A 72,089-nucleotide genomic window follows, 5' to 3' on the forward strand; every position below is an offset into this window, starting at 1 on the left:
ATTTCTCACACTTTTTATGATTTTTAAATAATTCTACAATTAGATTTGCAGTTTATGATGTTGACTATTTTACTCAGTATATTCCTAAGCAAAAAATTAATGTTTAATGAAATTAGTTTTACTCAAGTGACAAATAAGGACATTATGCCTCAGTGTTTAAATTTGTTATAACTATTTTCTTATTCTGAACACCTGTGTTACTTGAGTATAATTTTCATGTTTTAAAGATTCAAAAGTTCTCACTATTCTTGTAAAGATTTTCTCATTATTCAGTATTATTTGAATAAGGAAATCTACTTTTTAATTAACTTATCTTAAAGCTTAATTCCATTTTGTCAAGCATTCATATTTATATGTCAAGTGAAAATTTTTAGCTAAAATAAATCTGCATAGGGATTGGAATTAACTTATCAAAATTATACAAAAAATACCAATCTCTACAAATAATAATAACAATAATAATCATTATATTTATGCATTATTATCAGATTTTTGAAGAATTTATCCAATTATATTCAATTTACTAATATACTGGCTTTCATATGTTGAATCTTTCCTACCAATTTCATCATGGTCAATGATCATTTTTATACATGCCTGTATTTATCTTTTAATTATTTTATTGAGGATTTTTGCATCTTGCTTCACCAGAAGTATTTGTTTAGAGTTTTTGTTTTGTTTTTGTTGTTGTTTTGTTGTTATTGTTGTGTCTTTACACTGATTTAGACACTATAGAATAGTTAAACATTCCTTTGTAAAAAAGAGATTGAAAGAACTAGACCTTTATGAGTGTATTGAGTTGAGGGCTGAGAACCATAATTGGGATCCATAAAAGAACAGGAAACTATCTCTCTAACGTCTCATAATTGTTTTTGCTTTTGTCTTTAAGCTTCTTTCCCCATTCTCTGACCAACAGCCCTGGCCCCTACTTAGACTCTTTCACCTCCAACACCATCTCCTTACTACTTTTACATCATGAATTTCTTTGCTAATGCTTTTCCTTACATTTTTTTCATTGCTTTCAAGTTTTGTGACCTATATCTACATTCCCATACCCATACACACATATATAAAAATTTAAAGCTAGGATCTACCTAAAAGAAATGATGTTATATTTGTTTATCAGAATATCTTGATTACTTCAAAAGATGTAGTGATTCCTTGTTCCATCTCTTCTTTCATAAATTTTATAATTTTATTGGTCTTTTGTGCTGAAGAATTTATATATATATATATATATATATATATATATATATATATATATATATATAGTTTCTCCATGTTAAATTTTGGAAATTTATTTTCCTAACTTTGTTTTTATTATTAGGTATTTATGTCATTTACATTTCGAATGCTATACCAAAAGTCCCCCATACCCTCCCACACCCACTTCCCCGACCACCCACTCCCAACTCTTGGCCCTGGCATTCCCCTTATTGAGGCGTGCACGACCAATGGGCCTCTCTTTCAACTGATGGCCAATCAGGCCATCTCCTGATACATATGCAGCTAGAGACACAAGCTCTGGGGTGTACTGGGTAGTTCATATTGTTGTTCCACCTATAGGGTTGCAGATTACACCCCCCCCAGCTCCCTGGGTACTTCCTCCAGCTCCTCCATTGGGGACCCTGTGATCCATCCAATAGCTGACTGTGAGCATCCACTTCTGTGTTTGCTAGGCCCCGGCATAGTCTCACAAGAGACAGCTATACAAGGGTCCTTTCAGCAAAATCTTGCTAGTGTATGCAATGATGTCAGCGTTTGGAGGCTGATTATGGGATGGATCCCCGGGTATGGCAGTCTCTAGATTGGTTCATCCTTTCATCTCAGCCCCAAACTCTGTCTCTGTAACTCCTTCCATGGGTGCCTTGCTCCCAATTCCAAGAAGGGGCAAAGTATCCACACATTGGCCTTCGTTCTTCCTGAGCTTCATGTGTTTCGCAAATTGTATCTTATGTCTTGTGTATTCTAAGTTTCTGGACGAATATCCACTTATCAGTGAGTACATATCATGGGAGTTCTTTTGTGATTGAGTTACCTCACTCAGGATGATGCCCTCCAGGTCCATCCATTTGCCTAGGAATATCATAAATTCATTCTTTTTAATAGCTGAGTAGTACTCCATTGTGTAAATGTACCACATTTTCTGTATCCATTCCTCTGTTGAGGGGCATCTGGGTTCTTTTCAGCTTCTGGCTATTATAAATAAGGCTGCTATGAACATAGTGGAGCATGTGTCCTTCTTACCAGTTGGAACATCTTCTGGATATATGCCCAGAAGAGGTATTACGAGATCCTCTGGTAGTACTATGTCCAATTTTTTGAGGAACTGCCAGACTGATTTCCAGAGTGGTTGTACAAGCTTGCAATCCCACCAACAATGGAGGAGTGTTCCTCTTTCTCCACATCCTCGCCAGAATCTGCTGTCACCTGAATTTTTGATCTGAGCCATTCTGACTGGTGTGAGGTGGAATCTCAGAGTTGTTTTGATTTGCATTTCTCTGATGATTAAGGATGTTGAACATTTTTTCAGGTGCTTCTCAGCCATTTGGTATTCCTCAGATGAGAATTCTTTGTTTAGCTCTGAGCCCCATTTTTTATATCTTCAATACATGGAGAGCACTAAAAATTCATGATGTGAACTATTTAATAACTTAAGGAGATAAATGCCTTTGATTATCTTGACTCATCTATTACAAAAAGCAAAGAATTTCTGACTCTATATATAAACTTTTGACAATTTTTAGGAAACTACCAAAAAATGCTAGCTGATTACTTATAGCATCTTTGGATAAGTCGATAAAGGAAAGAAGTGACCTCTATGATCAAATTGGCCTATTTCTAGCATTGCAGGATAGAGTGGCAAAGGAAAATAATGAGCTCACCAATACAATTAACCAGATCCACATACTCATAAACAGTCTATGGATCTCCAAGTATGCCCTGTAAGAAAATCTTCTCTCCAGAGCCCATAGACCTAAAGTCACAGAAAATCAATCAAAGCTCTGATTAGAATATTGGCTGGATTACAATGAAAATTCAAGTCCCAGATTTAAAATATGTTGATAGCTCATGTACAGCCACTGATCGCTAACAAACAGCATAAGATGGAAATCTGTGGGACGGCCCTATTAAAGCTAAGGTATTTGAATCCTTAGATTCTGAAGAGCCTATCCCACCTGAGAAATTAGTTTCCCCATCATTGGCAAATCACCCTCTGTCCCTGCAAATTTTATTTCTCTGCCTTTGCATGAGGGAATTAGTCATTCATATTCTGTTGAATCAGCAATGACTTCTTTACTGAAGATGCCAGACAATAATAATTTTTCCTCAGTGTCCTCCTATAGTTGCTTCTACAGCTAGAACCATACTTAAAGCTAAGCAGATTCCTAGAGAGAAGATAGAAAGTGTAGTCCACGGGGAGATGTACTACATCCCTAAAGAGCTTAGTGAATGTGGTAATTCTTTCAAGCATAAATCTGCAGAATATGTGTATGAATAGATTTTAAGGGTATGGAATAGTGGGAGAAACATAAAACTGAATCAGGCTGAATTTATTGATATGGGCCTACTGTCTGGAGATTCTAGGTTAATACAAAGGCTCACAGAATTAAGAGGGGTTTTAAAGGTTTTTTGGATTGGCTGTCTGAAGCATTTGTCAAAAGATGCCCTATTGAAAAGGAACTGAAGATGTTTGATATCCCTTGGCTTAGCATTGATGAATGGATATTAAGGCTCCAGGAAATTGCAGTTGTAGAGAGGATAAGCTATATTAAACCTAATCCCCCACAATGGACAGGCTCAGAAGACATGCCCTTTACTAATTCTATAAGAAGAAAAATAGTGAGAGGAACATTTGAACAGCTTTGCCATTGTTCATTTCCATGTGCCAGACCTTAGAATTGAAGGTGCTCCTTAAATGAATGAATTGAATGTGATGGGTTTAATTGAGCTCCAGAATTCCAGTGGCCAGGTGTGGCAGCACTAAATCAGCAAAAGCAAAGTGAGCATAGTTATAACTGACAGCACCAGCAAAGCAATATCTGTAATGGCCTGACCTGTAATGGGTAGCACAATTAAAGTGATTTTTATGTTGTCTTATGTCTAGTAATTGCTCTATTGCTATGAAAAAGCACCATAAGCAATGCAAGTTTTATAAAAGAGAGCATTTTGCTGGGAGGTTATTTACTATTTCAGAAGGTTAGTCTATTATCATAATGGTGGGAGCATGGTGAGACCATGTCACTGGAGAAGTATCTGAAAGAAGTATCCCAACCCATGGGCAAAGAAGACAAGAGAAAGGGAAGGCCTGCTATAGACATTTGAAACCTCAACCGCAGCCCACCCCTATGACAAAATTCATTCTATAATACAACACCTCTGAATTCTTCTATTCCTTTAAAAACCTTCCACTCCCTAGTGATTGAGCATGCAAATATATGAGCCTATGGGGCCATACTCATTCAACCTACCACACATAACTCATATGTACCTTTGTTTTCAGGTTTTCTAGGCATGAGGTAATAAGAAGCCTGTTAGGTTTCTGTTAGGTCTGTAGAAGCAGAAAAATTCTTAAACAGCTAAATCAATACAGGATGACAATGTGCTCAGACACTTCAGGAATGATGTTACAGTTTTGTCCTCCTGGAAAAGAACAAAGACCTCCTGTGATGCTCCCTGCAGGTACAAGATAAACAGAATTCACAGTACATGAGATAGTCATATGATACTAAGTACAATTATGGACTGGTTATTGTTTTCATTCTAACATTAAGTATGACATATGATTATGTGTCAAGTAACAAGGGATGGATTTCTGGTGGCTATTCTTGGGTGTCAATTTTACCACATTGGGAGTCAACTAAACTAAAGCATCTGAGTACCCATATGAAATTTTTTCTTAATTGGGTCATTTGAGGTAAGAAGACCCATCCTAAATCTGGGCCACACCTTATGATGTCAACTCACATAAAAGAACATGGAAAAAATGAAGCTGTTCCTTTTTGAATGCTTCTTCCTTACTCTCATTGGATAGTTCATCTATCCTGCTGCTGAGACCTTAGCTTACCTCTTGAGGATTCCAACATAGACTGAAGATGAGGTGAGACATCCAGCATTGCAGACTAGAGAACCCCTGGATGTACTGGGATCATGGATTTTCCATTATGAGACTGCCATTGCCTTATATAAATGCCATGAATATTATTTCTGTCCTATAAGTTTTGGACCTCTAGAGAACCTTGACTAATATGTTGACATACTACTGATTTCCACAGTGAGTACACTAGAGAAAAAGGAGCTGAAAATGAGTCAGAGCAAAATCTTCTATTTCATTCTACTTTCTAAGAAAGTAAAGAAAAATTTCTCTGAGAGAAAACATTTTTGGCCCCAGCAATGATAGTTTATTATATTAATAAAGATTACATGTAAGCTTTGTTATTGCATTAGCCAGACTGGGCTATCTCTTGGAGATGTTAAAGAGGTCAGTTCAGGACCTTTGGAAAATTCCACCAGACTCCTCCCCTGCTGGAAGAGAGAGGTGATGGAGCATGTAGGCACCCCTGCCCTCCAGAAGGGAGAAGCTGATTACATTTTTCAGAAAGACCACAGGGAGTAGTGAACATCAGCCACCCACAGACAAGGGAAGCCCTTCCCACCTCATTCCCTAAGGACCAATCAGATTAAAAGTCACACTCTTCTGCCAATCACATTGTGCCTAGTGGCTGTTACTCTATTCTACCCCTGAAAACTGTGTAAAAACTGGCTGAATGGACTGTCCAGAGTCATCACCTCTCCTTTGGATGCAGGATGGCCCCAGCAAGCTAGAACAATAAACTCTTCTTGATTTTGTATTGATCTCTGGCTCCACATGGCTCACTGGGGAGGGTGGTCCCAGGTAGCTAAAGCTCATCAGAATCATACAATGTAATCACAACAGAAAGCATATCTTGTAATCACAACAGAAAGCACAATAGCATAACTATTGTGAAAATCTGGCCTTCTAAACATATCCTAGAAAGCTAACCTTGGTATCTTAATTATCTCACCACTGGTTAAGCATATATATGAGTTCAAAGACTTTTCTGAGGCACAAGACTCAGAGTATGGTCTCTGAAAAGAGAAAAAAAACTGAAGAAAATTTACATACTCTATGGCATAGAGAATATATTCCCATTACAAAAAGGTAAAAGAAATGAGTAGAGAAGAAATATTGGTCCAAACATACAAAGACAACTGCTCTGGTTAGGTTTTGTTTGTTTCTTTCTTTGTGTTTTTGTTTTTTCTTTATTTGTTTGTTTGTTTGTTTGTTGAACTTGACACAACCAGAACCATCTGGGAGGAAGGAGCCCTAATTTAATTATTTCCTCCATCAGATTGATGCATCTGTACTCACATATCTGTGGGCCATGTTCTTAGTTAATAATCAATATAGTTTTATGTATAATTCTCTCAGGGCCCAAATACAAGACTCTGATTCTTGTTAGGTTCAAAGTGGGGCCCAAAAATGGCAGTGTTGATGACAATGCCCTAAACCAAAGCACTCTGACCAGGTAAGAAAAACAAAAGCCTACATTCAGCATTCCTCAGGAATCCCATAAGGTAGGTTTTAATTACTAGGAAAACCACTACTTTCAGTATCTGTTCCAATGGTCAACCACTTCAGGCAAGTGCAGATAGTTTCTGGTTAATCTGAAAAGCTAGATCATCTCAAAGAACTCTGCCATGCTATCATAAAAAATCAATTTGCTTTCTGACCAAGTGGCTGTCCTCTAATCTAGAGGCAGACTAGAAGATTATTCCCACAATAAACTTTTCTTTCTACCCACAAAGTGGTCCAGTTTGGTGGTTTTACTCTGTCATAGTAACATGTATGGCTTCCATCCTGTTGAATGAGCTGCAGTCTAGTCAGACAGATATTGGTTGCAACTAACAAGAGTGCCACTCAGTACATCTGTATACATGTTTTGTCTATTCTGGTAATTATTCTAGTTCACTGACTGTTTTAGCTAGGTAAGACTTTAATTACACCCATCCCTTGGCAGCTAGCATAGTATTTTCTGGAATCATGGATGGTAGACTGAAAGAGGCTTTCATGTAAGATAAATCTCGAATTATCCTAGTCCTGTGTCCTAAATGTGTGATGTACTCGGCAATATGGGTCTACATTCAACCCCTAAAAGTCAACTAAGGGCTACATTGATGAACTATATTGTTTTGGGAATCACTTAGACTACCCTGACAAACTATTTGAAAGGCTTCTTGTACCTCCTACCAGGATTTTTATAGTCTGTGCTTCCTGTGGGAGAGCACTGTCTTTGTGTGTGTGTGTGTGTGTGTGTGTGTGTGTGTGTGTGTGTGTAGTATCACATGGAAAACAGAGTAAATGAAATAGGGGTCCAACTGGGATGGAGTAGTGGTCAATATAGAAAGAAATGGAGGTATGAGAAACAAATTGCACCAGGATTGATAAAGCCTCAAGAAATATTTTTATTTATGATGAAATATTCTTGTTTAGTGATACATAATGAGCTAGAGTAACATATATGTGGAAGTTCCTGCAAGCTCTACCACTGGTAGGGAAACAAACTGTGTGAGGTACAAACTATGTAAGGTAAGGAGGAAAACTCCATTCAGTGTAGGCTCAGATTTTTCAAATCCTAATTTAATAAGAGTTCTTTTTTTGGGGGTGGGGATATCTTTTTTTTTTAATTTTTAATATTTTTCATTACGTATTTTCCTCAATTACATTTCCAATGCTATCCCAAAAGTCCCCCATACGCACCCCCACTTCCCTACCCACCCATTCCCATTCTTTTGGCCCTGGCATTCCCCTGTCATGGGGCATATAAAGTTTGCAAGTCCAATGGGCCTCTCTTTCCAGTGATGGCCGATTAGGCCATCTTTCGATACATATGCAGCTAGAGAAAAGAGCTCCGGGGTACTGGTTAGTTCATCATTTTCTTCCCCCTATAGGGTTGCATATCCCTTTAACTCCTTGGGTATTTTTCTCTAGCTTCTCCATTGGGAGCCCTGTGATCCATCCAATAGCTGACTGTGAGCATCCACTTCTGTGTTTGCAAGGCCCCGGCATAGTCTCACAAGAGACAGCTATATCTGGGTCCTTTCAGCAAAATCTTGCTAGTGTATGCAATGGTGTCAGCGTTTGGAAGCTGATTATGGGATGGATCCCTGGATATGGCAGTCCCTAGAGGGTCCATCCTTTCATTACAGCTCCAAACTTTATCTCTGTAACTCCTTCCATGGGTGTTTTGTTCCCAATTCTAAGAAGGGGCATAGTGTCCACACTTTGGTCTTCGTTCTTCTTGAGTTTCATGCATTTAACAAATTGTATCTTATATCTTGGGTATCCTAAGTTTTGGGGCTAATATCCATTTATCAGTGAGTACATATTGTGTGAGTTCCTGTGTGAATATGTTACCCCACTCAGAATGATGCCCTCCAGATCCATCCATTTGCCTAGGAATTTCATAAATTCATTCCTTTTAATAGCTGAGTAGTACTCCATTGTGTAAATGTACCACATTTTCTGTATCCATTCCTTTGTTGAGGGGCATCTGTGTTCTTTCCAGCTTCTGGCTATTATAAATAAGGCTGCTATGAACATAGTGGAGCATGTATCCTTCTTACCGGTTGGAACATCTTCAAGATATATGCCCAGGAGAGGTATTGCTGGATCATCTGGTAGTATTATGTCCAATTTTCTGAGGAACCGCCAAACTGATTTCCAGAGTGGTTGTACCAACTTGCAATCCCACCAAAAATGAAGGAGTGTTCCTCTTTCTCCACATCGTGGCCAGCATCTGCTGTCACCTGAATTTTTGATCTTAGCCATTCTGACTGGTGTGAGGTGGAATCTCAGGGTTGTTTTGATTTGCATTTCCCTGATGATTAAGGATGTTGAACATTTTTTCAGGTGCTTCTCTGCCATTCGGTATTCCTCAGGTGAGAATTCTTTGTTCAGTTCTGAGCCCCATTTTTTAATGGGGTTATTTGATTTTATGGAGTCCACCTTCTTGAGTTCCTTATATATATTGGATATTAGTCCCCTATCTGATTTAGGATAGGTAAAGATCCTTTCCCAATCTGTTGGTGGTCTTTTTGTCTTATTGCTGGTGTCTTTTGCCTTGCAGAAGCTTTGCAACTTTATGAGGTCCCATTTATCGATTCTCGATCTTACAGCGCAAGCCTTTGCTGTTCTATTCAGGAATTTTTCCCCTGTACCCATATCTTCGAGGCTTTTCCCTACTTTCTCCTCTATAAGTTTCAGTGTCTCTGGTTTTATGTGGAGTTCTTTAATCCACTTAGATTTGACCTTGGTACAAGGAGATAGGAATGGATCAATTCGCATTCTTCTACAAGATAACCGCCAGTTGTGCCAGCACCATTGGTTGAAAATGCTGTCTTTTTTCCACTGGATGGTTTTTGCTCCCTTGTCAAAGATCAAGTGACCATAGGTATGTGGGTTGATCTCAGGGTCTTCAATTCTGTTCCATTGGTATACGTGTCTGTCATTATACCAGTACCATGCTGTTTTTATCACAATTGCTCTGTAGTACAGCTTTAGGTCAGGCATGGTGATTCCTCCAGAGGTTCTTTTATCCTTGAGAAGAGTTTTTGCTATCCTAGGTTTTTTGTTGTTCCAGATGAATTTGAAGATTGCCCTTTCCAATTCGTTGAAGAATTGAGTTGGAATTTTGATGGGGATTGCATTGAATCTGTAGATTGCTTTTGGCAAGATAGCCATTTTTACAATGTTGATCCTGCCAATCCATGAGCATGGGAGGTTTTTCCATCTTCTGAGATCTTCTTTAATTTCTTTCTTCAGGGACTTGAAGTTCTTGTCATACAGATCTTTCACTTCCTTGGTTAGAGTCACGCCAAGGTATTTTATATTGTTTGTGACTATTGAGAAGGGTGTTGTTTCCCTAATTTCCTTCTCTGCTTGTTTATCCTTTGTGTACAGAAAGGCCATTGACTTGCTTGAGTTAATTTTATAACCAGCTACTTCACCGAAGGTAATTATCAGGCTTAGGAGTTCTCTGGTGGAATTTTTAGGGTCACTTATGTATACTATCATATCATCTGCAAAAAGCGATATTTTGACTTCTTCTTTTCCGATTTGTATCCCCTTGATCTCCTTTTGTTGTCTAATTGCTCTGGCTAGGACATCAAGTACAATGTTGAATAGGTAGGGAGAGAGTGGGCAGCCTTGTCTGTCCCTGATTTTAGTGGGATTGCTTCCAGCTTCTCACCATTTACTTTGATGTTGGCTACTGGTTTGCTGTAGATTGCTTTTATCATGGTTAGGTATGGGCTTTGAATTCCTGATCTTTCCAAGACTTTTATCATGAATGGGTGTTGGATTTTGTCAAATGCTTTTTCAGCATCTAACGAGATGATCATGTGGTTTTTGTCTTTGAATTTGTTTATATAATGGATTACATTGATGGATTTTCGTATATTGAACCATCCTTGCATCCCTGGGATGAATCCTACTTGGTCAGGATGGATGATTGTTTTGATGTGTTCTTGAATTCAGTTAGCGAGAACTTTATTGAGGATTTTTGCATCATTATTCATAAGGGAAATTGGTCTGAAGTTCTTGCTTTGGATTTCTTCAGGATCTGTTTTTATGTCTCCTTTTTCATTTCTGATTTTGTTAATTAGAATGCTTTCCCTGTGCCCTCTAGTGAGTCTGGCTAAGGGTTTATCTATCTTGTTGATTTTCTCAAAGAACCAGCTCCTTGATTGGTTGATTCTTTGAATAGTTTTTCTTGTTTCCACTTGGTTGATTTCGCCCATGAGTTTGATTATTTCCTGCCGTCTACTCCTCTTGGGTGAATTTGCTTCCTTTTGTTCTAGTGCTTTTAGGAGTGTTGTCAAGCTACTAATATGTGCTCTCTCTAGTTTCCTTTTGGAGGCACTCAGAGCTATGAGTTTTCCTCTTAAAAATGCTTTCATTGCGTCCCATAAGTTTGGGTAAGTTGTGGCTTCATTTTCATTGAACTCTAAAAAGTCCTTAATTTCTTTCTTTATTCCTTCCTTGACCAAGGTATCATTGAGAAGAGTGTTGTTCAGTTTCCACGTGAAGGTTGGCTTTCTATTATTTATTTTGTTATTGAAGATCAGCCTTAGTCCATGGTGATCTGATAGGATGCATGGGACAATTTCAATATTTTTGTATCTGTTGAGGCCTGTTTTGTGACCAATTATGTGGTCAATTTTGGAGAAGGTACCATGAGGTGCTGAGAAGAAGGTATATCCTTTTGTTTTAGGATAGAATGTTCTGTAGATATCTGCCAGATCCATTTGATTCATAATTTCTCTTAGTTTCACTGTGTCCCTGTTTAGTTTCTGTTTCCATGATCTGTCCATTGGTGAAAGTGTTGTGTTGAAGTCTCCCACTATTATTGTATGAGGTGCAATGTGTGCTTTGAGATTTACTAAAGTTTCTTTAATGAATGTGGCTGCCTTTGTATTTGGAGCATAGATATTCAGGATTGATAGATCCTCTTGGAGGATTTTACCTTTGATGAGTATGAAGTGTCCCTCCCTGTCTTTTTTAATGACATTGGGTTGGAAGTCAATCTTATCAGATATTAGAATGGCTACTCCAGCGTGGTTCCCGTCCTTGTATTGGTTTTTTTTCTGTTATTATCCTTTGAAGGGCTGGATTCATGGAAAGGTATTGTGTGAATTTGGTTTTGTCCTGGAATACTTTGGTTTCTGCATCTATGGTAATTGAGAGTTTGTCTGGGTATAGTAGCCTTGGCTGGAATTTGTGTTCTCTTAGTGTCTGTGTAACATCTGTCCAGGCTCTTCTGGCTTTCATAGTCTCTGGTGAAAAATCTGGTGTAATTCTGATAGGCTTGCCTTTATATGTTACTGGACCTTTTTCCCTTACTGCTTTTAGTATTCTATCTTTATTTAGTGCATTTGTTGTCCTAATTATTATGTGTTGGGAGGAATTTCTTTTCTGGTCCAGTCTATTTGGAGTTCAGTGGGCTTCTTGTATGTCCATGGGCATCTCTTTCTTTATATTTGGGAAGTTTTCTTCTATAATTTTGTTGAAGATGTTTGCTGGTCCATTGAGTTGAAAATCTTCATTCTCATCCACTCCTATTATCCGTAGGTTTGGTCTTCTCATTGTGTCCTGGATTTCCTGGATGTTTTGAGTTAGGATCTTTTTGCATTTTCCAATTTCTTTGATTGTTGTGCAGATGTTCTGTATGGAATCTTCTGCACCTGAGATTCTCTCTTCCATCTCTTGTATTCTGTTGCTGATGCTCGCATCTATGATTCCAGATTTCTTTCCTAGGGTTTCTATCTCCAGTGTTGCCTCATTTTGGGTTTTCTTTATTGTGTCTACTTCCCTTTTTAGGCCCATAAGGTTTTGTTCATTTCCATCATCTGTTTGGATGTGTTTTTCTGTTTTTCTTTAAGGACTTCTACCTATTTGGTTGTCTTTTCCTGTTTTTCTTTAAGGACTTCTACCTGTTTGATTGTGTTATCCTGTTTTTCTTTAAGGACTTGTCACTCTTTAGCAATGTTCTCCTGTAATTCTTTAAGTGAGTTATTAAAGTCCTTCTTGATGTCCTACCATCTACCATCATCATGAGATATGCTTTTAAATCCAGGTCTAGCTTTTTGGGTGTGTTGGGGTGCCCTGGACTGGGCGAAGTGGGAGTGCTGGGTTCTGATGATGGTGAGTGGTCTTGGTTTCTGTTAGTAAGATTCTTACGTTTACCTTTCGCCATCTGGTAATCTCTGGAGTTAGTTGTTATAGTTGTTTCTGTTTAGAGATTGTTCTTCTGATGATTCTGATTACCGTCTATCAGCAGACCTGGGAGACAGGCTCTCTCCTCTGAGTTTCAGTGGTTAGAGCACTCTCTGCTGGCAAGCTCTCCTCTTACAGGGAAGGTGCACAGATATCTGGTGTTTGGACCTCCTCCTGGCCGAAGAAGAAGGCCCAAAACAGGACCTTTCCCAGATGCTGTGTTGTTTTGGCAGGTCACAGAAGATGTCAGCTTCTCTGGTGCACACTCTCACCTGTGCAGACTAAGTTCCTAAGTTCGGTGGAGTCCTGGAACCAAGATGGCACTTCCTGCTCCTGAGTCATAGGGCTCCCGTGCAGGGCGGACCACTGTCCTCTGACTGGGAGGGTGCCGGATGTCTGTGGCTCCATAAGGGTGCTTCCTCAGTGGCTCTGTGGCTCCCGCCTGTCCCAGAAGCTGTCTGCCTCTGTGGTGCACACTCTCACCTTGCAGACTAAGTTCCTAAGTTTGGTGGAGTCCTGGAACCAAGATCATAAGAGTTCTTAAATGCTTCAATCTCCCTTCTATCCCACCTACCAGAGGTAGGGGAGAAGAAAAGTTAATAGGAAACAAGGAATGTGGACATGTTTAGAAGTAATTCTTTGGGGCAATTAAAAGTCTCCATTGTCAGGATATTAGCAGTTCACTACAAAACACCAAACACAAATCAATAGCAATGCCTCAATCCAGAAGAAACCATGAAGATACGCCGAATTGGCATGAGTCTGCAGAAGCAACAAAAAGCAGTCAGAATAACACAAAAGTTCTCTGTCATGTGTTTCTCTATGAAGTCCTGACAAGCAAAGATCAACAAAGACAAGCAAAGCATTGCAGGGCAAACCAATGTGAGAGCATCATCAGTGCAGAACAACAAAGCATTGCAAAGAGAATAGATGCAAGAGCTTCCTCTCATCCATGAGGTTATATTTATATTTTTTCTAAACATCATGGTCTCTCTCAAACATCTGTTCTACCAAAACATCACATGCATTTTCACAAGACAGCTTCCAGAAAAACACCACATAATCTGCCTCAGCCAAACATCCTCTCATAAGACAGCTTCTAGAAAAACATCACAAGACACTGAGTCTCCAAAAGAACCAGGAATTTCCACTTCAATTCAACCCAGCATTGTTAGTGCTGGTTCAAAACTCTGGAGTCTGACGCCAAAGCCAGTATATTTTAGACATGTTTTAATTGAGAACATTTTTGGAAAAAAGTTTCCTGGCAACACTCATTCCAGTCCCATGTGCACAATAAAGTTTAAGGCAAAACAACATCAAATTTCTTTTCCAAGGTATATGTGATGATAGGTTCTATAGCTTATGGTCCTAGGATCTAATGTAGTCACTGTCTGAGATGACACAGAGGTCAGAAGGCTGTGATGTACATTTGACATCTCTCCTAAAAATGTTCTATTGACTGAGAAACAAAGCTAAAGAGGTCTGGTACAAAAATTTGGATTTAGAAATTTCTGGTTCTAGAGATAGTAAAATTAACCAGGTCATTACAACACCTATTCCAAGGTTTCTTTTTAGAAAGCAGGTACTCATTTTCTTCCTTGAGGATACAACCCTACATGATTAATATTCTTGTTTTCCATGGTGATCTGTGGGCACAAGGACCTTGTGATCACCACAAATGTATAAGCATGCATAGATTTTATATATTTAATATTATAGAGACATATTTAATATAATACAACTATTAAAGTTTAAGACATATCAAGCTATATATACATATAAAATAAAGATTTGTCCACTATAAAAGGAAAGAACAAAACATAGCTTTAAATTAGTAGCTTTTTGATGAAAGGATGGGGAGAGATGAAATTAAAGTGAGTTAGGAAAGAGTTTCTGTAAATACAATTATATTTCTATTTCCTGAGAGGAGAGCTGTACCCAAACTTTTATGAATACATGGGTTGAGCTGAGCCCAGAGCACTTTTATCAAACTATCTGTAGGTCTAGGCCTGGAAGCTTCTAGCTTCCATCAATCTAATCTTCTGAAAGCCCAGACCCTGAAGGCTTCATCTGCCAGCCTCTATCTGCTAACCTAGGTCTAGAATATTTGAGCCTCTGAGACTTACTGCTAAAAACACTCACTTTTTTTCTGAACTTTGGCTGGCTGATTCAATGTAAGGTGTTCTGGCTCAAACCTCTATCCAAGCTGGCTAATCCAAATTGGCTTCTATCAACTTCTGACTGAATTGCTTTGCTTGGAAAGACTGCCTCTGAACTCTATAAATTAAACTTCTCTGATCTCAACTGTTCTGCTCTGAACAAAGCACAACTGCACTGACTTAAACTGCTCCAAACTGACCTGCTCTGAACTGAACTGCATTGAATGGCACTCTCTACCTTACTTTTCTTGAAGTAACCACTCTTTCCTACCCTTGTGAAAGTTGGGTGTATCCTATATTTGACTTATTCTGTCAAATCTTTCTCTGATTCATCACTTAGATGCCATTTGCGGGGGGATTAAGGTGTGAAGTGAGTCTTCATTCCAGTCAGATCATATCTTCAGGTGTGATATTTTACCTGAGCAGCCATGTTGCTGGATGAAAATGCCTCTACAAGTTTCAACTGATTACATAATTCTTGTATTTAAGAAGTATTAAGAAGTTATACAAAATGGTAAGGATTATTTGTAATGAATAACAGTAACTGAGAATACATATTTACTATCACATGCTAATTACTAACATGATAATGCATGCATTTTTAAGCTATCAATCTAAAAGGAAACAAACCCTGAGATCCTGGTGTGACCAAGCTTTTGGGATCCTGAGATCCAGGGATCCTAAGATCCTGGGAGTGGTACTTCCTCTGGAGGCCATGGGGCTGTCTACTGAGTTCACAACCAAGGTAGACCAGCTCCAACTGGAGGAAACCTGAGCCACTGGTCAGGTGGGGTTCCTGCTTCCCTGGCTCCTGATGGTCCCAGTCACTCCCAGTGGTGTTGAAACAGATGTTGTGTTATTCTCACCAGTGATCCTAAGATCCTGGGTGAGCCAGGACACAATGAGAAGACCAAACCTAAAGTATAGAAGAGAGTGAAGATTACCAATTTAAAAGGCCAGCAAATATCTTCAACAAAATTACAGAAGAAAATTTCCCCAAACTAAAGAAACTGATGACTATAGACATACAAGAAGCCTGCAGAACTCCAAATAGACCAGACCAAAAAAGAAATTTCTCCTAACACATAATAACTAAAACACCAAATGCACAAAACAATGAAAGTGTATTAAAAGCAGTAAGGGAAAGGGTCAAGTAACATTTAAAGGCAGGCCTATCAGAATTACACCAGAAATCTCGCCAGAGACCACAAAAGCCAGAAGATCCTGGGCAAATGTCACACAGACCCTAAAAGACCACAAATGCCAGCCTAGACTAATATACCCAGAAAGACTCTTGTACTGGCTGGTTTTGTGTCAATTTGACACAGGCTGGAGTTATCACTGAGAAAGGAGCTTTAGCTGGGGAAGTGCCTCCATGAGATCCAGCTGTGGAACATTTTATCAATTAGTGATCAAGGGGGGGGGGTCTTGTGAGTGATACCATCTCTGGGCTGGTAGTCTTGGGTTCTATAAGAAAGCAAGCTTAGTACACTGGTAAAGAAAAATCCCTCCATGGCCTCTGCATCAGCTCCTGCTTTCTTACCTGCTTGAGATCCAGTCCTGACTTCCTTGGTGATGAACAACAGTATGGAAGTGTAAGCTGAATATACCCTTTCCTCCCCAATTTGCTTCTTGGTCATGATATTTGTGCAGGAATAGAAACTCTAACTAAGACAAATTGGTACCAGGAGTGGGGTATTCCTGTGACAACCTGACCATGTTTTGGGGAGGACTGTAGAAGAACTTTGGAACTTTGGGCTTGAAGATTGATTCATTGTTAAGAGCTCTGTCAGATGTTGTGTAGGAGCTTGAAAGATAATGTTGACAACAGTGCAGAAGATGTAGGCCTGGCTTGTGTAATTTCAGAGGGAAGATTAAAAATTCTTTTCAGGACCGTTGCTATTTTGATTGTGAAGACTCTGTGGTTCTTCTTAGCTGGGACTGAAGAATCAGCTGTGATTAACAAGATACCAGAACTACTAAAGCAAAATCTTTGCATTACTGGGACTATTGATGCTGGTTAGCTGGAGCTAAGAAATTAGTGGTGATTAAGAAGAGACTAGCATCATTGAGGTGACATCTTCTAGGAAGTGTTTTCTGAGAGCACAGAGGCCTTGTTCCAGAGATAGCCAAGGTTGTACCTTGTGCTGTGGCTGGACTTGGTAATGTGTAAGAGTCACCCAAATGGTACTGGATTTGAAGGCATGAAGCAGTCACACAGAGCAGCTGAGATTTGGCACTGTGAGAAGCCATGGAAGGCCATTGGTGAAGGTGCAGCCTCAGTTGCAATTGATGGCCCAGGACTGAAGGGTTCATGCAAAGGAGTTGAGGCTTGGCACCATGAAAAAAGCATATAAGAGGTAATTGTTGAAGCCAAGTTACAGTGAAATACAGCAGCATTTTGGAGATTCCAGAACCATGAGATGACCACCAATAACAGCAGCAGTAGTGGAGTACAGGCAGCTGGAGCCTAGAAGATAACATGTGTGCTACAAAGGGCATGGCTGGAGAAGTGACCCAAGTCCTTGGAGGAGCCCAGAAGATTGTGAGTTGGATCCCAGACATTGGATGATTGGAGATTGATTTTTTATTTTGATTGTGACTATGCCCTGATATTTTTCCCTCTTGAAGGAAGATTTTTAGTGAAGCCCACAATTAAGAGACTGAATTTTAAATATTTTTAAAGGATTGAACTTTTAATATGTAAAGACTGTGGGACTTTTAAAGTTATTTAAGATCTTTTGAATGAATAAGAACTAAGGGTTGAGGCTTACTAGTGATGTGTTTGTGTGTCAAGTTGACAAGGGGTCAATTTTACTTGCTGGTTTTATCTATAATAAAAACTTCAAGTCTCTGAAGAAAGAAATTATAGAAGATCTCAGAAGATGGAAAGATCTCCCATGCTCATGGACTGGCAGGATCAACATTGTAAAAATGGCTATCTTGCCAAAAGCAATCTACAGATTCAATGCAATCCCCATCAAAATTCCAACTCAATTCTTCAACGAATTAGAAAGTGCAATCTGCAAATTCATCTGGAATAACAAAAAACCTAGGATAGCAAAAACTCTTCTCAAGGATAAAAGAACCTCTGGTGGAATCACCATGCCGGACCTAAAGCTCTACTACAGAGCAATTGTGATAAAAACTGCATGGTACTGGTATAGTGACAGACAAATAGACCAATGGAATAGAATTGAAGACCCAGAAATGAACCCACACACCTATGTTCACTTGATCTTCGACAAGGGAGCTAAAAACATCCAGTGGAAGAAAGACAGCATTTTCAACAAATGGTGCTGGCACAACTGGTTGTTAACTTGTAGAAGAATGCGAATCGATCCATTCCTATCTCCTTGTACTAAGGTCAAGTCTAAGTGGATCAAGGAACTTCACATAAAACCAGAGACACTGAAACTTATAGAGGAGAAAGTGGGGAAAAGCCTTGAAGATATGGGCACAGGGGAAAAATTCCTGAATAGAACAGTAATGGCTTGTGCTGTAAGATCGAGAATTGACAAGTGGGACCTCATGAAACTACAAAGCTTCTGCAAGGCTAAAGACACCATCAATAAGACAAAAAAACCACCAACAGATTGGGAAAGGATCTTCACCTATCCTAAATCAGATAAGGGACTAATATCCAATATATATAAAGAACTCAAGAAGGTGGACTCCAGAAAGTCAAATAACCCCATTAAAAAATGGGGCTCAGAACTGAACAAAGAATTCTCACCTGAGGAATACCGAATGGCAGAGAAGCACCTGAAAAAATGTTCAACATCCTTAATCATCAGGGAAATGCAAATCAAAACAACCCTGAGATTCCACCTCACACCAGTCAGAATGGCTAAGATCAAAAATTCAGGTGACAGCAGATGCTGGCGAGGATGTGGAGAAAGAGGAACACTCCTCCATTGTTGGTGGGATTGCAAGCTTATACAACCACTCTGGAAATCAGTCTGGCGGTTCCTCAGAAAATTGGACCGGAGGATCCAGCAATACCTCTCCTGGGCATATATCCAGAAGATGTCCCAACCGGTAAAAAGGACACATGCTCCACTATGTTCATAGCAGCCCTATTTATAATAGCCAGAAGCTGGTTTTATGTGTCAACTTGACACAAGCTGGAGTTATCACTGAGAAAGAAGCTTTAGCTGGGGAAGTGCCTCCATGAGATCCAGCTGTGGAGCATTTTCTCAATTAGTGATCAAGGGGGGAGGGCCCCTTGTGAGTGATGCCATCTCTGTGCTGGTTGTCTTGGGTTCTATAAGAAAGCAAGCTGAGTACACTGGTAAAGAAAAATCCCTCCATGGCCTCTGCATCAGCTCCTGCTGTCTTACCTGCTTGAGTTCCAGTCCTGACTTCCTTGGTGATGAACAACAGTATGGAAGTATAAGTTGAATATACCCTTTCCTCCCCAATTTGCTTCTTGGTCATGATGTTTGCACAGGAATAGAAACCCTGACTAAGACAACTCTCAATTACCATAGATGGGGAAACCAAGGTATTCCATGACAAAACCAATATTTGTACAATATCTTTCTAGAAATCCAGCACTTCAAAGGATAATAAGGGGAAAACTCCAACACAAGGAGGGAAAAGCCCTAAAAAAAGCAAGAAAGTAATCTTTCAACAAAACTAAAAAAGATAGCCACATGAACAGAATTCAAACTCTAACAATGAAAAAAAAAAAATAGAAAGCAACAATTACTTGTCCTTAATATCTCTTAACATCAATGGACTCAATTCCCCAATAAAAAGACATAGACTAACAGACTGGGTACATAAACAGGACCCAACATTTTGCTGCATACAGGAAACCCACCACAGTGACAAAGAGAGACACTACATCAGAGTAAAAGGCTGGAAAACAATTTTCCAAGCAAATGGTCCTAAGAAACAAGCTGGAGTAACCATTCTAATATCGAATAAAATTGACTTCCAACCTAAAGTTATTAAAAAAAGATAAGGAGGGACATTACTACTCATAAAAGTTAAAAAAAAAAAAAAACCTACCAAGATGAAATCTCAATTCTGATGCTCCAAATGCAAGGGCATCCGCATTCATAAAAGAAACTTTACTAAAACTCAAAGCACACATTGCACCTCACACAATAATAGTGGGAGACTTCAACACCCCACTCTCACCAATGAACAGATCCTGGAAACAGAAACTGAACAGAGACACAAGGACACTAACAGAAGTTATGCAACAAATGGATTTAACAGATATCTATAGAACATTTTATCCTAAAATGAAAGGATATACCTTCTTCTCAGCACCTCATGCTACCTTCTCCAAAATTGACCATATAATCCATCAGAAAACAGGCCTCAATGAGAAAGACAATATCACATCTGGCGATTTGAGAGCCAGTGAGATGCTGGGAAGGGGGTATAAAGGTTTGCCCAGTTCCTTCGATAAATGAGTCTGCTTTTGCCACTTGCCTGAAAAAAAAAAGAAAAGAAAAAGAAAAAGAAAACAGGCTTCAAGCGATACAAGGAGATAGAAATAATCGAGTGCATCCTATCAGACCACCACAGACTAAGGCTGACCTTCAATAACAATATAAATAATAGAACGCCCACATACATATGTACATATGGAAGTTGAACGACTCTCTACTCAATAATATCTTTCTCAAGGAAGAAATAAAGAAAGATATTAAAGACTTTTTAGAGTTTAATGAAAATGAAGCCACAACATACCCAAACCTGTGGGACACAATGAAAACAGTCCTGAGAGGAAAACTCATAGCTCTGAGTGCCTCCTAAAACAAACTGGAGAAAGCATATACTAACAACTTGAAACACACCTGAAAGCTCTAGAACAAAAATAAGCAAATTCACCCTAGAGGAGTAGACAGCAAGTAATAATCAAGCTCAGGGCTGAAATAGACCTAGTGGAAACAAAAAGAACTATACAATGTAACAACCAAACCAGGAGCTGGTTCTTTGAGAAAATCAACAAAATAGATAAACCCTTAGCTAGACTAACTAGAGGGCACAGAGACAGTATCCTGAATAACAAAATTAAAAATGAAAGGAGAGACATAACAGAAACTGAGGAAATCAAAAAAAAATCATCAAATCCTACTACAAAAGCAAATAATCAACAAAACTGGAAAACCTGGATGAAATGGAAAAATTTCTAGACAGACACCAGGTACCAAAGTTAAAACAGGATTAGATTAACAATCTAAATACTCCCATAACCCCTAAAAAAAAAATAGAAACAGTCATTAATAGTCTCCCAACCTAAAAAAAGCCCAGGACCAGATGGTTTAGTGCACAGTTCTATCAGACCTTCAAAAAGGACCTAATACAAATACCTCTCAAACTGTTCCATAAAATAGAAAAACAAGGTACTCTACCCAATTCCTTCTATGAAACCACAATTACTCTGATACCTAAACCACATAAGACCCAACAAAGAAAGAGAACCTCAGACCAATTTCCCTCATGAATACTGATGCAAAAATATTCAATAAATTCTTGCAAGCCAAACCCAAGAGCACATCAAAATGATCATCCATCCTAATCAAGTAGGCTTCATCCCAAGGATGCAGGGATGGTTCAATATACGGAAATCCATCAATGTAATCCACTATATAAACAAACTCAAAGAGAAAAGCCATATGATCATCTCATTAGATGCTCATAAGGAATTTGACAAAATCCAACAGTCTTGGAAAGATCAGGAATTCAAGGCCCATACCTAAATATAGTAAAAGCAATATACAGCAAACCAGTAGACAACATCAAACTAAATGGAGAGAAACTCAAAGCAATCCCTCTAAAATCAGGGACTACACAAGGCTGCCCACTCTTTCCCTACCTATTCAATATACTACTCCATTTCCTAGCTAGAGCAATTAGACAAAAGGATATCAAAGGGATACAAATTGGAAGGGAAGAAATCAAAATATCACTATTTGCATATGATATTGTAGGACCCCTGAAGGGAGACCCTCACTCAAGTCTCAGGGATCGCGAGCCGAGAAAGCCACAACAGTCAAGCTTGCTGCAAACACACGAGGTTTTAATGGCACACAAACCAGCATGCTGAGGTCGAGACCCATACACCCTATTTTCCAGTAGGCTTATACAGGCAAAAACCAGAACCTAGGGGGAGGATCGGAGAGGAAATAGGGGAAGTCTAGGGGCGGATATTTACTTCAAGGCACCTGGGACATTGAAACATTTTGTTGTTGTTTTTCCCAAAAGTTCCGGGGAATTAGGCCATCTGGCCGGGGGCCGGGGCCCATGGCCCATGTTCTCAGGGCAGTCATTATTTTTTTTTTACTCTTCAATATGATTGTATAATTAAGTGACCCCAAAAATTGAAAGAAATAACTCCTAAAGCTGATTAAAAAAAACTTCAGCAAAGCAGCTGGCTATAAAATTAACTCAAACAAATCAGTGGCCTTCCTCTAAACAAAGGATAAACAAACTGAGAAATGAAATTACGAAAATATCACCCTTCACAATAGTCACAAATAACATAAAATTCCTTGGTGTGACTCTAACAAAGGAAGTGTAAGATCTGTATGATAAGAACTTCAAGTCTCTGAAGAAAGAAATCAAAGATCTCAGAAGATGGATAGATCTCTCATGCTCATGGATTGGCAGGATTAAAATAATAAAAATGGCCATCTTGTCGAAAGCAATCTACAGATTCAATGCAATCCCCATCAAAATTCCAACTCAATTCTTCACTGAGTTAGAAAGGGCAATTTGCAAACTCATCTGGAATAACAAAAAAAAAAAAAAAAAAAAAAACAGCATAGCAAAAACTATTCTCAACAATAAAAGAACTTCTGGTATAATCACCATGCCTGACCTCAAGCTATACTACAGAGCAACTGTGATAAAAACTGCATGGTACTGGTACAGTGACAGACAGGTAGACCAATGGAATAGAATTGAAGACCCAGAAATGAACCCACACACCTATGGTCACTTGATCTTTGACAAAAGAGCTAAAACCATCCAGTGGAAAAAAGACAGCATTTTCAACAAACGGTGCTAGCTCAACTGCCAGTTAGCATGTAGAAGAAATGAAATCGATTCATTCTTATCTCCTTGTACAAAGATCGAGTCCAAGTGAATCAATGACATCCACATAAAACTAGACACACTAAAACTTATAGAGGAGGAAGTGTGGAGGAGCCTCGAAGTTATGGGCACAGGGGAAAAATTCCTGCACAGGACACCAATGGCTTGTGCTTTAAGATCAAGAATCGACAAATCGGACCTCATAAAATTGCAAAGTTTCTGTAAAGCAAAGGACACTGTTAATAAAACAAGAAGGCAACCAACAGATTGGGAAAAGATCTTTACCAACCCTAAATCTGATAGAGGGCTAATATCCAATATATACAAAAAAAAAAGTTAGACTGCAGAAAACCAAATAACCTTATTAAAAATGGGGTACAGAGCTAAACAAAAAATTCTTAACTGAGGAATACTGAATGGCTGAGAAGCACCTAAAACAATGTTCAACATCATTAATCATCAGGGGAATGCAAATCAAAACAACCCTGAGATTCCACCTCACACCAGTCAGAATGGCTAAGATCAAAAGCTCAGGTAACAGCAGATGCTGGGGAGTATGTAGAGAAAGAGAACACTCCTCCATTGCTGGTGGGATTGCAAGCTGGTACAACTACTCTGGCAATCAGTTTGACAGTTTCTCAGAAAATTGCACATAGTACTACCTGAGTACCCAGGAATACCACTCCTGGGCATATACCCAGAAGATGCTCCAATATGTAATAAGGACACATGTTCCACTATATTCATAGCAGCCTTATTTATAATAGCCAGAAGCTGGAAAGAACACAGATGTCCCTCAACAGAGGAATGGATATAGAAAATGTGGTACATTTACACAATGAAATACTACTCAACTTTAAAAAACAATGAATTTATGAAATTCTTAAACAAATGAATGGATCTAGAGGATATCATCCTGAGTGAGGTAACCCAATCACTAAAGAACTCACTTGTCATGCACTCACTGATAAGTGGATATTAGCCCAGAAGCTCAGAGTACCCAAATTACAATTCACAAACCACATGAAACTTAATAAGAAGGAAGACCAAAATGTGGGTTTTTTGAACCTCCTTAGAAGGGGGAACAAAATATCCATGGAAGGAGTTACACAGACAAAGTATGGAGTAGAGACTTAAGAAATGACCCTCGAGAGACTTACCCACCTGGCCATCCATCCTATATACAATCACCAAACCCAGACATTGTTGTGGATGCTAACAAGTGCTTGCTGACAGGAGCCTGATATAGCTCTCACATGAGAGGCTCTGCCAGTGCCTGACAAATACAGAAGTGGACTGAGCATAGGGTCCCCAGTGAAGGAGCTACAGAAAGGACCTAAGCAGCTGAAGGGGTTTGCAACCCCATAGAAGGAACAGCAATATGAACTAGCCAGTATCCCCAGATTGCTCTGGGATTAAACCACCAACCAAAGAGTACACATGGTGGGACTCATAGCTCTAGCTGCATATGTAGCAGAGAATTGCCTAGTCGATCATCAATGGGAGGAGAGGCCCTTGGTCCTGTGAAGGCTCTATGCCCCACTGTGGGGGAATGCCAGGGCCAGGAAGCAGGAGTAGGTGGGTTGGTGAGCAGGGGGAGGGGGTAGGGGAGTGTTTTTGGAAGGAAAAGGGAAAACCAGGAATGGGGATAACATTTGAAATGTATATTAAAAAATGCAATAAAAAATAAAATAAATGGAAACAGATTAGGATAAGAAACAATAGCAAAACACTTTGGTAGCTGGAAAGAAAATGGGATGTTTTGACTAAATAACTGAGAAACAGGAATCCTAGACTGACAGTTACAAAACAGAAAAACATCTTGATTTTCTCTTCAGGCTGCTAAAAAGGTCAGAAACTGGCAATATTAAGTGATGAAAAGTGCAGCTCCCAGCACGGCTGAAACAGGAGGATGGATTGGAAGTCTATTATAAAAAACAGTTACCTGGTGTACAGATACTGTTAAGATCCATGATTTGCTGAAGAGTGATTCCCCAAACTCAAATAATATGCAAGAGTAAAGAGGATTTATTTAGCAGAGTTTCCTGCATGCAGGGGTCTCCCCATTCAGGAATGGACAACCCATAATACGCTTCCCAGGGTCAATTTGAAGCCTGTTAGGATATGAATAGATAACTTTTATCTTTCTTTCTTTTGATTGGTTGGCTCTATCTCCAAGGCTATGAGTGCCCATGTCTTTGGTTAGGGCTCTGGGGAATTTCTAGGGTGTCAAGGCCTCTTCAGATTGGCTGTGATTGGTTGCTTCCTGGATCGAAGTTCTCATCTACAGGAAACAGAACCTTAGGCCTAGTCTCCCAAACTGCCAGTTTGCAGACTATCACAGAGACTATCACTGACTAGCCTGTCTCTGTCTAATTCAGACCTCTCAAAACATGGCTGAGTTTCCGATACTACAGAGGCTGAGTCAGGAAAATCACAAATTCTGTGCCCAAATGAGCTAAAAGGCAAGATCCTATTTCAAAAAATTGAAAGGCAATTATATCCAAGGTGTCTGCTTTCTTTTTTGCCTCACAGTGTGCTAAATTTTCCTATGGAGGCACAAAGAAACATCCATTCATCCCAGGTCAGAAGAACACTGACTACAAAACAAATGTCAAGCCAACCAAAGGACAACTTGGTGAACCAATGAGTTTCTTGATCTTACTTTCAGAATATGGCTCTGGGATGACTTGTAAAAAAACATGGGTGTATCATCATCCCACACCATTATAAAAGAACATCTAAATTATTCAACCTCCTGAGCTCATTTGCAGGTAAATGGAGACAGGAAGTAATAGTTGGAATTCTAGGAGAGGTTTGCCTTTCCCCTTTATACAACCCTAGCAATTTAAAGATAGCTATACCTCCAGATTTGATAATGAGTTGTCACAGATGCTTGCTCAAAGTGTTCTCTGCTTTAAGATGGAAGGAGAAAAAAACCATATTGCACTACCTCATTTAAGAATTATAAATTGAGTCCTAGAAAAGATAACACAGAATGTGTCTCAGCTATGAGAGACTTCTAACACAGGAAGAAGAATATGCTTATTTAATCAAGATTAAGAGAATTTCTGTAGGTTATGTTTGGAATGCTACAACTGTCTTTACTTCTTTGTTCCCTAAAGCAGTAGTAGATGGAAGGCTATGTTCCCTTTAAAATGCTGGTGAATATTTTTGCCATGGAAGATGACAATTTCAAAAGAGAAGACAAGATCATTGTGATGGCTAACATTGTAATTTAAGCTTAAATGACTGTGCTTAAAGTATTTATAAAACAGAAATTTCCTCTATCCCATAATCCTCACTTGTCAAGATTCTAAGGATTATGTCTTCAAGTCAGGATCCAGAGACAATGGCCCGGATGGGATGGAGTGGGGAGGTGTCATCGAGAGTAACTGGAATGAGATTGTGGATAGCTTCGATGATATGAATCTCTCAGAACCCTTCCTCCGTTGTATTTATGCCTATGGTTTTGAGAAGCCCTCCTCAATCCAGCAGTGAGCTATTCTTCCTTGTATCAAGGGTTATGATGTGATAGCTCAAGTCCAGTCTGGGACTGGGAAAACAGCTACATTTGCCTTATCAGTTCTGCAGCAGATTGAATTAGATCTAAAGGCCACTCAGGCTTTGGTTCTGGTATCCACTCATGAATTGACTCAGCATATATAAAAGGTGGTTAAGGCATTAGGAGACTATATGGGTGTCTCTTGTCATGCCTGTATTGGGGGTACCAATGGGCGTGCTGAGGTGCAGAAGCTGCAAATGGAAGCTCCCCATATCATTGTGGGCACCCCTGGCTGAGTGTTTGATATGCTTAACTGAAGATACCTGTCTCCCAAATACATCAAGATGTTCGTACTGGATGAAGCAGATGAAATGTTAAGCCGTGGGTTCAAGGATCAGATCTATGATATATCCCAAAAGCTCAACAGTAACACATAGGTAGTTTTTGTTTTCTGCTCCAGTGCCTTCTGATGTCCTTGAGGCGATCAAGAAATTCATGAGATACCCTATTCAGATTCTTGTCAAGAAGGAAAAGTTGACCCTGGAAGGTATCCACCAATTCTACATTAATGTGGAACGAGAGTAGTGGAAGCTTGACACAGTGTGTGACTTGTATCACCCAGGCAGTAGTCTTTATCAGTACCAAAAGGAAGGTGGACTGGCTCACTGAGAAGATGCATGCCGGGTATCTCACTGTTTCTGCTACGCATGGAGATATGGACCAAACATAACGAGATGAGATCATGAGGGAGTTCTGGTCTGGCTCTAGCAGAGTATTAATTACCACTGATCTGTTGGCCAGAGGCATTGATGCACAGCACGTCTCCTTAGTCATTGGTTATGACCTTCCCAGCAAGAGGGAAAACTACATTCACAGAATTAGTCGAGGTGGTCAATTTGGCCGTAAGGGTGTGGCCATTAACATGGTGACAGAAGACAAGAAGACTCTTCGAGACACTAAGACATTCTACAACACCTCCATTGAAGAGATGCCCCTCAATATTGCTGATCTCATTTGAGAGGCTGTCCTACTACCTGGCTCTAGCCCAGGGTTTAGTCCTGGGATGGGGCCGAGGAATAGCTGGAGTGGGGAGGGGAGCCAAGTGATAGACACCTTGTTTTGGTTTGGTTGTTTTGGTTTGGTTTCTCTCTCTCTCTCTCTCTCTCTCTCTCTCTCTCTCTCTCTCTCTCTCTCTCTCTCTCTCTCTCTCTCTCTCCTCTCTCTCTCTCTCTGAATAAATGTCACTTTTTGAGGCAAAAAGAAGGAACTGTGAACATTTTTCTTTTTCTTTGGGGTAGGCTCTGCCCCAGGAGCTGTCTCCTTCCCCCCAAACACTAAAGCATTTCCCTAACCTAGTCACCTCATTCCTAAAGGCTTTCCTACCCCAGCCAAATCTCCAAAAGTGTGTCAAGGGGCTAAAAACCATGGCTGGCCTCATTTGCTGAACCAAATCTACAGGGAGAACCACTGAATGAGGTTGTCCAGGGAATTGTCCTCAGGTGAGGGGAGCAGGGGAGAGAAAATGGTAGCCATTTTTACATTGTTTTGTGTTGCGGCCCGCCCGCGGTCCACAACACGAACGGTTCAACTGAGAATGGCAGTTCCCTGCAAAGAGAGGTAACTAGATAGGGCGGAAGAAAAGAATGAAGCCAGGACAACAAGTTCTGATCGAGGCTCAATTTAATATTTCCAAACACTCAGTTTATAAAGGAAGGGGGAGGGAACCCAATTTCCCGCCAAGTAACTCAGGGTCCAGTAGCAGGACGAACACGTGTGTGCCTCCAGGCAGCAGAGTCAGGTTCCAGCAGTGGGCGTGGCAGGATGAATGAGCCGGTAGCTCCACCCTAGAGCAGGCAGGTTCCAGGCTGGGGGAAGGGAGACCACATTTCCCCCCATTAGATAACAAAAATAAAAATAAAAAAGGGGTGGCCTGTGGCAGAAAAATTATCTATGTTCAATAGTTCTGCCTAAGTTCCTAGGGCTAAAGAAAAAACCTATTTCCGTGGGATTTCTTAACTATTCTAATGGTAAACTGTATCTGGCTAAGGCTGTAGGCTCTGACTTTATAATGCTAATTAGTGCTGAATAGGTAGCTACCTGTTTGCCTTTTAAGTAGGGCGTTGGAACCCTGGCTGAGTTTAGCTAAACAATTTTAGAATAACACTGAACTGATAATTATCCACAATTTTGGGTGACAGGCAGGGGAAACAGTGAGAAGCGATTAAGACTGGCTGGCTCCTAGTACAAGGCCAATTGGCTTTTTTATTTTTTGGGTGGGAGGCAGTGAAGGGCCTGCTCTTACGACAGCAAGGTCTCCAATCTCTCTCCCCCCTGTTAATTAAGTTTAAATAGGCAATGCTTAACAGAGGTGATCAAAAGATTTTCTCATCCGTAGATGAGTGGGCCTTTAACCTTGACTTGGGTGGACATTAACCTGATTCCTCCCGTGAGTATCGTAACAACTCACATCTGTGGCTCTTGGTATCTTTTGGGGAGGGGAGGCAGAGCCGTAAGTATTTTTAGTGTTTAGCTGGAGTCGGATACCAACCTCTTTCAAATCAGGTGTGTCGCACAGGGAACTCAGAAACGGTCAAACTGGACCTTCCCTCCGCAGTGATCTCCTGCGCCAAGCGGTACCCATACCGTATTCATATGATTATGAATCAGTATCGCAATTCTGAGTTATTGCGAGGCCTCTATGTGAGACTTGTCAACCTCAGATTTAGCAAGGCCTAGACAAGAATTATGTCAGTATTAACACCATTAATTTTGGTTAAAATAGGAGCTAAAAGTCTTTTCTCTTCATCTCTGTTATTCCCAGTAGCCTGAGGAACTAAGGACACCTTGCAGTAACAGCAAGGGTGAAAAGCCAGAGGCCAGTTAAGGGACTAAGCCTATATCTATCAAAATAAGAACTAATCTTTGTAAATATATATGAAATTTCTACTTCCCTAGCTCTCCTGGTAAATCTAAATCTTATCTTAGACTGAAAGGCCACATGCTGGGATGTCCTTGGAAGGGAGATTAGCAGAACCACCTGTTTGCTCTTAGGGGCTGGGCGGAGAACCGGAGAATGTAGATTGACCTGCTTGAGAGAAGGAAGAATACTAAACAATTAGAGTGTAGTAATGTAAATTTTCTGTTTGGAGAAGTCAAGGTACTTTATTTAGATGCAAATTGTAAAGCTAAAGTTTATCTCCGGCCTTTTGTAGGGGAATTGGCTCAGAGGAAACAGTGTTTTTTGAGAGCTTCCACTCCCAGCTCAAGAGGAATTTTAGTCCTCAAGGTGATACTTACGAGGAGAGACAGAATCTGTGTTTACCTGACGAATTAATCTCTCTGGTAGCCACCGTGCTTCATCTTCATCTCGTGAAAAAACACAAACCGACCCTCTTCCCCAAATTAGGACTGGATCTGGACCCTTCCATTTATTAGTCAGAGGATCCTTCCATTTTACCAATGCATAAGAATTAGAAGTAACTGGGTGCCAGTGGCGTTCCGCTGCAGACTGACCTTTAATGTCAGTTTGCAAAAAGTTTAGGACAAATAAGGTAAAGGCTCAACTGAGAATGGCAGTTCCCTGCAAAGAGAGGTAACTAGATAGGGCGGAAGAAAAGAATGAAGCCAGGACAACAAGTTCTGATCGAGGCTCAATTTAATATTTCCAAACACTCAGTTTATAAAGGAAGGGGGAGGGAACCCAATTTCCCGCCAAGTAACTCAGGGTCCAGTAGCAGGACGAACACGTGTGTGCCTCCAGGCAGCAGAGTCAGGTTCCAACAGTGGGCGTGGCAGGACGAATGAGCCGGTAGCTCCACCCTAGAGCAGGCAGGTTCCAGGCTGGGGGAAGGGAGACCACAGTTTTGTATAGTACTTATTGATTCAGGAAACAAACACAAAATTCTGAATAAAATTACTTGGAAACTGAAAAAAATCCCCACTTGTTCCAAAACAGTGGAATACTGGGGGTATTGTTCATGTAAGATAACAAGTGTTTTGTTTTGTTTTTTTTCCTTTTCTGTAAACAAGGTCAATTGTCACAGTTTAGTATTATGTGTGTTTGATTATATGTGGACTGGAAACATGTAGCCTTATGAATTTTGCCTTTATAAGCCCTGACTAATATAATTCAGGACAAATCTCTGGGAACACAGAGTCTCAAGTACAGACCCAGCAGGTATCCATGGTCCTGGCCAGTATTTAACAAAACCTCTTTGTTGCCCTGCTAATTAAGGTTGTAGTCTACCTTTGTCCAGATAGTCTTTTGACCTTTTTGCAATATGAAGGGCTTCCTTGACTGTTAAGTATTCTCCTTCTATCACCTTGTCTAGGGAGTTTAAAACTCGACACACTACCTACAAAGTGTCATGTAGCCTTGGTTAAGATTAAAGGTTCAACTTCCTTTCTTCTTATAACAACCCATTCAACTAGCACCTGAGATTCCTGGAATGACTCTCTATGCTAATGAGACATTTTGGTACAATAAACCTTAAGCCAATGACCTTTACCCATGTGGATATTCTGACCCCCTATCCCCAAAATTACAAAAGCCTTGAATCACACTGAGTAAAGTTGATCTGCCTTCCCATAGTTGTTCCATGTGTCATTTGCATATGTACTCAGAAGGCTTCCAAATCCTTAATCTGTCTGTCCCTTTGTCCTCATGGACTGATATCAGTCAATAATCCCTGAAAGTTGGGAGGGTGACACCTTTCATTTATCAAAATGTATTCAAGATCAGACTGGTGTATCTGAACCTCAGACCCATAACAATCATCACATTTGGGTCTTCTATATAAACCTTTATACTAATGCTAGCTAACTTCACAATGATCTATAAACCCATAGGCTCTGTGTATGCAGACTTCCCTAAGTCTTCAGAATCTACTCTAGAATATTAGCAGTTATGAATATCATCATAGGTGCTGCTGTCTTATACCAGACTACCTCCCTTTGGGTGCTTTCTCTTCCAGGTATAGCTACAAGAATTAAGACACCATTCACTATGACTCTACAGCTTTCCATTCCTTTTCTCAGTTATCACAAAGCTTCCTCATCTCCCTACACAGTTACAGGCAATCCAACTGTGGGTAATTCAGCACAGGTTACTTATTAACTAAACGTGTTTCTTTATGCCAAGGGACTCTCCCTATCCCTCAGAAACCATCAATAATAGACAACTCACTTTGTTTATTGGAATCAAAGAATTTCTCATTTCAGAATCTCATGGTATGGTACTGCCAGATTAGCTGTGGCATTAATAACTCACTTAATACAGCTGATACTTGAAATCTACTTCTAAGCTCCTCTTTCTCAAATCTCTGTTCTATATCCCTATAATCTAAAAAAGTGATGCTTAACCCCAATACTTGAGAGGTAAGCTGGCATGTGTCTCCTTGTAGGAGGCTTCTCTACTTTTGCTGCTGAGATCCACGAACGTTATCTGCTGCTCTTTGGATCTTTATTCCTGTTTTATCCTGCTCCTGCTGAGTTCCTGCCCTCCACAGAGCTTCTACCTGCTCAACATTCTACCAGAATCCTATCTTCACAGGATTCTATCTTCACCCCTCCACCACAACCCAGGATTCTTCCCTTCCTTCCCAACTGCTAAGTCTCTAGGTTTTCTAGGAATTCTGTATGCCACTGACTTAAAACAAAACCTTAGCATTAAGTCACTTGTTCCCTGGCTTTGATGTGCCCAACTGCACACCCCAAAACACCATCAAGGAACCCACTTATGATCTCATATGCAATTAAATATACAAACAGAACAGTCTGCCCAACCCTCCCTCTTTCAGCAGATTTTAACTGCCTAAAGCCCTTCATCATGGGGCAGAGGGCTCATGAAATTTTTCCCATCCATGTTTGCATGTCTACTGGTGTTGTGGTTCTGAAGGTTTTATTAAGCATTCATATTGCTGAGGCTTCACATGTATCATTAATTTGTCTTATCTAGAAGATTCAATCCTGCAGCTGACTTTCTGGTCTTGCGCAATCTTCCCACCTACTCTTTCATAATGTTCCTGAGCCTTAAGTATGTAAAGATATTTAAATTGGGGGCTCCACAGGCAGGTATTCTCCAGTATGTTGATTACATGTGACTTTCTACACTGGTCTTCATCTGTTGCAAAAGAAGTATTTTTAGTGAGGGTTCAGAGCAATATTTATAAGAATGTGTATTTAGAAAGTAGTTAGGAGTTAGTTATACAGTTTTAGGAAAGTAGTAATAATAGGTCGAACTCTGAGTTCTAGGACCTCACTGTTTTAAGTTTGATTTTCCTCCTGAGTAAAACTTGAAGTGCCACTCTTAGAATCTCTTGGTATAGCATCTTTACCATATACAGTATTGCAGAATATGCTCTGGCCCCTGGATCTTATAAGCTAAATCCCCTTACCCATGCTGAGTCTTAAGTGTGGGGCCTGTTTTATAGATGTATCAATTGGGACTGGTCACCTCACTGTCAGCTGTTATATGAACTGTGAAAACACATGGGTTATTATAATTATCTTTGTCTACTACAAAAAAAATCTTATATGACTGAGATTTGAGAGCTTCACTTCTGTGATTATAAGGATAAGTATCAAGAATGTAGTTTTAGATTGTACTGGTTTGGGAAAGCGGTAATATTACGTTTCCCTGTCGGTTCCATAGCCTCACCAATCACTGGAAATTTTGGCTAAATTTATGGTAACAGGCATAAGTCCTCTCTTACTGAGTAGGGCTAAAGTCTACTTAGACATCTGTGGGTTAGTGGCAAAATATAACAGAATGCCACTATCGCATTCTTATGAGTATCTAACTCTTTTTAGTTCTTTGACAATTTTGTACAATGATTAGTTTTTCCACAACCACCACCTCCCAACTCTTCTATCATTCTACCTTATGTACTTAAAAGTAGTTCAATTAAGCAAATTGAGACATCAAGTTTAATCTGTTCTATTCATGGATGTGGGGATTTCACTGTATCACTGTCAACCTACAGGTGGCAGTCCAAAGACACCCACCATCTATAAAAAGGCTTCAATCTGCACAATCAAAGACAAAGCCAAGAGGATTCTTTCCAGTTTGTCCATGCACCTGTGGGTGAGTAGGTGGAGAAGCACCCTCATAGAGGGCAAAGGGAAGGGGAGGAGAGGGGGAATAGGATAGGGAATTTGTGGAGGGGTAACAGGGAAGGGAGGTATTATTTGAAATGTAAATGAATAAAATGATTAATAAGAACAAAGCCAACAACCAGAAAGCTATGTTATAAATGTAAAAAATAAATTAATAATCCCAAATTGATTTCCCATACTTATATTCAGAACACAGGTGTATATCCTTTTTTTGGAACCTGGAAGCTATACTAGTATGCACTTAAATATAGAAAAAGATGGTTGAAGAATGGAGGATGGGCTAAGCAGTATGAAAGAAATTGAGAATCTATTTTTCCCAGTCTTTTAATGACACATATGTCATATGAACAATGTCTGTTGAAATATTAACTAGATGGTGTGCATTAGAATACACTGAATGTAGTTACAAAAGCTAGGATATCTTTTAATACGAAGAACTAAGGATATATCTCAACATAAAGTGCAGTTTTCATTATGCATGTGTTCTGGGTCCAATCTCTAGTATCACAGAAAGACACATTGAAGATGAAGGAGACAAGGAAACAAAAGGATGTTGAGTAAATTCTCGCACTTTTTCTGTAAGGCCCTATGTAAAACATATGCATGTGTGTAGCTTGCATTGTGATACTAACACGAGTTCTTGGGAACAAAGCAAGAATGGAAAGATTATGGGTTAAAGTGAGCTATTTGTGTGTCGAGTTGACAAGTGTGGAGCCTTCTAGTTGTTTTCAGTTATCAACCTGACAGAGCCCAGAATTATAAGAGGGGACCTCAGTTAAGAAACTATATCAATCAGACTGGCATGTGGGCATGTCAGTGGGGCATTTTTCTTGATTACTAATTGATGTGTGAGGTCCCAGTGGGAGTAGTACTTATCCCTCAGCAGGTGGTCCTGAGTTCATTATAAAGTTGAGTATGAGCAAGAAAAACCAAGCCAGTTAACAGCACTCCACAATGGTTTCTGCTTCAGTTCTTGTTTAAGCTCCTGCCCTGGCCTCCTTTAGTGATGCATTATAACTTGAATGTACAAGCTGGTATAAACCCTTTCCTAAACAGTAGCCTTTGCTCATAATGGTCATCATCATGAAAGAGAAGCAAACTCTAAAAATATATAAGAAAAAAGAAGAAACTCATCTCATGATTTCAATCACTCTTTCAATTGCTATTCGAAATCCTGGGAAAAGGCTACGTTTGTCCACACTAGACTACACACATCTCATACCTGAACTATATGGGATGGGAGAATGCTGCAAAGAGTTTCATATGGTCTCCGTAAAATTCGAGAAAGTCTTATGGAGTAAGTCTGACTTTTTTTGTGAAGAGACAGGACTATATTACTTATCTCCATATTAGAGAAAACTACAGGGTTATAGAAGCCAAACCCCTTGTAAATACAGACATAAATCTAAAGCCTTAAATCTAAAACCTGGACTCAGATTCAAAACCATCTATCACAGGTCATGTTTTCAACTACACATTACTATACATTGCTGTGATGCTCTCCATAGAAGTCTAGCAAATTATATGATAGTTTACTTTGACCAGTGAGATTTTATTTCTTAAACAAAATTTAATTAGTGAGAAAAAAACATATAGTTAAGTTGTTTTCATAACAATCCATGAGAGGTGTGTATAGAAAGTAGGAAAATATTTTATTTATTTTATTTTATTTTATTTTTATGGTTTAAGAACTTTATTGTAGAAAGGCAGGGGGAAAGAGTAAAGGTAGAGAAAGGCTAGCCATGGTCATGTGGAGAGAGGGGGGAAGGGAAAGAGAGAAGGAGGGCTAGAGAGTAAGAAAAGTGAGAACTTAAAGAGTGAAAATATTTTATTAAACTAAGAAAAAATGGAGGTCTTTTCAAGAATAGCATTATAACTTCATGGCACAGTACCTGCAATGCCAAGTACTGCAAGGTTATAAAAATTTTTGTGAAAAAAATAAAATTTCAAATAACATTTATTTAGCAATATCAACTCATTTGAATCAAGAATCATATTAATAAAATAATGCAGCATCATATATATCTTTATGAAAGTGATTTAATCTCCTCCTTCCCTCTAAAAAAAAATTACTTTTCCTTTTTTCTTTTGTTCCCTCTTGCCCAAGTACTTTTAAAATTAGCAATAAGTGATTGCTTAAGGCAATTCTCAAAGCTTTTTATGAATGCAAATGGTGACTATCTTATACCAAAGTGTCATGTCAGTCCCTCTAGGAAGTATGGTATCTGCTGCTGCCAGGTTGCTGCTTCACCTCCAGGTGATGAATAATCTGTTATCAACCCACATTCCTCAGGTTCCCTTCCTTTGTCTCACCGTCCACTATTTGTTAAAATCATGGGTAGCCATCACTCTGTGAAAGTCCCTTCTTTTTGTGAGGCAGTCTTCCATCCCCCTGCTATCTATAAGCTGCCTGAGAACTCTCACTCACTACTCTTGCATGGGCAGGGGGGGAAACCCATTAGTTTCTTCTTCCACTTTCTTTCTTTTTGTTCTGGAGGCATCTTAATCTTCTTTTTGTCCAATTTTTAAATTTATTTATTTATTTATTTATTTACATCTCCAACACCGTCCCCACTCCCAGTCTCAACCTCCCAGAGTCCCACTCCCTATTCCTACTCCCTTTCTTCTCTGAGGGGGAGTCCCCCCACTACCCTCCCCCCCCACTTTAGCTCATCAAGTCTCACAGGGTTAGGTGCATCCTCTCCCACTGCAACCAGACAAGGCAGCCCTATGTGCTGAGTCCTCTGTCCAATATTTGACTATGGATATCTACTTCTGTTCCAGTCTGCTGCTGGGTAGCACCTCTCAGAGGATAGTTATGCTAGGGTCCTGTCTTCAAGCATAACAGAGTATCATTAATAGTGTCAGGGATTGGTGCTTGCCCATGGGTTGGGTCTCAAGTTGTGCTGGTTATTGGTTGGCCATCCCTTCAGTCTCTGTTCCATCTTTGTCCCTGCATTACTTTTAGACAGGAAAAATTTTGGGTCAAAAGTTTTGTGGTTGATGGGTTAATGTCCTTATCACTCCACTTAAGGGGGTCCTGCCTGGCTAGAGGGTAGCCTATTCTGGTTTCATGTCCTCACTGATGGGCATCTCAGCTACTGTACACCTGCATTGATCCTAGGAGCCTCCCCTATCCCAGGTCTCTGGGAATTCCTAGAGATTACCCCAACCACTCACCCATAGCAGCTTCAGATTTTTTTTCATTAGTTCATTCTCCTGCCCCTCTGACTCTCTCTCCTGTCTCTCTCCACATATGATCTTGCCCCTCCCATTCTCCTCCCCATCCCCTATCCCACCCAGTTCCCTTCCTTTGTCAGTCTCCAATGACTATTTTATTCCCCCTTCTAAGTGAGATTCAAGCAATTTGCCCAATAAAGGGACTTCTTTTTGTCATTTTGTATATTGTGTGTGAGCACACACACACACACACACATATATATATATATATATATATATATATATATATAGAGAGAGAGAGAGAGAGAGAGAGAGAGAGAGACAGAGACAGAGACAGAGAGACAGAGAGACAGAGAGACAGAGACAGAGAGACAGAGACAGAGACAGAGAGAGAAACACACACCGTTCTATAAAGTTGTCGACTTTGCTTATAACTCCAAGGCTTCTTTATGAAATGTCCTATCATATTGATAGTTAAAAAAATGTCAGAGCTCCTCATCAATATCTGTAATGTTTTTGTTGTCATGTCTTTTCAAGTGAAAAATGTTTATACTTATATATTTCTACAAAATTTCCATGTTTCTGAGGAAGCAAATTTAATAAAGAACACAACTGACAGGAAATGCATTTTTCTCTCCAATTCATCACCATTACTATTTCAAAAATGTACATTATTATCTTAATTCTAAATTTTAAAATTCTGACCTGGGTTTGTAATAATGAGATTTAAAAATGATTTTACTCTACAACCTTATAGCTTATCATAAATATTTTTATATGGCAGAAGCTTTGTTATTTACAATCTATTATCTTAGAAACAGCAGAAAATTCATTCATGATATTTATCTTAGCTACATAGTTGTCTTAGTTAGGGTTTTATTGCTGTGATGAATACTATGACCAAGGAACCTCTTATAAAGGTAATCATTTAATTGAGGCTGGCTTACAGTTTTAGAGGTTTAGTCCATTATTATCATGACAGGAAGCATGGCCACACACAGGCAGACATGGTGCTGGAAGAGTAGCTCAGAGTTCTACATCATGATCCAAAGACAGCTAGGAGGAGACTGCCTTCCACAAGCAGCTAGGAGGATCACACTGGCCAAACTGGAGCATATAGGTGAAACCTCAAAAACCCACCTCCACAGTGGTGCACTTTCTATAATAAGGCTATACTTCTTCCAATAAGGCCACATCTTCCAATATTGCCAATTCCCATGGCACAAGCACAATCAAATCCAAATCACCAGAATAGTTCTTCTTATTATATTGAGCAAATATAAACCACCAAATCAATATTTTCTCTTCCATCATCATCTACTATTATGTACCATTTAATTCATATTTATTTTAACCTATCAATTAGTGAGCCATGCAGAAAGTCTGTGTCTCAGTTGCCAAAACAGAATAAATTTCTCTCTGTCAACATTAAGCTTTATTATTATACAGTACAGGTATAGATACATGGTACATATTCTTCATATTCTCTCTGGAGCTTCTGGTATCAATTGATACCTAGGAATTTGAAGAATAGGAGAGTCTATCACAATTCCTCAGAAATTGCTCTTTTAGTTCACTCCTTTCATTCGGGAGCCTGTTGCAAAGGTTTATGGCTATATTCCAGCACTCAGAGACTAAGACAAGATGTTTGTCACAATTTTAAGGCCAGCCTGGGCTACACAGTGAGCTCCTGGCCTTCTTTTTCTTTTTATTTTTTTTTATTTATTTATTTTTTATTACGTATTTTCCTCAATTACATTTCCAATGCTATCCCAAAAGTCCCCCATACCCACTCCCACTTCCCTACCCACCCATTCCTATTCTTTTGGCCCTGGCATTCCCCTGTATTGGGGCATATAAAGTTTGCAAGTCCAATGGGCCTCTCTTTCCAGTGATGGCCGACTAGGCCATCTTTTGATACATATGCAACTAGAGACAAGAGCTCCGGGGTACTGGTTAGTTCATATTGTTGTTCCAACTATAGGGTTGCAGATCCCTTTAGCTCCTTGGGTACTTTCTCTAGTTTCTCCATTGGGAGCCCTGTGATCCATCCAATAGCTGACAGTGAGCATCCACTTCTGTGTCTGTTTGGCCCCGGCATAGTTTCACAAGAGAGAGCTATATCTGGGTCCTTTCAGCAAAATCTTGCTAGTGTATGCAATGGTGTCAGCGTTTGGAAGCTGATTATGGGGTGGATCCCTGGATATGGCAGTCTCTAGATGGTCCATCCTTTCATCACAGCTCCAAACTCTGTCTCTGTAACTCCTTCCATGGGTGTTTTGTTCCAAATTCTAAGAAGGGGCACAGTGCCAAGTAGACCAATGGAATAGAATTGAAGCTCCTGGCCTTCTTATACATTAAGATCCTGTCTCAAAAAAAAAAAAAAAAAAAAGCAAAGGGAAAAAAAGATTAAAACTTAGTGAGGAATAAGTGAGTGAGATATACTGGTGGACTTTCCTATGAGATTTGTTTAGACACTAATATACTTTACTTTTCTTTCATTCTTAAATTTTTTTAGTCCATATATAATAAATGGTCTGTGGGTTCATTCTCTTTAGAATGAAATGAACTTGACTAAAATTATATGTGCAGTTACCCAAGATTCTCATATATCTATCTTTTAAGTTATATATATATATATATATATATATATATATATATATATATATATATATAAAGAAATTGAAGATATAAAGAAAATTGAAGATAACACCAAGGTCTGTGTCCTTTTGAACATCAAGTTACTAGAAGACGAGGGCTGATGAGGATGACCTAGAGAGAAGTCATCTATGAGGACAGGTAAACAGGGCTCTTTACTAGGACCTCTCTGAAGGAGGCAACTCCTTCAGAAAGGAAGGTAGGTTCTAGGGAGAGGTAAGTTCCCATGAGTGTATGGGTTTCTCTGGTACATCTTATATCAAAGATCCTTGATCAGAACATCAAATAACTATACAGAGACAAAGACAAAAGGAGATAAAGAGGACGCTGATTACGATGATTAGATTTTCTGGCTCCATATCCACAGAGGAGTGAAGAAATCTAAGCATTTTTTGGACTTAAAATATGAGTAAAATAAAAATTCACATTTCACAAACAAGTGTGTGTGGGTCTCATGATGTTCTGCTTTGAAAATTGCTACTACTATTACTATATTTATTTTTACCTTTTTGAAACAAAATATCATTGTGCAGTCCAAGCTGGCCACAAACTCATAATCCTTCTGCCTTAGACTTCCAACTATGGAAAGTTTAGATAACAGCTCTATGTTTAAGATATTTTACTTTATGCTCTATATTAATTCTTTGTAATTGGATCAGAAACATACACAAAAACAATTCAGTCTTTTTTACAAGTCTAAGCCATTAGAGTTGTTAAGTTGATTTATTCACCCCCACAAAGCCCTAAGGACCCATTCTAACTCACTTTACAAATACAGAAAATCACACAATCCTTACAGGTGAAGTGTTTTTATTTTATGCAATGACCAAAACCCTGTCTGTGCATAAATAAAGGGCACTTGGTAATCAGTACCATCATCTGCCTTTCCCCAGGGTCTGCTTTCACACTTCTTAAAATTAATGCTCAATTCAACCACTACACATTAGAGAAGTTACTATGCCACTTCTTTAAATATGCCTTCCTATCACTTTTTAGATAATTTACTGTACATATTTTATTTACAGTTTTTTATACTTTCTTAGTATGAATTGGGATCACATTTCTATTTGAGCCATTTGTAACCAAAGCAAAATAACCTAAATAATATAAAATGTTGAAGTACAGTATAAAGATACAAAAGCAGTTATACTACTAGATAGGAATGTAATTATAGTGTCATATGTTTATAGTCCACAATTCTGTTTAGGGATCATACAGACATAGATTACTGATTTGAATGAAAGACATAAGTTTGTAGCAAAGCTTTGCAGTTACAAAAATTATCAAAGAATTACACATTTTATGTTTATTCCACCTTTCTCTCATATTCCTAGATCCTTCACCAATGTTATCTGAGGGGAAAAAAAAAACAAAAACAAAAGCAAGACAAGTGAAGTCAGAATCATTAGTGTTATTAAGGAGTAAAGCAAATAAATTAAAATTTAGCAGTCATAAGCCAGAGGATAGCAAGGTCAATGCTATGAAAGGAAAAAGACAGTTGCCGGAAAGCTGCACTCTGAATCTCAGCCCAGTGAAATTCACTTCTTTGTGGAGTGGTACAGAAATGGATCTTTTCCTGCTAAGGTAATATGAATGTAAGTTCTTTTTCAATGACTGTTAAAAGGCAAATGTGTGTGTCATGGTAATTATAGCTGGCTGTTACAGAGTGGGACTGGAACACATGTGTGGATTCTAGAGTGACATATACTGTACTTCTTTGATGGGTATAGTAGACACACTAGCAAAAAATGGGGGGGTGAGAAAGAAGGAACACAGAAGTAGAAGACAAAGGCAAATGGGACTTCTCTTATATCCTTGCAACATTTAGATGGAATCGACTTCAATATTGTCCACTCTACTTTGACAAGGCTTTGGTTCAGAGCCCAATCTCAATAGCATGACACAGTTTTCTGAGAGAATACTCAGAAGGTGTCTTCTTAAACAACAAACCAATTTTTAGTGGTGGATCCACTCTTCATAGTTGTGTCTGTGTGGGACTGATAACTAATCACTACCTTCAGAGGAAATCCTAGTCTTTCCTTTTATACCCTGTCTATGGATGTTATTGCATCGCTGTTATCACATTCAGTAGTCTATATAACTATTTTATCACCCTTATCTCCCATATTAACAACAGCCCCATATACATCATCATGTACTCATCAAAAGATTCTCCTATAAGGCACAGCAGTATCTCCAGCAAAAAGTAATCAAGGTCATTTCAGCATTGCTGTTTGTTCAATGTATTTAGCAATCATTCTCCTAATTTTTTTTTCATCTTTCCACATAGGCTCAATAGGCTCAATACAGTCCTAAAAAGAATGAGTAGTCACAGAAAGGCATTAAATTATTCAACAACTGGATATAGTGGTAGAGAGCCAAAAAAAAAAAAAAAAAGTCTTCAATAGTATCAATAGTAGAGTAGAGAGCAATGGAAGGTTTGCTTGTCAAGTCTTGTTTTTATCGTTTTTTAAAAGGAGTGCTTCCTTGTTCCATAGAGGATATTTAACAAAGGGCTCTTGGTTAACAACATCATGATTAAATCCTGTTATTGCCTCTTCAGCAGGTGGATGATTAGTGGTAGAAGTGGTTTCCAGTTCCACAGTCACCATCTTAGATCCATCTCATGCCTTCCTATCTTAAACAGAATAAACAGGTTGTTAAAATATTTCCAAAAGGAATAGATAGATCATTTAGGCCCTTAGCCCAAGTAATATTCTTATAATAATCTCTAGATATTTCTCTTCTGAGACATTCTAAAAATTAAGCTTCCCCTAAAATACTTCAGTTTGTTCTAAACTTCAGAACTCATCAGTATCAACTTTTATGATTACCTCTCTTGATTTCAACACAGACTTTCCCTATCTGCCCCAATCCCCCTCTTCTGGACTGAAGGAACCACAGAGAACTTTATAAGTCTTCTGTATCTCTACTCACATCATTTTGTTACTCTCTCCTTTTTGGTTCTCCTTCATTTCTTCCAATTTGGCCCAATATTCTAGTTTGTAGCTTTCTTTCCACTCCTTAAAATTCACTTTCTATGAACTGAGCAATGGTTCCCTATGCAAAGCTGACACAAGCTACTCTTCCTGAGATGAGCTTAGTATTTTCAAGTGTTTCTAAATTATGTAAAGCTTGGGAATTTTTCCACTATCTTACTCAACTCATTATTTACACCTCTCTTTTTTTCCTTTGTTCCTCTTATCTATCATATACTCTACCAGCTGCAACTGACCCTGGAGCCATTGATTAGTCCACATTAATCCATGTAGCAGGATAACCCACTCAGAGTTAAAATGTCTTAGCCCTCCCTAGAAACCAGGGAGGTTGGCCTTATCACATAATTTTAGAGATGAAGAAATTAAAGCACTAGGTCAAATAACTTTGCTAAGCTCATGAAGTTAGAACATCCTGGCAGAGCCAGGATTCAAAGCCATTAGTCTATATATTCCTAAGTATATGATCTTTCATACAGCTGTGCTAAGACCTCTCTATAGAATAATAATATCATCTGTTACTAATCATCATGAAAATTTTGTTTAAAAATTCATTAAATTGAAACGTACCTGATTACCACAGATTGAATAAATAGCTGAGGGAAAACTATAATGGTTGGCAGGTCTCCTTTTTAGATATTAAACATGCTGGGAAGCACCATGTTTTTTTCTATGAAGATAAATAACATAAATACAACATGTCCTCCAGAAACTAAATATATTTACAGAGACAGGGAATAAATCAGGTTTTGGCACCAATGAAAGGACACATTTGGGGCTTTTCAAGTAAAAGATATTCAATTCCTATGATAAGCATTGCTCACTGTTAAAGGACACATGGAGACACCTGTTCAGTAATGGCAAGGGAAGAAGTAAATAAGAGAAGAGGAACGTCAACACAAGACAGCCACTGAATAAGGGCAGGGCACACAGGAGAAGTGGTGCAGACTACCCCACGGGTACAGAAGAGCCTTGGTTTATATAAACCTGCATATGAGAAGCAATTCTCTATGATAAAACGATGAATCATATATGGAAAAGGAAGCATTCTAAAGGAAACACACTGCTAAAACTTTAAGGCACCAAAGGAAGAAACTGAAAAGGACACTAGAAAAGTAAACGCTTATTATGAAGCAATAAAGACTGTGTTACTCAAAGTCATTTACATATTCAACACAACCACTATAAAATTTTCAATTACAAGACTGAGAAGTGTCTCAGTGGTTAAGAGCACTTACTGCTCTAGCAAAGGGCCCAAGCACAGTTCTCAGCATTTACATGGCTGCTCCCTATCATCTGTAACTACAGTTCCAAAGTATCTGATGCCTCTTTTGACCTCTTCAGGCTCATGCATACACATGGTGCACACACATGTACTTAGGTATATATGCATAAAATAAATGTTTTCAATTTAAATTACTCTTTTCATAAAACTAGAAATATATCTCCAAAAGTTCATACTGAAGAATAAAAGACCCACAATAGACAAAATTCTTATCAGGAAGAGCAATGCTGGGAATATTACATTTTAAATCTTACTACAGAGGTATAGTTACAAACTACAAAGCAAAGTGTTTTCACAAAATTTGAAGTATAGAACAATGGAGCATAATAAAAGACACCAAAACAAGCCCACCCAACTACATACACTCACCTAATTTTTTACAAAAATGTTAAACACTTTTTAAAAAGAGAGCCTATTCACCCAAAGATGGTGACAGAACTGAATGTCCATATGTAGAAGAATAAAATTGGATTTCTATGACTCATCCTGTATAAACACACACACACACACACACACACCAGTTCAAAACTAGATGAAAGACTTTAATGTAAGACCTAAAGTTTTAAATGTGCAAGAAGAAAACTTCGATACAATATTATAAGATATAGCATATCAAAGAGTTCATGAAAGGGGCTCCAATTATACAGAAAATAATACCAAGAATTAACAACTGGGATGACATGAAAGTAAAATGCTTCTTTGTCAGTAATAATTAATAATAATAATAATAATAATAATAATAATAATGATACAGGATATCAAATGAGAGCAATATTTGCATGTGACAGAGTACTGATAATCTAAAATGCATAGTGTATCATTTGGGGTTCTTTTGAGCAGTGCCTCTCAATTTGCTCAATGCTGAGACACTTGAATACAGTTGCTCATGTAGTAGTGAGCCCAAGCCATAAAATTATTTCGTTGCTCTTTATAAATATAATTTTGCTATTGCTGTGAATTGTAATGTAAATATCTGATATGCAGGATATCTGATATGTGACCCCTAAAGGATTTGAAACCCACAGATGGAAATCAGATGCTCTAGAGCAATAGAACTATTAGAATTATTATGCATTTTAAAGGTATTTAAAATATATAATAAGATATTGGCTTGCATTTCATTGTTAAGATTGTCCACAAATGGCTGGCTTTACACTGGATATGCTCTAGACCTGGTAGTGATGATCAATTCATTAGGCTGTATGCTTCAGAACTCTCAATTTTCAGTATACCTTGGAAAGTCAACAATGGCAGGTTCCAAAGTCAGTGGGAGAATAACTTTGGCAGAGGAAATAGTGTGTCAATGGCTGGAGCAGCAACAGAAGAGGTGTGTTCACCAGAAAAAAAAAAGTGATCTCCTGGGCATTTTCCCAAAAGTCTCTATTCTCTTATAAAATTTCTACACATTCATATCTATACATGGTCTATTAACAATAGCTAGGGAATTAAATTATCCTAGATATCTAACAACAGATGAATTAATAATAAAAATGTAGGCATATACACAATGGAAGTTCATTCAGCACTTAATAAAAATGAAATTATGGAATTTGCAGAAAATTAAGGAAAATGAAAACTATTATATAGAGTGAGGTACCTAAGGACTAGAAAGACAAACACCATATGTTCTTTCTCATATGCAGATCCTAGCCTTGTAAGTTTTAGATTTCTGGGTTTAATATGAAGTGAGCACTTATAGAAAAATGTAACAGAGAAATGACAGATGGTAGGTAAAAATTCTTTGGATGGGGAAGAACAAAGCACATGTGCAAGTAAATGACATCAATAATAAGGGTGGAGAGGTTTTAATAGAAATGATGGTAGAGCAATAAGGAGAAGAATGATGCCAGGGGTGGGGTCAGCCAAATCTAAGAACTGCAGGGGAAAAAATTATGAAAGCATACAATTGTATATTTTAGTAAAAGTGTATAATAAAAAATAGATATTCTAACACACTGAAGGCATATCAAAACATAATGAACCAGTACATTCAGCCCAATATGGAAGGCACCAAGCAAAGCTCTCACTCACAGACCACTTGCAATTCCCTTCTTTGATCCTGGAGTCTGTTTAGTTGGCCTATCACATTTGAGGGGCCTTGCAAAGAACTCCATCTGTTCCTGATACCTAAAATCTTTTCCCCACACCCCAGAGCCTGTTTAAAGGCAAACTATTGATACACCTGGCCCAGTGGAGAACAAGCAAGGTAATTCCTACAGCCCTACCTTCTTCAAACCCCATGCCTGTTCAAGTGGAACTACCACTTATGCCCTGTCCAAATGGAAATTAAATAAGGTGCCCTTCTCCATCTCTACTCCCTATATTACCTCCCTAGATCCTGAGGCACACTTAAGCTAAAAGCCTATACGTGATTCAACATGAAGGACCCTTAGTAAGACGTCTCCTACTATCTTCCACACTACAGTACCTAAAAGTGATTCAACATACTGACTTTATGAAAACACAAATATAGTGGGCTGAAAATAATTCAGCAAAAGTCCAACCAACAGCTTAATATCCTAAGGTCCTACTGGACAAATATATAATATTTAAAAAGTCAAGATATCCCCCATACACTAATCACATAGTAGTAATTCCAAAGGAGAATATCTTAACTAAAATTTAATAGTTGTAATTCAAAATAACAAGTACAAACATGTGCAAAGTGTGGAAGGAATTTAACAAGGACATGTACAATTACCTGAATGATCTGAGAAAGAATAGGTATAAACTAATTCAACCTCAAAAAGAAAAACAAATAGATGAATGAAATAAGAAAATCAATTCAAGTTATTGAAATAGAAATCAATGAGAGATAGAAATGTAGATAGAAAATGTGATAGAAACACCCACACACTTTCCGGTCCTCACCTGTGCCGAGAACAGAGCACTGGTGCTGGACCCAATCCCACACAGCACACACTCCAGTTGTGCGTGACTCCCCGGGATCACAGGATCTTAGGATTACAGGCCCACAGGAAGGACAGGCTCCAGTCAGAGACAAGGAGGCCAGATAACATAAGAGATAACCAGATGGCAAGAGACAAGCATAAGAGCATACGCAACAGAGACCAGTTTGACTTGGCAACATCAGAACACAGTTCCTCCAACACATCAATCCTGGATGCCCCAAAATATAAAGCAAAATTCAGATCTAAACTCTCATTTCATGAAGATGATATAGGACTCCCTGAAAGAAATACAGAACACGATTAAAAAGGTGAACGAATTGAACAAAATCATCTAAAAATGGAAATAGAATCATTAAAGAAATTCAAAGGGAGACAGCCCTGGATATGGAAAACCTAGAAAAGAAAACAAGAGTCACAGATGCAAGTATCAATAACATAATACAAGAGATAGAAAAGAGAATTTCAGCAGCAGAAGATACATTAGAAAACATTAACACAACAGTCAAGGAGAATACAAAAGCAAAAAGTTCCTATCTCAAAACATTCAAGAAATCCAGAACAAAATGAGAAGACCAAAACTGAGAATAATATGTATGGAAGAGAGTAAAGATTCCCACTTCTAAGGGCCAGCAAATATCTTCAACAAAATTATAGATGAAAACATTCCTAACCCAAAAAAAGAAATGCCCATAAATACAAAAGAAGCCTACAGAACACCAAACAGATGGGGCCAGAAAAGAAATTCCTCTCATCATATAAAAATTAAAACACCAAATGAACAGAATAAAGAATATGGAAAGCAGTAAGGCAAAAAGGTCAAGTAACATATTAAGGCAGACCTAGCAGAATTACACCAGGCCTCTCAACAGAAACTATAAAAGCCAGAAGATCTTGGCAGATACCATTCAGAACCCCCACATACATGTGAGAGCTGAACAACTTTCTACTCAATAATAACTTGGTCAGGGAAGAAATAAGGAAATTAAAAAATTTTTAGAATTAAATTAAACTGAAGGTACAGCATATCTAAACTTGGGGGACAGAACGAGAGCAGTGCCAAGGGGAAACTCATACCTCTGAGTGCTTCCATAAAGAAAGTAGAGAAATCATACACTAGCCTCATAACAACTAATCTGAAAGCTCTAGAACAAAAAGAAGCAAATACATTCAAGAAAAGTAGACTGCAGGAAATAATCAAACTCAGGGCTGAAATTAACCAAGTGGAAATAAAGAGATCTATACAAAGAATCAACAAAACTAGGAGCTGGGTGCTTTGAGAAAATCAACAAGATAGACAAACCCTTAGCCAGACTCAATGGAGGGCACAGGGACAGCATCCTAATTAACGAAATCAGAAATGAAAAGGGAGACATAGCAACAGATCCTGAAGAAATCCAAAACACCATAAGATCCTTCTACAAAAGACTATACTCAAAAAAACTGGACAACCTGGATGAAATGGACAAATTTCTAGACAGATACCAGGTACCAATGTTAAATCAGGATCAGATTAATCACCTAAACAGTCCTGTATGCCCCTAAAGAAATAGAAGCAATCATTAATAGTCTCCTAACCTAAAAGAGCCCAGGATCAGATGGGTTTAAGTGCAGAGTTCTATCAGACCTTCAAAGAAGATCTAATTCCAGTTCTTCACAAACTATTCCACAAAATAGAAACAGAAGGTATTCTACCCAATTAGTTCTATGAAGCCAAAATTACTCTGATACCTAAACCACAGAAAGACCCAACAAAGATAGAGAACTTCAGACCAGTTTCCCTTATGAATATCAATGCAAAAATACTCAATAAAATTCTTGCTAACCGAATCCAAGAACACATCAAAACAATCATCCATCCTGACCAAGAAGGTTTCATTCCAGGGATGCAGGGATAGTTTAATATACGGAAATCCATCAACATAATCCATCATATAAACAAACTCAAAGACAAAAACCACATGATCATCTCCTTAGATGTGGAGAAAGCATTTGAAAAACTCCAACACCCATTCATGATAAAAGTCTTGGAATGATCACGAATTCGAGGCCCATACCTAAGCATGATAAAAGCAATCTACAGCAAACCAGTAGCCAACATCAAAGAAAATGGTGAGAAGCTGGAAGTAATCCCACTAAAATCAGGGACTAAACAAGGTTGCTCATTTTCTCTCTACCTATTAAACATAGTATTTGAAGTTCTAGCCAGAGCAATTAGAGAACAAAAGGAGATGAAGGGAATGCAAATTGGAAAGGAAGAAGTCAAAATATCACTTTTTGCAGATGATATGATAGTATATATAACTGACCCTAAAAATTCTACCAGAGAACTCCTAAGCCTGATAAACAGGTTCAATAAAGTATCTGGATATAAAATTAACTCAAGTCAATGACCTTTCTCTACACAAAGGATAAACAGACTGAGAAAAAAAATAGGGAAACAACACCCTTCTCAATAGTCACAAATAATATAAAATACCTTGGCATGACTCTAACTAAGGAAGTGAAAGATCTGTATGATAAGACCTTCAAATCTCTGAAGAAAGAAATTAAAGAAGATCTCAGAAGATGGAAAGATCTCCCATGCTCATGGATTGGCAGGATCAAGATAGTAAAAATGGCTATCTTGCCAAAAGCAATCTACAGATTCAATGCAATCCCCATCAAAATTCCTACTAAATTCTTCACTGAGTTAGAAAGGGCAATCTGCAAATTCATCTGGAATAACAAAAAACCTAGGATAGCAAAAACTCTTCTCAAGGATAAAAGAACCTCTGGTGGAATCACCATGCCTGACCTAAAGCTGTACTACAGAGGAATTGTGACTAAAAACTATATGGTACTGGTATAGCAACAGACAAATAGACCAATGAAATAAAATTGAAGACCCAGAAATGAACCTACACACCTATGGTCCCTTGATCTTTGACAAGGGAGCTAAAACCATCCAGTGGAAAAAGACAGCTGGCACAACTGGTGGTTATTATGTAGAAGAATGTGAATTGGTCCATTTCTATCTCCTTGTACTAAGGTCAAATTTAAGTGCATCAAGGAACTCCACATAAAACCAGAGACAGTGAAACTTATAAAGGAGAAAGTGGGGAAAACCCTTGAAGATATGGGCACAGGGGAAACTTCCTGAATAGAACAGCAATGGGTTGTGTTGTAAGATCAAAAATCGACAAATGGGACCTCATAAAATTGCAAACCTTCTGTAAGGCAAAAGACACCATCAATAAGACAAAAAGGCCACCAACAAATTGGGAAAGGATCTTTACCTATTCTAAATCAGATAGGGGACTAATATCCAATATATATATAAAGAACTCAAGAAGATGGACTCCAAAAAATCAAACAACCCCATTAAAAATTGGGCTCAGAGCTAAACAAAGAATTTTCACCTGAGGAATACCGAATGGCTGAGGAGCACCTGAAAAAAATGTTCAGCATACTTAATCATCAGGGAAATGCAAATCAAAACAACCCTGAGATTCCACCTCACGCCAGTCAGAATGGCTAAGATCAAAAATTCAGGTGACAGCAGATGCTGGTGAGGATGTAGAGAAAGAGGAACATTCCTCCACTGTTGGTGGGATTGCAAGCTTTACAACGAGTCTGGAAATCAGTCTGGCGCTTCCTCAGAAAATTGGACATAGTACTAATAGAGGACCCCACAATACTTCTCCTGAGCATATATCCAGAAGATATTCCAACCGGTAAGATGGACACATGCTCCACTATGTTCATATCAGCCTTATTTATAATAGCCAGAAGCTGTAAAGAACCCAAATGCCCCTCAACAGAGGAATGGATACAGAAAATGTGGTACATTTACACAATGGAGTACTACTCAGCTATTAAAAAGAATGAATTTATGAAATTACTAGGCAAATGGATGGACCTGGAGGGCATCATCCTGACTGAGGTAACCCAATCACAAAAGAACTCACATGATACGTATTCACTGATAAGTGGATATTAGCCCAGAACCTTAGAATACCCAAGATATAATGTACAATTTGCAAAACACATGAAACTCAAGAATAACGGAGACCAAAGTGTGGATACTTTGTTCCTTCTTAGAATTTGGAACAAAACACCCATGGAAGGAGTTACAGAGACAAACTGTGGAGCTGAGATGAAAGGATGGACCATCTAGAGACTGCCATACACGGGGATCCATCCCATAATCAGCCTCCAAAAGCTGACATGATTGCATACACTAGCAAGATTTTGCTGAAAGGCCCCGGCATAGTCTCACAAGAGACAGCTCTATCATACTATGCCAGAGCCTAGCAAACACAGATGTGGATGCTCACAATTAGCAATTGGATGGATCACAGGGCCCCCAATGGTGAAGCTAGAGCAAGTACCCAAGGAGCTAAAGGGGTCTGCAACCATATAGGTGGAACAACAATATGAACTAACCAGTACCCCCTGGCGCTCATGTCTCTAGCTGCATATGTATGAGAAGATGGCCTAGTTGGCCATCAGAGGAAAGAGAGGCCCATTGGTCATGCAAACTTTATATGCCTCAGTATATGGGAGCTCCAGTGCCAAAAAGTGGGAGTGTGGGGGGAGTGTAGTGGCGGGGGAGGGTATGGGGGACTTTTGGGATAGCACTGGAAATGTAAATGAAGAAAATACCTAATAAAAAAATAAGAGTAAAAAAAAAAGTTTTTCCTGAAAGGACCCTGATATAGCTGTCTCTTGTGAGGCTATGCCGGAGCCTGACAAACACAGAAGTGGATGCTCACAGTCAGCTATTGAATGGATCACAGGGCCCCCAATGAATGAGCTAGAGAAAGTACCCAAGGAGCTAAAGGGATCTGCAATCCTATAGGTGGAACAACAATATGAACTAACCAGTACCACCCCCCATCTCGTGTCTCTAGCTGCATATGCATCAGAAGATGGCCTAGTTGGCCATCAGTGGAAAGAGAGGCCCATTGGTCTTGCAAACTTTATATGCCTCAGTACAGGGGAATGCCAGGGCCAAGAAATGGGAGTGGGTGGGTAGGGGAGTGGGGGGAGGAGGGTATGGACTTTGGGGATAGCGCTGGAAATGTAAATGAAGAAAATACCCAATTAAAAAATACAAATTAATACAAAAAATGAAAAAGAAAAAAGAAAGAATGCAAGGACCAGAGAAGGTCTCCAAGAAATGATAGGAAAGCTAGACCTCAAAAATATGCCTGCCTAAAAATTACTTCAACATGACAGTAACAATGGATAGTCCATTATGAAAGGTAAAAATATCATAATGTATGACTCTAGTCAGAGGACTAAAATTAACTACAGATTGCTGAAAGAAACAGAATTGGCCATCACCAGAGATGAGTTCTCTAGATGATAATCCAATTCTTTTTTTTAATTTTTAATATTTTATTACATATTTTCCTCAATTACATTTCCAATGCTATCCCAAAAGTCCCCCATAGCGCCCCCCACTTCCCTACCCACCCATTCCCATTCTTTTGGCCCTGGAATTCCCCTATATTGGGGCATATAAAGTTTGCAAGTCCAATGGGCCTCTCTTTCCATTGATGGCCGACTAGGCCATCTTTCAATACATATGCAGCTAGAGAAAAGAGCTCCAGGGTACTGGTTAGTACATCATGTTGTTCCAACAATAGGGTTGCAGATCCCTTTAGCTCCTTGGGTACTTTCTCTAGCTTCTCCATTGGGAGCCCTGTGATACATCCAATAGCTAACTGTGAACATCCACTCCTGTGTTTGCTAGGCCCCTGCATCATCTCACAAGAGACAGCTATATTTGGGTCCTTTCAGCAAAATCTTGCTAGTGTATGCAATGGTGTCAGTGTTTAGAAGCTGATTATGGGATGGATCCCTGGATACGGCAGTCTCTAGATGGTCCATCCTTTCATCACAGCTACGAACTTTGTCTCTGTAACTCCTTCCCTGGGTGTTTTGTTCCCAATTCTAAGAAGGTGCACAGTGTCCACACTTTGGTCTTCATTCTTCTTGAGTTTCATTCGTTTAGAAAATTGTATCTTATATCTTGGATATCCTAAGTTTTGGGCTAGTATCCACTTATCAGTGAATACATATTGTGTGAGTTCTTTTGAGATTGTGTTACTTCACTCAAGATGATGCCCTCCAGGTCCATCCATTTGGCTAGGAATTTCATAAATTCATTCTTTTTAATAGCTGAGTAGTACTCCATTGTGTAAATGTACCATAATTTCTGTATCCATTCCTCTGTTGAGGGACATCTGGGTTCTTTCCAGCTTCTGGCTATTATAAATAGGGCTGCTATGAACATAGTGGAGCATGTGTCCTTTTTACCGGTTGGGACATCTTCTGGATAGATGCCCAGGAGAGGTATTGCTGGATCCTCCAGTAGTACTATGTCCAATTTTCTGAGGAACCGCCAGACTGATTTCCAGAGTGGTTGTACAAGCTTGCAATCCCACCAACAATGGAGGAGTGTTCCTCTTTCTCCACATCCTCGCCAGCATCTGCTGTCACCTGAATTTTTGATCTTAGCCATTCTGACTGGTGTGAGGTGGAATCTCAGGGTTGTTTTGAGTTGCATTTCCCTGATGATTAAGGATGTTGAACATTTTTTCAGGTGCTTCTCTGCCATTCGGTATTCCTCAGGTGAGAATTCTTTGTTCAGTTCTGAGCCCCATTTTTTAATGGGGTTATTTGACTTTCAGGAGTCCACCTTCTTGAGTTCTTTATATAGATTGGATATTAGTCCCTTATCTGATTTAGGATAGGTGAAGATCCTTTCCCAATCTGTTGGTGGTTTTTTTGTCTTATTGATGGTGTCTTTAGCCTTGCAGAAGCTTTGTAGTTTCATGAGGTCCCACTTGTCAATTCTCGATCTTACAGCACAAGCCATTACTGTTCTATTCAGGAATTTTTCCCCTGTGCCCATATCTTCAAGGCTTTACCCCACTTTCTCCTCTATAAGTTTCAGTGTCTCTGGTTTTATGTGAAGTTCCTTGATCCACTTAGACTTGACCTTAGTACAAGGAGATAGGAATGGATCGATTTGCATTCTTCCACATGTTAACAACCAGTTGTGCCAGCACCATTTGTTGAAAATGCTGTCTTTCTTCCACTGGATGTTTTTAGCTACCTTGTCGAAGATCAAGTGACCATAGGTGTGTGGGTTCATTTCTGGGTCTTCAATTCTATTCCATTGGTCTATTTGTCTGTCACTATACCAGGACCATGCAGTTTTTATCACAATTGCTCTGTAGTAGAGCTTTAGGTCCGGCATGGTGATTCCACCAGAGGTTCTTTTATCCTTGAGAAGAGTTTTTGCTATCCTAGGTTTTTGTTATTCCAGATGAATTTGCAGATTGCACTTTCTAATTCGTTGAAGAATTGATTTGGAATTTTGATGGGGATTGCATTGAATCTGTAGATTGCTTTTGGCAAGATAGCCATTTTTACAATGTTGATCCTGCCAATCCATGAGCATGGGAGATCTTTCCATCTTCTGAGATCTTCTAGAATTTCTTTCTTCAGAGACTTGAAGTTTTTATTATACAGATCTTTCACTTCCTTAGTTAGAGTCACGCCAAGATATTTTATATTATTTGTGACTATTGAGAAGGGTGTTGTTTCCCTAATTTCTTTCTCAGCCTGTTTATTCTTTGTGTAGAGAAAGGCCATTGATTTGTTTGAGTTAATATTATATCCAGCTATGTCACCGAAGCTGTTTATCAGGCTTAGGAGTTCTCTAGTAGAATTTTTAGGGTCACTTATATATACTATCATATCATCTGCAAAAAGTGATATTTTGACTTCATTTTTTCCAATTTGTATCCCTTTGATCTCCTTTTGTTGTCGAATTGCTCTGGTTAGGACTTCAAGTACAATATTGAATAGGTATGGAGAAAGTGGACAGCATTGTCTAGTCCCTGATTTTAGAGGGATTGCTTCAAGCTTCTCACCATTTACTTTGATGTTGGCTACTGGTTTGCTGTAGATTGCTTTTATCATGTTTAGGTATGGGCCTTGAATTCCTGATCTTTCCAAGACTTTTATCATGAATGGGTGTTGGATCTTGTCAAATGCTTTTTCCGCATCTAACGAGATGACCATGTGGTTTTTGTCTTTGAGTTTGTTTATATACTGGATTACGTTGATGGATTTCCGTATATTGAACCATCCCTGCATCCCTGGGATGAAACCTACTTGGTCAGGATGGATGATTGTTTTGATGTGTTCTTGGATTCGGTTAGCAAGAACTTTATTGAGGATTTTTGCATCAATATTCATAAGGGATATTGGTCTGAAGTTTTCTATCTTTGTTGGGTCTTTTTGTGGTTTAGGTATCAGAGTAATTGTGGCTTCATAGAATGACTTGCGTAGAGTACCTTCTGTTTCTATTTTGTGGAATAGTTTGTGAAGAACTGGGATTAGATCTTCTTTGAAGGTCTGATAGAACTCTGCACTAAACCCATCTGGTCCTGGGCTTTTTTTAGTTGGGAGACAATTAATGACTGCTTCTATTTCTTTGGGAGATATAGGGCTGTTTAGATCATTAACCTGATCTTGATTCAACTTTGGTACCTGGTATCTGTCTAGGAACTTCTCCATTTCATCCAGGTTCTCCAGTTTTGTTGAGTATAGCCTTTGGTAGAAGGATCTGATAGTGTTTTGGATGTCTTCAGGATCTGTTGTTATGTCTCCTTTTTCATTTCTGATTTTGTTAATTAGGATGCTTTCCCTGTGCCCTCTAGTGAGTCTGGCTAAGGGTTTATCTATCTTGTTGATTTTCTCAAAGAACCAGCTCCTTGATAGGTTGATTCTTTGAATAGTTTTTCTTGTTTCCACTTGGTTGATTTTGCCCCTGAGTTTGATTATTTCCTGCCGTCTACTCCTCTTGGGTGAATTTGCTTCCTTTTGTTCTAGTGCTTTTGGGTATGTTGTCAAGCTGCTAATGTGTGCTCTCTCTAGTTTCCTTTTGGAGGCACTCAGAGCTATGAGTTTTGCTCTTAGAAATGCTTTCATTGTGTCCCATATGTTTGGGTATGTTGTGGCTTCATTTTCATTGAACTCTAAAAAGTCCTTAATTTCTTTCTTTATTCCTTCCTTGACCAAGGTATCATTGAGAAGAGTGTTGTTCAGTTTCCACGTGAAGGTTGGCTTTCTATTATTTATTTTGTTATTGAAGATCAGCCTTAGTCCATGGTGATCTGATAGGATGCATGGGACAATTTCAATATTTTTGTATCTGTTGAGGCCTGTTTTGTGACCAATTATGTGGTCAATTTTGGAGAAGGTACCATGAGGTGCTGAGAAGAAGATATATCCTTTTGTTTTAGGATAGAATGTTCTGTAGATATCTGCCAGATCCATTTGATTCATAATTTCTCTTAGTTTCTCTGTGTCCCTGTTTAGTTTCTGTTTCCATGATCTGTCCATTGGTGAAAGTGGTGTGTTGAAGTCTCCCACTATTATTGTATGAGGTGCAATGTGTGCTTTGAGCTTTACTAAAGTTTCTTTAATGAATGTGGCTGCCTTTGTATTTGGAGCATAGATATTCAGGATTGATAGTTCCTCTTGGAGGATTTTACCTTTGTTGAGTATGAAGTGTCCCTCCCTGTCTTTTTTAATGACTTTGGGTTGGAAGTCAATCTTATCAGATATTAGAATGGCTACTCCAGCCTGTTTCTTCATACCATTTGCTTGGAAAATTGTTTTCCAGCCTTTCATTCTGAGGTAGTGTCTATCTTTTTCTCTGAGATGAGTTTCCTGTAAGCAGCAAAATGTTGGGTCTTGTTTGTGTAGCCAGTTTGTTAGTCTATGTCTTTTTATCGGGGAGTTGAGTCCATTGATATTAAGAGATATTAAGGAAAAGTAATTGTTGTTTCCTGTTATTTTTGTTGTTAAAGTTGGCATTCTGTTCTTGTGGCTGTCTTCTTTTAGGTTTGTTGAGGGATTACCTTCTTGTTGTTTCTAGGGCATGGTTCCTGTCCTTGTATTGGTTTTTTTCTGTTATTGTCCTTTGAAGGGCTGAATTCGTGGAGAGATAATGTGTGAATTTGGTTTTGTCGTGGAATACTTTGGTTTCTCCATCTATGTTAATTGAGAGTTTGGCTGGGTATAGTAGCCTGGGCTGGAATTTGTGTTCTTTTAGTGTCTGTATAACATCCGTCCAGGATCTTCTGGCTTTCATAGTCTCTGGTGAAAAATCTGGTGTAATTCTGATAGGCTTGCCTTTATATGTTACTTGGCCTTTTTCTCTTACTGCTTTTAGTATTCTATCTTTATTTAGAGCATTTGTTCTTCTGATTATTATGTGTCGGGAGGTATTTCTTTTCTGGTCCAGTCTATTTGGAGTTCTGTAGGCTTCTTGTATGTTCATGGGCATCTCTTTCTTTAGATTTGGGAAGTTTTCTTCTATAATTTTGTTGAAGATGTTTGCTGGTCCTTTGAGTGAAAATCTTCATTCTCATCCACTCCTATTATCCGTAGGTTTGGTCTTCTCATTGTGTCCTCTATTTCTTGGATGTTTTGAGTTAGGATCTTTTTGCATTTTACATTTTCCTTGATTGTTGTGCCGATGTTCTCTATGGAATCTTCTGCACCTGAGATTCTCTCTTCCATCTCTTGTATTCTGTTGCTGATGCTGGTATCTATGGTTCCAGATTTCTTTCCTAGGGTTTCTATCTCCAGTGTTGCCTCATTTTGGGTTTTCTTTATTGTGTCTACTTCCCTTTTTAGGTGTAGTATGGTTTTGTTCATTTCCATCATCTGTTTGGATGTGTTTTCCTGTTTTTCATTAAGGACTTCTACCTGTTTGATTATGATATCCTGTTTTTCTTTAAGGATTTGTAACTCTTTAGCAGTGTTCTCCTGCAATTCTTTAAGGGATTTTTGTGCTTCCTCTTTATTGTCTTCTACCTGTTTACCAGTGTTCCTTTGTATTTCTTTAAGTGTGTTATTAAAGTCCTTCTTGAAGTCCTCTACCATCATCAGGAGATATGCTTTTAGATCAGTGTCTAGCTTTTCCGGTGTGTTGGGGTGCCCTGAACTGGGCTAAGTGGGAGTGCTGGGTTCTGATGATGGTGAGTGGTCTTGGTTTCTGTTAGTAAGATTATTACGTTTACCTTTCACCATCTCGTAATCTCTCGGGTTAGTTGTTGTCGTTGTCACTGTTTAAAGATTGGAGAAGAAGCTGTGTTCCACTCTCCAGAAGTCTTAAGATCCTGTGGCGGGTGTTGTGGGTAGCTGGCGAGTGTCAGCCGACCCTGCGCCCTAGCTACCCAGGTGCTTTTCTGACCGGAAGAGGCTTGTGTCCCTACGTAGGCCGGATTTCTGCCTCCCCAACCAAAGCAGTCTCAGGTCCCGCGTGATTGGACTGGAGCAGAAGCTGTGTTCCACTCACCAGCAGTCTCAAAATCCTATGGTGGGGGTCGTGGGCAGCTGGCGGGTGTCAGCTGACCCTGCGCTCTAGCTACCCCGGTGCTGATCTGGCCGGATGAGGCCTGTGGCCCTACTCAGGCCGGTTTCTGCTTCCCTAACTCGATAATCCAATTCTAAGAGGTGAAAAAAATAATCACGATATGTCTCTATATTTATGTATTTACCTATATATTTAGCAATAACAATTCAAGGAAAAGAGGAATATCTCGAGAAAGAGTTAGAAGAAAGGAAAACAGAAGAAGTTATATGAGTATATTTTAATTTAAAAATGTATTTATAAATTCCATAACAAAATTTCAATGTGCATTCACTGAGTATTTATTTTTATGTATAGCTGGGCAGGGTGAAAGTTTCATCTTATATGTTATTATACTGCTAAGAGAATAATAATGGGGCTAGTAAATTCACAAAGAGAATTATTAAGACAAGCAAAAATAGACACCATTAATTAGAAAGGTAATAGGGATGACAGGAGATTCTGGAGTGAGGGCATATAAAGATTGGTAAAAAGAAAAAGAAAGGAGGAAATGATTTTATTACATTTTATATCTAAATAAATATTTTAAAAGACACCTAAGGTTTTACTAAAAATTAATATAATAGAAAGGAAGAATAATAGCTAATAAGTAAGCATGGTATATACCATACTTAAGCCAATCAATGTTTTTAAAAATTAAAATAATATTTAAAGCTAAAACATACAAATAAGTCTATATTTTGTTTACAATCAGTGTACAAATGTTTGATATGCTTGTCTTCTTTAAACAAACCATAATACCTAGGAAAAAATAACTTTGGATGAGGAATTGCTGCCATCAGACTACCCTTTGAGAGACTCTGAAGTGTTATCTACTTAATTAATAATTGAAATGCAAATCAAAACAACCCTGAGATTCCACCTCACACCAGTCAGAATGGCTAAGATCAAAAATTCAGGTGACCGCAGATGCTGGTGAGGATGTGGAGAAAGAGGAACACTCCTCCATTGTTGGTGGGATTGCAAGCTTGTACAACCACTCTGGAAATCAGTCTGGCGGTTCCTTAGAAAATTGGACATAGAACTACCGGAGGATCCAGCAATACCTCTCCTGGGCATATATCCAGAAGATGTTCCAACCGGTAAGAGGGACACATGCTCCACTATGTTCATAGCAGCCTTATTTATAATAGCCAGAAGCTGGAAAGAACCCAGATGCTCCTCAAAAGAGGAATGGATACAGAAAATGTGGTACATTTACACAATGGAGTACTACTCAGCTATTAAAAAGAATAAATTTATGAAATTCATAGCCAAATGGATGGACCTGGAGGGCATCATCCTGAGTGAGGCAACACAATCACAAAAGAACTCACACAATATGTACTCACTGATAAGTGGATATTACCCCAAAACTTAGGATACCCAAGATATATAATACAATCTGCTAAACACATGAAACTCAAGAAGAATGAAGACCAAAGTGGGGTCATTGTACCCCTTCTTAGAATTGGGAACAAAACATCCATGGAAGGAGTTACAGAAACAAAGATTGGAGCTGTGATGAAAGGATGGACCATCTAGAGACTGCCATACCCAGGGATCCATCCCATAATCAGCTTCCAAACGCTGACACCATTGCATACACTAGCAAGATTTTGCTGAAAGGACCCTGATATAGCTGTCTCTTGTGAGACTATGTCGGGGCCTAGCAAACACAGAAGTGGATGCTCACAGTCAGCTAGTGGATGGATCACAGGGCTCCCAATGGAGGAGCTGGAGAAAGTACCCAAGGAGCTAAAGGGACCTGCAACCCTATAGGTGGTACAACATTATGAACTAACCAGTACCCTGGAGCTCTTGACTCTAGCTGCATATGTATCAAAAGATGGCCTAGTCGGCCATCACTGGAAAGAGAGGCCCATTGGACACACAAACTTTATATGCCCCAGTACAGGGAAATGCCAGGGCCAAAAAAAAAAAAAAAAAAAAAAAAATGGGAATGGGTGGGTAGGGAAATTGGGGAGAGGGGGGAGGGTATGGGGGACTTTTGGGATAGCATTGGAAATGTAATTGAGGAAAATACGTAATAAAATATATTTAAAAAATAATAATTGATGTGACAGTCTCAGTCCACAGTAGCCAATATCACCCCAGGGCATGTTCCAGATTGTATAAGAAAGCAGACTGAGCAAGCCAGTAAGCACTTTTCTCCATGGTTCCTTTGTTCCTGCTTAAATATCTGCCCTGACTTCCATCAATAATAAAATATGATCTCAACTTGTAAGTCACATAAATTTCCTCTCCAGTTGATTTTACCATGATGTTTACTGAGACAATAGGAAACAAATCAGGACATTTACTAAAAACAAATGACAGGTTCTGTACTTAGCTCTTACATGTTCTAATTAAAAGCACCAGATTCCATGCTTAGTTCACTTTTAGTTTTGTTTCCTGTTTTTGTTTGTTCTTGAGACAGGATCTATCTATATAGCCCAGGTTGCCCGAGAACTTGCTACATAGACCAAATAGCCTTGAATTCATAGAAATTCTACTTCTTCCTCTAAAGTACCGGGGTTAGAGGTGTTCACTACCACTTCCAGCTCCATGATTACTTATTACACACTTTAATAACTAATATCATCTTCCATATTAGTTCTAAACAAACTCCAAATTCCAGGAAAATGGTTAATTAAAGGCATGTGCCATCAAAGTACAACATAGGCCTGAACTATAGCATGCCAAAAACCTTAAAAATTAATGAGCCCATAATCTAAAAAGATAACAGTCACTCATCATTTAAAAATAAAAAAGAATGATGAACATGGATTAAAACAAATACTAATGGCACATGAACCTATCATGACGTCAACAGAAAGGATGAGGAGAAAGTCAAGAAAAAAAATCCTTGTTGAAGGATATAACTAAAACATATAGAGGGAATGAAGGGATAGAAAAGCACCAGTTCCAAATTTCAGTATACATTGATTTATGCAAGACTGAAATAATGCTAAAACAAAAAGAATAGAAAGGTTAATATAGAATACAGTTTTTACACAGACTCAAAGTTCTACCCACATGTCATTTATTTATTAATTACAAAGAGAAAAATGCAAATCTTTATAACAGAGATGCATTTGTCACAACTTTACATGAACAAAGGTGGCATCTATTAAAAATGAAATGCAGCCTGACATTGCCAGCCTTTTGATAAAAAGCATGGGAATTCCATAAGAGCAGTTAAGTGAGTTACTATCAGAGCATGATTCTAATAACCCAATAAAATAAAACCAAAATCAAAATCTACAATGTTGTGTTATGTACATGACCCAGAAATCTCTCCAAAAGGAAGTCATTATCTTTAGAAGAAATGAGAGCCAAGCAAATAGAACATAGGGATTGGTGGTATGTAACTGTAAAATGTACAACTGCTTTTGAAAACATTGTGATAGTCAGACATAAAGATGTTAATGAGAATTCATGAAAAGAAACCATGTCTGCAGAAATTGACCAGTTAGAACTGCAGTAAATGTGGAGAGACTGGAATGTAACAGGTACAGAGGCTAAAAGTAAGTTTTGGTAAGCAGTCTTATATTGGGCTTATATTGTTGCTTTATTTACAATAGTCAGGGTGTCGAAACAACTTCAATGTCCTTCAAATGACAAATGGATAATGAAAACCTAGTACATATGCACTATTGAATTTTACTCAACTATAAAGAAAAATGACATCAAGAACTTTATAGGTAAATGGATGGAAATAGAAAAAAACATCTTATAGAATGAAGCAATTAGACCCAGAAAGACAAACATTACATGCCCTGTCTCCTAGAACGTAGATCCACATTTTTCATATGTACACACATATCCAGGATAGCTGTAGAAGAGTATAATGATACCATTGCTGAGATGGAAGATGGGGGAGCGATAAAAAGGGGAATATCAGGGTTAAAGTGATCTGATTATGAAAATGAGAAAATGAAGGCATCAAATTAAGGTTGCAAGAGGGAAATAAAAAAAGACAGAGGAGAGTAAGGGTGTTTGAAAAGTCTTAAGAAATCATACTATTAACTATCTACCTAAAAAGAAAAACTTAAAATGCATATAGGTCTCTGTAAAAAAATTATATGTGGTATGCTAAATAATGTTTTATCATGGTGACAAAAGTGAAAATCATTTCAGAGGAGGGGAACTCAACTAAGAAAATGCCTCCATCTCCATAAGATCAGGCTGTAGTATCTTGGTAGTGTATCTTGGTCTTCATGTGGAACTCCTAACAGCTGGAGCTAGGGCTATCTCTAACTCTGTTGCCTGCCTTTGGAACCCTTTGCCCTAAGTAGGCTGCCTAGTCTACCTTCAATTGGAGAAGATTCGCTTAGTCTTACTGCAACTTGACATGCCTAAGCTGGTTGATATCCATGGGAGGTCTTGCCCTTTCTTAAGAGAAAGGGAGAAATGGATCCTAATTCAAAACATTCAGGAAATCCAGGGCACAATGAGAAGAACAAACCTACGGATAATAGGGGTAGATGAGAATGAAGATTTTAAATTAAAGGGCCAGCAAATATCTTCAACAAAATTATAGAAGAAAACTTCCCAAATCTAAAGAAAGAGATGCCCATGAACATACAAGAAGCCTACAGAATTCCAAATAGACTGGAACAGAAAAGAAATTCCTCCAGACAAATAATAATCAGAACAAGAAATACACTAAATAAAGATAGAATATTAAAAGCAGTAAGAGAAAAAGGTCAAGTAACATATAAAGGCAGGCCTATCAGAATTACACCAGATTTCTCATCAGAGACTATGAAAGCCAGAAGAGCCTGGACAGATGTTATACAGACACTAAGAGAACACAAATTCCAGCCCAGGCAACTATACCCAACAAAACTCTCAATTACCATAGATTAAGAAACCAAAGTATTCCATGACAGAACCAAATTCACACAATATCTTTCCACAAATCCAGTCCTTCAAAGGATAATAAAGGGAAAACGCCAACACAAGGACAGAAACTACACCATAGAAAAAGCAAGAAAGTAATCCTTCAACAAACCTAAAAGAAGACAGCCCCAAGAACTGAATCCCAACCTTAACAACAAACATAACAGGAAGCGAGAATTACTTTTCTTTAATTTCTCTTAACACCAATGGACTCAATTTTCCAATAAAAAGACATAGACTAATAGAGTGGCTACACAAACAGAACTCAACATTGTGTTGCTTACAAGAAACCCATATCAGGGAAAAAGACAGACACTACCTCAGAGTGAAAGGCTGGAAAACAATGTTCCAAGCAAATGGTATGAAGAAACAAGCTGGAGTAGCCATTCTAATATCAAATAAAATTGACTTCCAACCCAAAGTTATCAAAAAAGATAAGGAGGGGCACTTCATATTCATCAAAGGTAAAATAAAGATCTACCAAGATGAACTCTCAATTCTGAATATATATGCTCCAAATAAAAGGGCAGCAACATTCATTAAAGAAACTTTAGTAAAGCTCAAAGCACACACTGCACCTCACACAATAATAGTGGAAGACTTCAACACCCCACTCTCACCAGTGGACAGATCCTGGAAACAGAAACCAAACAGAGACACATGAACACTAACAGAAGTTATGAAACAAATGGATTTAATTGATATCTACAAAACATTGTATCCTAAAACAAAAGGATATACCTTCTTCACAGCACCACATGGTACTTCCTCCAAAAATGACCATATAATTGGTCACAAAACAGACCTCAACAGATACAAAAATATTGAAATTAGCCCATGCATCCTAACTGATCACCACGGACTAAGGCTAATCTTCAATAACAACATAAATAATAGAAAGCCAACATTCATGTGGAAACTGAACAACACTCTACTCAATGATTCCTTGGTCAAGGATGAAATAAAGAAAGAAATTAAAGACACTTTAGAGTTTAATGAAAATGAAGCCATAACATACCCAAACTTATGGGACTCAATGAAGGCAGTCCTAAGAGAAAATCTCAAAGCCCTGAGTGCCTCCAAAATGAAACTAGAGAGAGCATACACTAGCAGCCTGACAGCACACCTAGAACTAAAAGAAGCATATTCACCCAAGTGGAGATAACAGCAGGAAATAATGAAACCCAGGGCTGAAATTAACCAAGTGGAAATAAAAAGAACTATTCAAAGAATCAACCAAACCAGGAGCTGGTTCTTTGAGAAAATCAACAAGATAGACAAACCCTTAACAAGACTAACTAGAAGGCACAGGGACAGTATCCTAATTAACAAAATCAAAATTGAAAAAGGAGACATAACAACATAACCTGAGGAAATCCACAACATCATCAGCTCCTACTACAAAAGGCTATACTCAACAAAACTAGAAACCTGGATGAAAGGGACAACTTCCGAGAGAGATACCAGTTACCAAAGTTAAATCAGGATCAGATTAACAATGTAAACAGTCCCATTTCCCCTAAATAAATAGAAGCAGTCATCAGTAGCCTCCCAACCAAAAAAAGGCCAGGACCAGATGGCTTTAGTGCAGAGTTCTATCAGACCTTCAAAGAAGACTTAATTCCAACTCTTCTCAAACTATTCCACAAAATAGAAACAGAAGGTATGCTACCCAATTCATTCTATGAAGCCACAATTACTATGATACCTAAACCACACAATGATCCAACAAAGAAAGAGTACTTCAGACCAATTTCCCTTATGAACATCAATGCAAAAATACTCAATAAAGCCGAAGCACCTGGGGGAGCCAACAGATTGGGAAAGGATCTTTACCAATCCTAAATCAGATAAGAGACTAATATCCAATATATATAAAGAACTCAAGAAGGTGGACTCCAGAAAATCAAATAATCCCATTAAAAAATGCGGCTCAGAGCTAAACAAAGAATTCTCACCTGAGGAATACCAAATGATTGAGAATTACCTGAAAAAATGTTCAGCATCCTTAATCATCAGGGAAATGCAAATCAAAACCACCCTGAGATTCCACCTCACACCAATCAGAATAGCTAAGATCAAAAATTCAGGTGATAGTAGATGCTAGAGAAATGTGGAGAAAGAGGAACACTCCTCCATTGTTGGTAGGATTGCAATCTTGTACAACCACTCTGGAATTCAGTCTGGCGGTTCCTCAAAAAATTGGACATAATACTACTGCAGAATCCCGCAATACGTCTCCTGGGCATATATCCATAAAATGTTCCAACTGGTAAGAAGGACATATGCTCCACTATGTTCATAGCAGCCTTATTTATAATAGCCAGAAACTGGAAAGAACACAGATGGCCCCCAACAGAGGAATGGATACAGAGAATGTGGTACATTTACACAATGGAGTACTACTCAGCAATTAATAAGAATGAATTTGAAATTCCTAAGCAAATGGATGGACCTGTAGGGCATCATCCTGAGTGAGGTAACTCAATCACAAAAGAACTCAATGCTATGTACTCACTGATAAGTGGATATTAGCCCAGAAACTTAGAATACCCAAGATACAAGATACAATTTGCAAAACACATGAAACTCAAGAAGAACGGAGACAAAAGTGTGGACACTTTGCCCCTTCTTAGAATTGGGACAAAACATCCATGGAAGGAGTTACAGAGACAAAGTTTGGAGTTGAGATGAAAGGATGGAGCATCTAGAGACTGCCATACCCAGGGATCCATCCCATAATCAGCCTCCAAATGCTGACACCATTGCATACACTAGCAAGATTTTGCTGAAAGGACCCTGATATAGCTCTCTCCTGTGAGGCTATTCTGGGGCCTAGCAAGCACAGAAGTGGATGCTCACAGTCAGCTATTGAATGGATCACAGAGCCTCCAATGGTAGAGCTAGAGAAAGTACCCAAGGAGCTAAAGGGGTTGGCAACCCTATAGGTGGAACAACAATATGAACTAAACAGTACCCTCCCCCCCCCCCGAGCTCTAGCTGCATATGTAGCAGAACATAGCCTAGTTGGCCATCATTGGTAAGAAAGGCCCATTGGACTTGCAAAACGTATATGCCTCAGTACAGGGGAACACCACGGCCTAGAAGTGGGTGTGGGTGGGTAGGGGAGTGAGGGAGGTATGGGGGACTTTTGGGATAGCATTGGAAATGTAAACAAAGAAAATACTTAATAAATAAGAAAATAAATATAAAAAAATACTAAATAAAATCCTCGCAAACTGATTCCAAGAACACATCATAATGAACGCCCATCCTGACCAAGTAGGCTTCATTCCCGTGATGCAGGGGTGGTGTAATATATGGAAATCCATCAATGTAATCCACTATATAAACAAACTCAAAGACAAAAGCCACATGATCACCTCATTAGATGCTCAAAAGCATTTGACAAAATCCAACACCCCTTCATGATAAAAGTTTTGGAAAGACCAGGAAATCGAGTCCCATACCAAACATAATAAAAGCAATCTACAGCAAACCAGTAGCCAACATCAAAGTAAATGGAGAGAAACTCAAACGATCCCACTAAAATCAGGGAGTACACAAGGCATCCCACTTTCTCCCTATCCAATACAGTACTTGAAGTTCTCGGCAGAGCAATTTGACAACAAAAAGACATCAAGGGGATACAAATTGTAAAGGAAGAAGTCAAAATATCACTATTTTCAGATGATATGATAGTACATATATAAGTGACCCTAAAAATTCCACCAGTAAACTCCTAAACCTGATAAACAGCTTAAGTGCAGTAGTTGGATATGCAATTAACTCAAATAAATCAATGGCCTTTCTCTACATAAATGATAAATGGACTGAGAAAGAAACACGGGAAACAACGCCCTTCACAATAGTCACAAATAATATAAAATACCTTGGTGTGACTCTAACTATGGAAGTGAAAGATCTGTAGGATAAGAAATTTGTCTCTGAAGAAAGAAATTGAAGAATATCTTAGAAGATGGAAAGATCTCCCATGCTCATGGATTGGCAGGATCAATATAGTAAAAATGGCTATCCTGCCGAAAGCAATCTACAGATTAAATGCAATCCCCATCAAAATTCCAACTCAATTCTTCACTGAGTTAGAAAGGGCAATTTGCAAATTCATCTGGAAAAATAAAAAACCTAGGATAGTAAAAACTATTCTCAACAAGAAAAGAATCTCTGGTGGAATCACCATGCCTGGCATTAAGCTGTACTACAGAGCAATTGTGATAAAAACTGCATGGTACTGGTACAGTGACAGACAGGTAGATCAATGGAATAGAATTGAAGACCCAGAAATGGATCCACACACCTATGGTCACTTGATCTTTGACAAGGGAGCTAAAACCATCCAGTGGAAAAAAGCATTTTCAACAAATGGTGCTGGCACAACTGGGGGTTATCATGGAGAAGAATACAAATTGATCCATTCCTATCTCCTTGTACTAAGATCAAATCTAAGTGGATCATGGAACTCCACATAAGACCAGAGACACTGAACTTAATAGAGGAGAAAGTGTGTAAAACCTCAAAGATATTTGCAAAAGGGAAAAATTCCTAAACAAAACAGCAATGGCTTCTGCTGTAAGATCAAGAATTGACAAATGTGATGTCATAAAATTGCAAAGCCTCTTTAATGTAAAAGACACTGTAAATAAGACAAAAAGGCCACCAACAGATTAGGAAAGGATTTTTACCAATCCTAAATCTGATAGGGGACTAATATCCAATATATACAAAGAGCTCAAGAAGGTAGACTCCAGAAATGCAAATAACCCCATTAAAAATGGGGTACAGAGATAATCAAAGAATTCTCAAGTGAGGAGTACCAAAGGGCTGAGAAGCACATGAAAAAATATTCAACATCCTTAATCATCAGGGAAATGCAAATCAAAACAACCCTGAGATTCCATCTCAAACCAGTCAGAATGGCTAAGATCAAAAATTCAGGTGACCGCAGATGCTGGCGAGGATGTGGAGAAAGAGGAACACTCCTCCATTGTTGGTGGAATTGCAAGCTTGTACAACCACTCTGGAAATCAGTCTGACAGTTCCTCAGAAAATTGGACATAATACTACCAGAGGATTCCACAATACGTCTCCTGGGCATATATCCATAAAATGTTCCAACTGGTAAGAAGGACACATGCTCCACTATGTTCATAGCAGCCTTATTTATAATAGCCAGAAACTGGAAAGAACCCAGATGCCCCTCAACAGAGGAATGGATACAAAAAATGTGGTACATTTACACAATGGAGTACTACTCAGATATTAAAAACAATGGATTTATGAAACTTTTGGACAAATGGATGTATCTGGAGGATATCATCCTGAGTGAGGTAACCCAGTCACAAAAGAAGTCATTAGATATGCACTCACTCGTAAGTGGATATTAGCCAAGAAAAATAGAACACCCAAGATACAATTTGCAAACACAAGAAAATTTAGTAGAGGGAAGACCAATGAGTGGATAGTTCATTTCTCCCTAGAATAAGGAGCAAAATACCCATGAAAGGAGTTATAGAGACAAAGTTTGGAGCTAAGACAAAAGGATAGACTATCCAAAGACTACCCCCACCCGGGAATCCATCCCATAATCAGCCACCAAACCCAGACACTATTGCATACGCCAGAAAGGTTTTGCTGAAGGGACCCTGTTATAGCTGTCTCATATGAGGCTATGCCAGTGCCTGGCAAATACAGAAGTGGATGCTCACAGTCAGCTATTGGAAAACAATGCCCCCAATGGAGAAGCTAGAGAAAGCACCCAAGGAGCTGAAGGGGTCTGCAACCCTATAGGTGAACAACAATATGAACTAACCAGTACCCCCAGAGCTCATGTCCCTAGCTGCATACGTAGCAGATGATGGCCTAGTCAGCCATCACTGGGAAGAGAGGCCCCTTGGTATTGCAAACTTTATATGCCCCAGTACAGGGGAATGTCAGGGCCAAGAAGCAGGAGTGGGTAGGTAGGGGAGCAGGGCAGGGGGAAGGGTATAGGGGTATCATTTGAAATGTATATAAAGAAAATATCTAGTAAAACAAAAAAAAAGAAAAAATAATATGATTTACTTGTTTATATAATAATTTGGCTCATAATACATATACTATACAATGACATAAAATATATACACAACATATATATGCATATATACACAACAATATTCACTATATTTTATATATACTATCAATCAACATTAAAGAAATAGATGCTAATTCAGTTATCACATAATCATGTGATATCCAGAGAAATAGGAACAAACTCCATTGTGACCTCTATGGGTAAAAATGTGTCTACTCACATCTAAATACCATGCTAAGCTATGAGTGGCTCTTCCTTGGCTTCCCCTGCCTTTTAGCTTTTAGCACTAATCTTCTGTATCACAACTAAGTCCATTAGGCTCGTTATCCAACTGAAGCAGAAAAAGTGCCACTTTTCCTTTAACAAAGAACTCCTTAAGACACATCATACAGCCCTCTTTTGTTGAGACGGGCAAGACGTTGCTGTCAAATATTTGTGATTAATTTTAACTCTAAGTGCAATTTCGTGAGCCTCACTTTCAAATTGCTGGCTCCTGAAATATTTTATTCTTTGTCTCCCTCACAGATTGTTCTTAAACATTGAGAGATGAAATGACAGCATCAGTTTCCTTTGTGACAAGATTGGCAGTGAGCGTGGAAAACTAAGTAAATAACACCCACTAGACTTTGGATTAGCTGAAAAAAGTACAGAGGTGGTTCTTCAGATGCATTGGGACAAACAATAATCAAAGCAAATGCCATTTTAAAAATGCATTGCTCTGAGAAGGACATGAGTGTTGCTCACAGGAGACTTTCAAAGTAAGGTACTATATGCTTCACATGTACTATGGGTGTGGTAAGAAAAAAAATCCTCTATAATCGCTTCTTTTTTTTAATTTATTTTTTATTAGGTATTTTCCTCGTTTACATTTTCAATGCTATCCCAAAAGTACCCCATACCCACCCCCCCAATCCCCTACCCACCCACTCCCCCTTTTTGGCCCTGGGGTTCCCCTGTACTGGAGGATATAAAGTTTGCAAGTCCAATGGGCCTCTCTTTGCAGTGATGGCCAACTAGGCCATCTTTTGATACATATGCAGCTAGAGACAAGAGCTCCGGGGTACTGGTTAGTTCATATTGTTGTTCCACCTATAGGGTTGCAGATCCCTTTAGCTCCTTGGGTACTTTCTCTAGCTCCTCCATTGGGGGCCGTGTGATCCATCCAATAGCTGACTGTGAGCATCCACTTCTGTGTTTGCTAGGCCCCAGCATAGTCTCTATAATCGCTTCTTTTGAAGGCATATTGAAAAATTAGCAAATAATCCATTCTGCGATTAATAGAGCCACATTAACCTGTGATGCAGATATCACACGCCATCACTTGAAACAGTCTTCTCATAGGTTGATTGCAGAAAAATGAGTCTTCCAGAAGTTCTACAAAACCCTCAGAAAATATGTTCCTGGTGGCACTTCAGACCTGCTAAGCACCACTCAAGTCTTTACAGAAGAACCTAAGGATTTGAAACCATATTCATAGCAAGTGTACAGAAACCACAGGTGAACACAGTAATAACAGTGGCCTGGTGTACCATGTGAGAGCTCAAGAGGATAAGTTTGATGAGTTTCCCTACAGAAAAAAAAAAAAAAAAAGTCTAACGTCTCGAAGTTCCCCAGAACAAAATGCTTAATGAATAGGAACCTCACAACCTGGATTCCATTTCAGAAATTCAGATAAAAGTAGAAAGAAAGAGAGCGCATACATATTCCACAAAGGTGTCCTCTGACCTATTAAAAAATAAAAATAATATTGCCCAAGTAGAAAAAAAATGTGTTTGAAACAAGAATATACCATGGTCAGTCCCCTTATACAGACAACTCTGCTTTTATCAGTGCTTTAATTAAAAAAAAAAAAAAACAACTTTTGTTGGTTCTTTCTTAATATCAAACCCTGCCTGCGATTCCCACTCATCTTTTTCTCCTCTCATACCCATCCTTCACTGTTGCAACCTTCCTCCAAACAGAGGAAATAAAAACCTTGTGGCAGAAGCTGTATTGTCATAGTATGTCCCACAATATATATTTTGTCCACACTTCTTTGCTTGCAAATGTTCGCTGCAATGAGTCAATGGTCTGGTAGACAAGGCCTCTGGCTTTTGCTACTCTATCAATACCCCACTGTAACTCCTCTTGGATATTCTGTTGTTACCCTGTGTGATGGGATCCTGTAGTTTTGTATCTAAAAGGCCATCCCAGTCATGCACTCTAGTAATTCATCAATGGTTAGATGTTAGGGAGAGACAGTTCAAAGCCCTGGATCTGGGCCTGAGAGATATCAGAGCTGGTCAGCCCACTGGTGTTCCTGACCTCACTCCCTCAGCGCTGGCTCACCAGCAACCCACACAACCAGGACCAGCTTTACCCTGCTGCCCAAGAGAGAAGCACTCCTCTCTTTCCTGAGTGCTTCAGCAGATGAGCAACATGGCCAGTTTTCCCACTCTCTTGACCCTAGGACCAGCTCTCCTGCCTGCCATGAGGACTATGAAAGGGAGCACCTGAGCTCACTACATTGTGCACCTCTCCTACAATCCTACATCCAGGGCCACCTCCACTGTGCTACCCAGGCAAATGTAGGGCCTGCTCTCCACAATACTGCAGCAGGAGAGGGGCAGGGCCAGCTCTCCTCTCTCATGACCCCAGGGCCAGCTTTCCCACTTTATATGGGTGGTAAGAGGTGAGGAGGTGGGATGGCATCTCTCACTCACCTACTGTACCACATGGCAAATAAGTTGCAGGGCTGGCTACCCACAACCCCTGCATCCAGGTCCAGCTCTACTATGCTTCCCAGACTAGGTTCAGGACCTGATTTCTCAAGTGCTGCTGGAAGTGAGGAGCAGAGCCAGCTCTCTCACCCTGATGATCTTGGGACCAGCTTTCTTACCTGCTTTAGGTGGTAATGGTTGGGGGCACATCTCTCCCTTGTCCATGCTTCCACATAGTAAACAAGAGGTGGCACCACCACTTCCATGCCCATGCTCACTGGGTTAATTTGCT

At 39.0% G+C, this 72,089-nt stretch overlaps 2 pseudogenes; one reads left to right on the top strand and one right to left on the bottom strand.

Annotated features, from left to right (window-relative positions):
* The first annotated feature begins 4,595 nt into the window (after window positions 1-4,595).
* Window positions 4,596-27,542, top strand: LOC110293559 (eukaryotic initiation factor 4A-I-like; annotated as a pseudogene).
* A 13,873-nt stretch (window positions 27,543-41,415) lies between these two features.
* Window positions 41,416-42,090, bottom strand: LOC110293731 (eukaryotic translation initiation factor 4E pseudogene; annotated as a pseudogene).
* Window positions 42,091-72,089: the final 29,999 nt, after the last annotated feature.

Source organism: Mus caroli, unplaced genomic scaffold (genome assembly GCF_978045245.1).
Source record: "Mus caroli unplaced genomic scaffold, Mus_caroli_1 scaffold_6, whole genome shotgun sequence".
Lineage (NCBI taxonomy): Eukaryota > Metazoa > Chordata > Mammalia > Rodentia > Muridae > Mus > Mus caroli.